The sequence below is a fragment of the Sorghum bicolor genome, chromosome 8 (assembly GCF_000003195.3).
Source record: "Sorghum bicolor cultivar BTx623 chromosome 8, Sorghum_bicolor_NCBIv3, whole genome shotgun sequence".
Lineage (NCBI taxonomy): Eukaryota > Viridiplantae > Streptophyta > Magnoliopsida > Poales > Poaceae > Sorghum > Sorghum bicolor.
In genome coordinates, this window is record NC_012877.2 from 57319495 (window position 1) to 57391583 (window position 72089).

Below are 72089 nucleotides of genomic sequence, written 5' to 3' on the forward strand. Positions count from 1 at the left end.
AGAAAATCATCATGTCAACATTGTTGTTCCCATTGGTTTGCAAGTCTCTAACACAAGTTTGTATTTACATTCATATACTTGTGCTTGTGTAGTGACTCTTGTAACTAGTTTAGCTTGTGTAGCTTACTAGTTATCTTCTTGCTTGTGTAGCTAGAAGTAGTTCCCTTGCGTGGCTGTTGACGGTCAATAACGTCAACTTTTATTATAACTTTAAACCTGAAGGAGAACATGAATACACACTAGTATAGGGTTTAAACTAACAATTTCCATGAGTTTTGTACATCTGTATTTTCTAGGGTGAATTTCAGGAAACCTGCAAATAAGGACTCTAATGCAAATCAAACACAGAAACGTATCCGCCACGGGAAACAGCGTGAGAGGGTTCAGAAATACTCTGGAAGACACCCGACGCGAGGGGAGGACCAGCCACCACTTGGTGGGGTCGGCCGACCTCAACCTAGCGTCGGCCACCCCCTGCTCTAGGGTTTGGTGCCCCCCTTCCAGAAGCTTCCTCCACCGCCTTTGAGGAGTCATCTAGGCCCTTGGTTAAGTCGATTTGATCCGACGGTGCGCGTGACTCCCATCGGACTATAAATACGTGGGCAGACCCCCCCCTTAGAGAGACACCTCATTATTCATCAAGGCCTCAAGCCATCAAGCATCAAGCGCCTTCAAGTTCATCAAGAGCCTTCTAGTTCATAGTTCTAGTTAGTTAGATTAGAAGTAGAGGAGATCTAGTTCTTCATCGTGATCTGAAGCCCCTGGTGTTGGTCTGGAGTGCAAGAGTTCGGTAATAGTTCTAGTTCTACTTTATAGTATTTCATTGTATATTAGGGAGATTTTATTCTTAATAGATTCATATGTTCTTAATTACATTAGTCATTGTCTACTTTGATTATATGTCTAGGATAGTTGGTTTGATCTTATTGAATTTATGCAATTGCTCGTATAGTGTTTACCTAATCGATCGTTGGGTAGATGATAGACAGTATGTAGACGTGGTGTCTAGATATCTTGTTTGTCTGCGAGTGCCCCCTGACGTGCCAGGTCATGTGGTAGTCTGTGTATGTGACAGCTACGTTGGTTCCTCTATAGTCCACCCTCCGTACGTAGGGCTAGCATGGGCGCGGTCGCGAAGAAGGTGACGGTTGCGTCTTAAAACCCTCACTAGTTGATGCCTCTTTACATGTAATTATGATATAGGGTTGACTTAACGATGATTTCTAGATATAATTGCACTAATTAGAGTCATTCATTGGCGTAGTTATATCATTACCTTAGATCCAACCCCCTAGTTTATCCATTGGCTAAGTATGATTATGACTAGTAGATGCTCTGATGATTATCCTTATTTATGATACTTGATGATTATGCTATCACTATTATTTACCTATATTTATCTTGTGACCTCTGCCTGCTATGAGTAGATTATAGGACTTAGGTAATATCATTTATTCATTCTGATCAATATAATAGATATAGTTTAACCCTTAGCCTTCCCAGTGGTATAAATATAAATCGACAACCTGGATACTTCCCTAGGTAAAGCTAAAGGCTGGTAGCTAAAGGCTATGCACAGAAGCAAGGAGTAGATTATGATGAGGTGTTTGCACCAGTTGCAAGGATTGAGACAGTGAGGTTAATGTTGGCTCTTGCAGCACATGGAGATTGGCAAGTACATCATATGGATGTGAAATCAGCCTTCCTCAATGGTGATCTCCAAGAGCATGTGTATGTCCATCAACCACTAGGCTTCACTGATACAGGTCTCCCTGGCAAGGTGTTGAAGTTGAACAAAGCAATGTATGGACTCAAACAGGCTCCTAGAGCCTGGAATGCAAGGCTAGATCTGGAATTGAAAGCAATGGGTTTTCAGAGAAGCATTGTAGAGCATGCAGTCTATAAGAAAGGAACAAGAGCCTCTTTACTTCTAGTTGGAGTTTATATTGATGATCTAATAATATGTGGTCCAAGCAGCAAATTGATAGCTCAGTTCAAAGATTAGATGAAGACAATTTTCAGCATGAGTGATCTGGGACTATTGAGTTATTATTTGGGCATGGAAGTGAATCAAGGCAAAGACCATATTACTATCTGTCAGAGAGCATATGCTTTGAAGATCCTAGAATCATGCCACATGGCAAGGTGCAATCCTATTGATACTCCAATGGAGGAAAGAATTAAGCTTACTACTGCAGTACCTGGCTCTGAACTTGATGTGACAAGATACAGGAGTGTGGTTGGCAGTTTGAGATACTTAGTTAACACCAGACCTGACATTGCTTATTCAGTTGGTGTGGCTAGTAGATTTCTTAAGGAACCAGCAAAGGTGCATTGGTCCTTGGTCAAAAGAATCCTAAGATACATTGCAGGAACTCTGGACTATGGATGCAAGTTTTAGAGAGGAGAAGATGTTGGTCTGAACCTGCTCGGTTACACTGACAGTGACTGTCAGGGTGATTTGGTGCATAGGAAAAGTACTTCAGGCATCATTTTCTACCTTGGATCAAACCTGGTGACCTGGGCTTCACAGAAACAAAGGGTCGTGGCCTTATCTTCTTGTGAAGCTGAATATATAGCTGGAGCATTGGGAGCTTGTCAGGGAGTTTGGCTCAGTCAGCTGATAGCCGAAATGGTGGGAGGAGAAGTTCAGATTCAAATAAGAGCACATCGACTAGGGCCCAACTATTGCTTTTTTTACTAATAGTTAGCAGGTGTCCTCGTAACTAATCTTATTCCGTTTAACTATTAGTAGATGACCTTCCCTTCTATCAATGTGATAGGAAATCCTACTACCATCGGCAAATTATAGGAGCTAATCCTCACCCGGGGGCGGGGCCCGTGGAATAGGCATACATAGAATTCTGGGCCTGCCCCTACTGGTAATTCACCGTCCCGCTCTTATGGGCAGACAGAAAGATCGGATTCGAAAACAGCCTCCTCAAGTGGAGTGCCCTCGGCGGCTCATCAGCCCTACAGATAGCACTACTATCAGAGCTTACCGACCACTACAGTGTACCACTACTAATTAATATGAAAGTCTCATGTGTAAGCAACCGACCACTACAGTGTACCACTACTAATTAATATGAAAGTCTCATGTGCCAGTCTGCTATCGAGCTAGCCAAGAACCCAGTGTTTCATGATCGCAGTAAGCACATTGATACACGGTATCATTACATTCGTGACTGCATTGAGAAGAACATCCTGGATGTGGACCATGTGAGAACAGACGAGCAGATTGCTGATACTCTAACGAAGCCCTTGGGGACAATGAAGTTTGCAGAACTCAGAGTCAAGCTCGGCATCGTTACAGTTCGTCAGGATTAGGGGGTGATTTGTTAGCTTTAGCTTTATGTCTCATTCATGTAATCCAGTCGAGATCATAATGTAATGTAGTTGGTTAGGTGCGTAGATATCGCCGGTGGTTCGGAGATGTGCATGAACCACGCGGTGACCACGCACTGCATTGTGGCCCCGTCGCAACGCGTCTTGCGTGTCCCAGCGGTGTTCCGGAAAATCGAAGGATCGTTGGAGGCGTCGTGGCGGCGGGGTGTAAGGCCTCAGGCCATATATAAACCAACAAAGATCACATTGGTGAGGTGCCTTGGCACAAAAATCTCAATATCTTGTTGCTTTCCATATTTCTGTTCGCGCACAGAGCTCGCCGTAGGGTTTAAGCCGCCGCGTGATCACCATCTGCCGGTGACTCGCCGCCGCCAGACTTTCATTGCAAGTCCGGTTCCAACAAGGGTGTATTCTACCAGCCCGGCGGCGGATGCCACCTTCGCATATATATTGTACAGTACTCCATTGCACTAATGGAAAATAAAAACTAAACTGTAGCATAGCAGGCTGCGCCTTCACTATTTTATAAGCAGGACATCTCCTGTCGCTCGCTTGCGCATGCGAGGTAGTGCTATTGTGCTGCAACTTGCTGCAGTCGTATTGATCACCAATCTCAAAAAAAAAGTCGTATTGATCACCGTGGCCTGTGCCTGTGCAGCTGTGCTCATCAGTCATCACTGTGGGCTGCAGTGAGCCGATGGTAAGCAGCTCCACAACTCACAACAGGAAAAAGCCTATGCTTTGTACGCTCATGCTGCTCCTACGTGCTAAGAATGCTAGCCTATGCTCCGTAAATGCTGTATGTTTTTTTATTCATTCATTCTTCTCATTTTATCCCCTCTGTTGTTATGTACAAAGTTATAATTATCGATTTTTGTTATGATAAATCGGGTTTAAAAAACATATGGATTTACGGGTTTAGATACTATATTCCTACATCCATATCCATGAACCCACTGGATATAGTTTTTTTGCACATTATCAAACCCATGAGTTTAGAAATAAACCCACGTTCTTACCCTAATAGGGTAAAGATCCATTGGGTTTCGGGTGGCGGGTACCCATTGCCATCTTGAGAGGGGAGCAGTCGCCTGCGTGATGGCCTGTGACTACAAGATGGATGCGTGGCGCAAGGAAGCCGCTGGCCAGGGCAACACGTCACCTCAAGATGGCAACGGGTACCTAAAACCTAAGTAGACAGATTTTACACGATAAAGAGGTGGGTATAGAATAAATTTTCTACCCATAGGTATGCCGTTGGGCAAAATCTTATACCCATCAGGTATGGTGGGTACGGGTGTGGGTGTATGTTACCCATACCCGCCTACCCGCGGGTAAAAAACACCCGCCAAAATAACTAGCCACCCTTGTCATTTGAGTCCATCTAGCCCATGAATTTGGCCTAAATCCAACTAAACCCTCTTAATATATATATATATGAATTTGATGTCATTATATGAATGTTAGTTTGTAACTTGTTGGAGACTTGAAATGATTTATTTTTGTATGTGAATATCTGATATTTATATGTAATTCTCGGGTATGTTGTCGAGTACGGGTTACCCGTCGGGTAAAGTTTACCCACGCGGGTGCTGGTATGAGTAACCCGACGGATAAAATTTTGACCTATGGGTGCAGGTACGGGTGACCACTACCCATCGGATACGTACCTGTTGCCATCTGTCACCCTTGCTCTCGCTTGACGGCCTGCTATACATCGGATGGAGCAACTCTAGACAAGCGAGGCATCACGATTCCAAAGGCGACGCGAACGCGAGCGAGCGCTACCCCTGTCGTATTCCCTCCTTGGACTCCTTTTGTTGGGCTCGTATCCGATGGGCTAAGAAATTAAAGAACTGCTCCCTGATTACTTGGTCCACGACTAGGGCCATGGTCCTAGTTACCCTAGTGCTAGGTCCGCTATTGTTTAGCTCATTTTCCAGGTTAAGTCTTCATTATTAATACATGGCCTACTTGTCTCTTTCCTAAGGTTCTTAGTTCTCGTGTCTAAACCGACTGTAAATGTATAGTCTGCTTCTCTCTCCTTCACATCAACATACAACCTCCTTATACCCCTTTACTAAACTTGCTCTGATCTGAGCGTGTTCTTTTGTTAGTTTTTGTCCGGGCAACACCCTCGACTGCACCACCCCGCCTCTACCCCAGTTAGGACGAACCCTCACCCATTCGCTCTACCATGGAACCCTTGCCGCAAAACATCACCTTCGCAAATAGAGACCTCGCTCGTGTCATTCACCGTGAAACCTTTGCTCCAAGCTGCCACTTTTACGAATAGGGGCCCTCACCTTCATCGCCACAACCCAACCAAGATGACCCTCGCTAGCAACACCATATCATTGGGGCTAGTCCCTGTGACACCCTCGACGAGCTTGCCTGAACTATCCCCTCAGACCTCCTGAGAAAAGATGCTTTGGATTTTTTGTCCTGCAAGTCCCGAAGTTAGCTGTGAGACTGGCTGGTGTCGGAGAACCCTTGAAGCTACCCCAATAGTGTCACTGTGGAAGACGCCAAGGGATGCCCCCCCCATCCCAAGCGAGAGACCTTGACGGTGTCAAGTGGGAATTGAGGGAGGTGTCATATCTTTGTAGGAGTTTTGCTAGTCAACTCTAGGTAGTTGTAATTTTACTATGCCCTAAGTATGGCCTATAAATACTTGAGCACGTTGGTTGGCTCTATGCGCATAGATATAATGGAGGCCTATTTGGTTCACGGCCTCCTAGGCACGCGATCCTGCTCCAAATAACTAAAATCAAACATCTAGTCCTTGTTTAGTTCCGATTTTTTTTTGGTTTTCGGGACTGTAGCACTTTCGGCTGTATTTGACAAACATTGTCCAATCATGGAGTAACTAGGTTTAAAAGATTCATCTCACGATTTACAGGTAAACTGTGTAATTAATTTTTATTTTCGTCTATATTTAGTGCTCTATGCATGTGCCGCAAGATTTGATATGACGGAGAATCTTGAAAAACAAGGGTGTAACCCGAGAATAGGTGCAGTGTATACCAGGAGAGAGATAGAGAGGTTTTTTAGGGGATTGAGAAAAAAATAGAAAAATGAGATCTGATAAAGTTTGTTTTTGCCTTCAATTCCTTTTATCACTAATTTATAGGGAAAAAAGATCATTTATTCAATTCTTAATTCGGTAGAGATGCTGTTATACGTCACTGTTGAAGTTAGAACCCCCGAACCAGAATTTAAAGGCCCCAACTTGAAGATGGTGTCTGCCTAGTACTAGTTCCAAACATCACAAAACTCAGGACTCCAAAGACTAAAATAGTGTTCAGCCTTCAAGGTGGAGGTTGACGCTGCAATCTCTGAAAAACTTGTGTTGCAAAACTTGACTTCATCACGTTCTCTAAAGAAGAAAGAAGCGAACGGATTTCACGATTTTCAACAGATAGTCAACTTTCATCAGCGATCGAGAAGAAAATGTTCAAATGACGTACACTCAAGCCTACTGCTATCTAGCATGAGTAGTTGGCGTCCACAGATACCATCAAGTCACCACAAAAGGAAATTACACCAGATGAGCAGTTTAATAATCTTTTAAAAAACATATTATTAATAATACAGATGCTCATATATATGTAGGCATATTCACCTCTAATAATACTGATGCTCAAATATATGTGTATTCACATCCAACGTTATTAATACATCTAAAAAGTTATAGTATAGTCACTTTATGTTACAAATCTTAATATTTCTCTCTATAACTTTGGTCAAACTTGAAAATGCTTATACTCTTCAAGATTCTTAAAATGACTTATAATTTGGAATGGAGGGAGTATATGTTAGTATCTGTCAACATATTAACACATGTTATGTTCATCTGAGGTGCGAATGAAGGCATCCAGATTGTTGTTCTCTTTCTCCTCTTTTGACCAAATTTCTCCAGCACACGGAGAGATAGACCACTTGACGGAAACTTCTGCCATTTAATATTAGTTTTATATTGACGCGTTTTGGTATGCTTTTTCCACGAAACAGATGGAGACCTGCTCCTCATTATATATATTGACAACACACGTATATATTGACGCGCCACTAGAGCATTGCTGGACAAGCTGCAGCAACAAACACAAACAGTAATTTGATGAACTCCACAGAGGCAAGCAATCCATAATCCTGCATCCATGTCCAGGCTTCAGCATCTTCTCGAACTGATGTGTTCAGTACTAATCTTTGGTATGAGTCGATCTTTGAATTGAAGCACTCTTGCATCTCTGCTATTTCTGAATCATGTTGTTTTTAACTTTGATCCCATTACTTGTACTTGTACAGCTCAGCTGATAAGTGGGAACAACGATGACATGGAGGTCCTCATCGAGCTCAAGGGCTTCCTGCAAGTACATAACCAAATAAACCGAGGTGCGTATGATGGATGGTTGGAGTCAGAGGCCTCGCCATGCAACTGGCAAGGAGTTGGATGTGACACCAACGGCCGTGTGAGTTCCCTTGATCTCTCTAGCTCCAGCATATCAGGACCGTTCTTCAGCAATTTTTCTAGTCTCAAAAGCCTCATTCATCTAGATCTCTCAGACAATTCCATCACTGGTGCACTGCCAGTTGATCTCAACAGATGCTTGGGACTGAAGCATCTTAACCTCTCGTACAACCTCATCGGTGGAGTCCTTAACATATCCAGCCTGACAAACCTGAGAACATTAGATGTCTCACGGAATCGGTTCGAGGGGGAAATCAGCAGGAACTTCCTTGCAACCTGTGACGAACTCACCATCCTCAACGTCTCCAGCAACAACCTCAGAGGCAACATCATTGGCTTGCTTGATAACTGTTTTCAACTTGAATATGTGGATCTCAGCTTGAATCGCTTCACTGGCCAGGTCACACAGGGCATTGCAAGCCTAATTCAGTTCAATGCTGCTGAGAATGGCTTAACTGGAAGCATTCCTCTCGACATGTTCCCAGTGGGATGCAAACTACAGTTTCTGGACCTCTCCGGCAACCATTTGTTTGGCAACTTGCCTAATTCCGTGTCAACTTGCTCCAGTTTGAGATACCTGTCGCTATCGGAGAACGGTTTCGATGGGCAGATACCACCAGGAATTGGAGTAATTCCTGGGCTAGAGAAACTGATCCTAGGGAGCAACAACTTTGCTCGTGAGATGCCATTTAGCCTAATGAATTGTAGTGCACTGAAGTATTTGGACATTAGTGACAACGGTTTTGGTGGGGAGGTGCAAGGATTCTTCGGGAAGTTAGAAAGTTTGACACATCTCATACTTCACTCAAACAATTATACTGATGGAATTGTGTCATCTGGCATTCTTAGGCTACCTAAGCTGATCATGCTTGATCTCAGCCTCAATCGGTTCTTCGGAAAGCTACCCACGGAGGTCGCAAGCATGAAAAGCATTAAATACCTTGTGCTTGCTGAGAATAACTTCTCTGGGCAGATACCCCTGGTGTATGGACAGATTGCCCACCTCCAAGTATTGGACCTATCATACAACAACCTCTCTGGTGGTATCCCTGCAGACATCGGTAACCTCTCCTCACTTCTTGTGTTGGTGCTTGCTGGAAACCAACTTTCTGATCCCAAAGGAAATAGGGAACTGTACCAGCTTGCTCTGGCTCAACCTTGCGGCAAACAAGCTATCTGCTCAGATTCCCCCAGAGATAGCAGGTGTTGGGAGAGACCCTAGTCCAACATTTGCTAGGAATCAAAAGGATGCTGCACAATTGGAGATTGGCACCAGGAAGTGTCTCTCTGTGATGCGGTGGATTCCCCTTGGTTACCCAGGGTTCAATTATGTAGAATCAGAGATGTCTTGGAAGGACTGTCGGAGCCTAGAGGACCGAATCTTGAAGGGGTATGGTATTGTTACACCACCTTCTGTCCAGCCATGTATCATCTTGGGTTATGTTATGTTCTCAGGGAATCTATTGTCAGGACAAATACCACCCATAATTTCTGCAATGGGAAACTTCAACTTGCTCCTTCTTGATGATAACTTGCTCTCTGGTGTCCTACCATCAGAGATTAGTCAAATGTCACTTGTTGCGCTTAACGTCTCTAGGAACATAATTTCTGGTGACATTCCATCCGAGATTGGCCAGATGGTACTCCTTGAGACCCTTGACTTGTCTTTTAACAACTTCTCTAATGAACTTCCATCAAGTCTGAGCCAGCTCTATAAACTGAGTAAGTTCAATGTTTCATACAATCCGCTTCTCTCTGGCAATGTTCCATCTACTGGCCAACTCTCCACCTTCGACGAGCAATCATTTCTTGGAAACCCTCTCCTGTCTTTACATTTCACTGACCATGGGCCCCTATTGGAACCAAATAATGATGAGCTCTCAAGAGAAGGTACAGAAAAGGATCCTGCTAAAGAAGAGACAATGGTGCTCATAATTTCATTTATTGTTTTTTTCTTTGCCACAATTGCTATAAGAGAACATGACAGTTTCATGTATGTGTACTATACCATGAAATGCAGATGTGCAAGTACGAAGATTTATGCAGAATTGTAACCCTTGAGCTTTGTAACATTCAGTTAACAAACTAGGAGGATAGTGTCACTGCCAATGTGGTTCATATATTGATGTGATCCGGCCACATAGCATTACAGAACTTCAAATTATGTTCATCCCATTTCTGTTCCGGGGGATTCACTGTAATTGAAAAAACAGAACTATATAGAACTATTCAAAGGCTATACCATGACATCTCAAAAACTAGCCTGTAATTTATTGTCATGGTAAGCTTGACGTTTTGGAGCATTAAAAAGAAAACTGGAGTTTATTCGGGTTTCTATGTTAGTAACATGTATCTTTCCATTAAAAAACAGAATTGGGTGATACCAATGTGCTAACCGGCTTGTCGACTTGATTTGTGTGAGAGTTTAGCCTTTTGTGTTGTACACATACTGTATATGTTGTATTCTTATTGGCTACATGTATGAAAGGTCATCCCTCCAAGGTTGTGTGATGTCTGCCTTACCACTCGCTATCTCTCTACATGGTATCATGAGAAAAGATCCAATCCGGTCCTCCTTATGCTGCTTCTTTACCTACCTGCAAAACCAGTGGCAGAGCTAGTGAATCTTCATGCCTAAGGGCACTACCTAAGCGCAAAAACAGAAAAACAAAAAACCAAAAAAAATCCAATAGTACCTAATAAAAGAGAAGGATGGGATGCATAATTTAGTAGATATCCCAAAGAAATGAAAGACAAAATATGAAATTACAATCTGATAATCTAACTGGACGTGTCAGCAATGCAATAAAAATGCACTATGCAGAATAAGCTATGCAATATGTGAAGCCCAGGATCAACAACAAATATCTCATCAATAAGAACAACGCAAGGCTCGTTTTGCACATTAGGACCAGCTCCTGTTTCTACTGATCCTAGCTGCACAACATTTGCTTTGCTAACTTGCTATCTGTTGTTCATGCTAATTCTGGTGCTTTTCTGATTGCACTTGTACAGATCAAGAAGGTTGGATTGGCTGAATAACAGGCGTAGTTGCTATAAAATTCAGACTAAAACACAAATAAAAACAACCTGCAAGCTGGTACAATAGGCACAAACAATTGAACAATTGCTACAAAACCAAGTTGGAACAAACAACCCTGGTGTGCTGTGTACAACATGTGCGGCGTGCCCCTTTGTTGAAGGTAGCAGTGGCACAAGAGCGGCTACGACTTGCCGCCTGTTCTCTTCTCCCCCCACGGCGAACCGACGCCGCCTGCGCGCCTCCCTCCTCTTTGCAGCCTCGCGCGCGGCGCGCCTTTAGTCCGCTGGAGCCTGCGTGGCTAGCCGGCGCCGTCCCCTCTCCTGGTCCTGGATGTGGCCCTGCCGCCGCCTGAGCCGGGATGTGACCGCGCCCTCATGGGATTTTGGCCGCCGGCCGGTGGTAGGGTTCGATTTGGCTAGTGCTCAGCTCAATTTGACGGCTTTGTGGCGTTTGCCCCGATGTTGTGTGCGACGCAGTGCGAGCGAGGGGAGAGGACGACGACGACACGCTCTGGGCTGCCCGACAAAATAAATTATTTCAGCTCTATTAAGAAGACAAAATTTAGGGTGTTATATTGGTTTTGCTCCAAATTAGCTTGTGTTCAGATTTAATTTATGTCCAGTTCTATTTTATTTTCAGTTTAGAGTTCTCAATACGTGATTGGTTGCAGGGAAATCAAAGCCAGAAAGAAGCTATCGTAGCAGGGATTCTAGAAGGTGTGGCCTTCCTTGCTGGGCTATCGATTTATAGATACGGCGTTCTAGAAAACCAAATCCTCAGAGAACTAAGTTTATTCAGGTTAATACTTGTTAAATATAAATAAATCTATAACTAAATTATACATGATCCGATGAGTATGAAATATTTACTATAGTTCAAGCATAGAATAATTAGTCCATCAAAAAAATTTCACCACAATTGGACCACAGAAGCTGCAGCTATGAATTATTCCAGTTAATTACAGATAAAATTTGTTTTTTCTAACTAATTTAAAGCTACAGAAAAAATTTGTACTAAAGTATACCATATTATATATTCATTGCGTAGATCTACTCATGTGGAGTCCAACAAAATTAATTTTTCTATTTTATAATTTTTCTGTGATTTACTATGATTTTTCAAAGATTATATGAAAATAAATAGGAAAAAAGAAAAGTCAAAATCATAGCTAAACCATCGTTACTGTAGCAAAACCGCCATAAAAAACCACCGGGAGGTGATTTGAACGGTTTTTGATAATTCAGGAGATAAATTAGACTGTTTTATAGTTCGGAGGTAAAGTGACACCAGCCCATAGTTCAGGGGTGATGTAGACTTTTTTCTTTAAAAAAAAAGAGAGAGCTTCTCTCCTCTCGGCCTCGCTCCCGACCCCGACCTCGACGCCCCTCCCGCACCGACGCGCCTCCGCCCCCGCCTTCCCCTCCTCTTCCTCCCTCTCCCACCCTCTTCCTCTCCCTCTCCCCGCCGTCGCGACGTGCTGGCTGGGTTCCACCGCATCCGCGTGAGACACCCCCGGCCTGCGGCGCGGTGACGCGCCTAGCCCCATAGGTGGTCCTCTCCGGGCAGGGCGCGGCGCGCGCGGCCCCCATAGGCCGCCGCCGCCGTGCCTGCCCCTCAGAGTTATCTCCTCCCGAAGATCTCCATGTCCCACGCTCCAAGAAACCCTAGCTTCATCTGCTCGACGGCCGACTGCGTCGTGACCTTCCCCCGGCTATGTCGCGAGCTTCCGCCGGCGGCGCGTGGACTCTTTGTCGGTTGCAGCGGCGGCACCTCAGCTCGGCGTCCGGATCTGGTATAGTCTTATTGTTTTTATAACATGATTTCTAGCGGCGGAATGTCCATGGATCACTCATGTTAGCTTAATGCCCTATGTGTCGTATTATCTTCCAAACATGGCTGTAGATACAAAATAGTGCTCAATAATATATTGGGTCTCATTACATGATTTCTATCCCATTTAACTTTGCGAAGCCTGTGAAACATGGTTCTAAACTTGATGTTAACTTTGTGCTTGTTGTCTTTAATTTACTCCAAATTTTTATTGTGATATTTCTTAATGCTTCTTATTCTGGCAAGTGAGCCCTTCTTTGGTAATAATTAAACTACCTTTAGTTTCATAAATTCATTCATGTCTCATTTTCTTAACCAACTGTGACTTGAAAATGTAAATTGATTCTTGGGCTTCGCTCCGCTAACTAACAAACGGACCAAGTTATTTAAGTCGTCTTTAGCTATTTACTTTTTTTTGTAATTGTGGACGCCTATTGCAATGCTCATGGATATGAACAGGGTTCTCTTTCATCCAGCTTGGGGTAGCATATCAAATTTAATCACACTGTGCATCACATTGCATGGAAAAAAACTTCTTGCCACCAGAAATAATATTTGGTCCTACACTACTTAATAATTTTTTCCCAGTAAGTATATTCCCCCAACATATCAGAACTTGGAAGGAAATGCTCCAATGGACCTATCCGACGCAGTTCTTATATCTGAATGCAACCCAAAGGTATTTTTCCCTTTGCAATTCTGATCGTAGCAGAAGTAGTTCTGTTAAAACTTAGAGGCAGGATTGCCTCATATCATAATTGAATATGCCTTAGTTAACTACTGCCATATCTGAAAAACAAGTTGTTGGCGTAATCGGCAATAGTTTCCTTGTATTACATATATACAAATAAGAGACGTTTCTTACCTGCCATTTCTGCTTCATATATGCATGTACTGTTATAGCTGGAATATTTGAACCATGTTTGGTGGACCAAAGTAAATTTATATTTAATTTGTGCACTATGACCTGGAATGTGATGTGACAGAGCTAAATCAATTTTCACATTTTATAGTTTGTACAAATACTGATTTCATATGATATATGTGGTTTCATATATGCCTTCCATCTGTTTTGTACATTAATTGGCTGGTATACTAACTACTGCATTCTTCAAGTTAAATGTAAGCTATGTAATAGTACATCGCTTAGAAGACAGCAAAATGCAGTTCTTTATCTGTTCCTAGATTTCAGTTTTTATAGCATAAAAAAAGCTATGAGTTCTGAACGAACCAGGCCTGAATAGTTTTGTTGTGTTTTGTGGATGGGTGGGGGGTTTAGGCACCAAAGAAGGAACTTTAATACATTTATCACATCTACCTAATAATGTTTTGCTTCTTTCTTGAGAAGATTCTAGGTTTTCTCTACTTATTAATTTTTACCTTCTACGTCACACAGCTTGTCTCTTTGCAGCTTGTTATGGAATTGGGTCACTTCTAGATCGGAATCTAATTTTTCTGGAGGCCTCAACTACATGCTCGGCCTGCGGCTATCTCACCAGGTAGGCTGCAGGTGCTTTTCTGGGCATTACATTTCTGGGTCACAACACTTCTATTTTTCTTTGCATTTAGATATCTCTTTCTTTTGCATGATAGGATGCAAACGTAGATAAAATAATAGCTAGCAAAAGGTCAAAGTGCATGCAGCTGGTCATCGATATGGAGTTATAGGCCTTTTTATTTTCACTTTCAGTTCTCAATCATGGAGATGCAACTTCCTTTCAGTTATCATCATTCTATCCTGACCATGTGTTTTCCACCTTCACAGTGTGGTCTTTCTTTATGGTTAAAAAAACCCCTTTTGTTTATACAATTACCATGCCAGTAAGCTAGAAAGTTTTGCCTCCCATTTTGTTACTCCAATGTAGATTCTGATGGCCATGCTTATACATAGTTGCATTTGTTCTGATGTAGTACATGGTTGCTGTCTTTTGAGAAAAAAAAGAAGGTTTAATTTCTAGACCATCTTCCCATAGTTATGGTGCTACAATCTGTTTCTTTAGTGACATACTTTTAAGATTAATACTTGGAGTACAATATAGCCACGTATCTAGGTATACTCTGAATTATGTTACCTCTAGAATAAAAAAAACATAGGTGCTAAATACATTTACAGTGGATTTTGTTGCTCCAATGTACGATTTCGATGGCCATGTTTATAAGTAGTTACATTTGTTCTGATGCAGATGGTTGCCGTCTTTTTGAAATAAAAAAGGTAGATTTAATTAGGGCTATCTTCCCATAAATATGGAGTTAGAGCCTATTTCTTTTAGTGACACTTTCTACATTAATACTTGGAGTGCAAGAAAGCCACGTATCTAGGTATACTCTGAATTATGCTACCTCTAGAATAAAAAATTTTGGGTCTTCTATACATTGATTCCTGCTGCAGTCTTCACTTCGCCTATTAACCCACTGAACCATTGACCAATCATGTCAAAGCGTTCTCAACAGTTTAATAGAGGTAAAATAGTTTACTCATTCCTTACACCGTAACGTGCTAATGCTTTTCTGTTCACGCAAATGTATTACACAGCAAGTTTTGGGTTGCTCCGTTATGATCCCTGTTCATCGTAGTTGCTACTTGCCTTTTTTTCAGGTACAAAGATTTATGTAATTCCAACAATGGGTACATCCCTTGCTTTTGGCTTTCCGTGTCGTGATATTGCGGACAATGGCTCCTTAAGAAACATCTAACATATATTTGTTGCTGCGTTAGGTGAATCTGTGCAGGTTACATACATGGCTCCTCAAGAAACATCTAACATATATTTGTTATCTCAAGTGCAGGGTGCAGTACTAAGATGGCAGGCAAAGCAACTTCCCCAATTCTCCAGGATATGCACAAAAGGTAGCCTCCCAAAGTCCCAGTTAGGTAGTTAGGCACAACACAATACATACCGCGCATTTGGTTTATAGATTTTATCGGACATGCTTTGTTGGTAGTTACATCAGAGTTTTCACTTTATAAGACATGTCCAAATATTAACTGAAATTTATAAGGTCGAGTTGTCCACAAAATGGTCAAACCATGTGGATTTGTAATTTCCGCTATATGAATATCACATTCAATTGAATCTTGTTATTCCATATATGCACAAACTGCAAAGATGTACCAGCACCGACATTGCATATAACTGATTAGGACTTTCTCCATGTCTAGAACTTTCCATATCATTGCAGACGCGCGTGATGGTGCGCGCTCTGCACTAGTGCACTATAAAGCTTGCATGTTGTTAGTCGTGTTGAATAAGTGTTCTTTGTGATGGTGTTGAAATTTTTGTCTTCTGTTGCAATGCACGGGCATTTACCTATCCATAAAAAAAATCCCATATTTAGCATGCATTCTTGGGTGTTACACAAAGAGTTGCACGGGACAAAAATCTGAAATCAATAGACTGGAAGCACCCAACTCTGTTTAGTAGTCCTTCAGTTGTCAACATTGTTCCTGCTGCTTTAAGAAGGATACAGTGCTTAATAATATAATCTCTCACTTAAGGCTATCAATTTATTCTACATGCAACAAAAACCATGAAACAATTAATAGATTATTAGGATTTACTGTATATTCACACTTTTTCACAATAACGACCCAAAACCAGGAAACTAATAATGAGCCGAAGTATTACATGCATGCACCTGTTTATGAAGTATATAAAATATATGTTGTTTTAAAATTGTATGTGGAGGAAACGCCACACATGCAAATGCTAAAACCCAAAACATTTCAAAGTCAAGATAATTTTTTTTGCGAACAAAAGTCAAGATAATTTGATTGTACACAAACCAAATTGTTACTTATTTGTGGGGTGTTCATAACAGTACGTATCAGTATGTATACATCATAAACAATAGTTATACATGATTACATGGCCCATTGTAATCTTGTATATATGTGGCTACCCAATTACATTTGATGACAGAAAATACAAGTGATTTCATTGATTCCACTATAATTTTTCTTTAATATGTGACATAATACTACATATCATATTTTCCTTTGCATGGGCTCTCTTCAATTACTCTTGGCATGTACTTTGCGATGATACTCTCCAAGAGCCCAAATAGGGAACAAAATACGGTAGTTGGGGTAGTTGAAGTAAACAGAGGAGTTGGTGTTGCCAACATGTTCCTATAAAAAATGGTCAGTGATTGTAGGTTATGGGAAATGTAATAGAGACACTTTTTTCCTACAAAGTAATAATTCTAGGGCGAGATATCTCCAATAAGATATAAGCACAAATGAAACTATATAAACATGCAATGTAAGAACTAACTAGCTAAACATAATAGTGTATATATGACCTGTCTACTATATATGCAACTATCAAAACACTAGTATAGAAATAATTTTTAGACACGGTCAAAATCAATGTTTAGGAACAGCTCTAAAAACCCACATTATGCCATTGATTGTAAAAAATAGTTCATTTCTAGGGGTGGATCAATGACCTACTCTCAAAAAACATTTCTAAAAGTGGACATGTTATGTCAACGGGTACTAAAAATCAATCTATAGAGGCAGATGTGCTATGCAAACTGTTCCTAAAAACACATCTATAGAGTTGGATTGTGTTAAACAATAGGCCAAAGGATTGGGCCTAATTTAACCCAAAAGACTAGCCTGATAGGTGAGGATTGCCCAGGCTCTCCGTCACCATATGATCAGTGAGATTTTTCAGATTTTTTTTCTGACCATGAGTCCCGACACCACTTGTTAGAGTACGCAGCGGAATCCGGCCCAGCTCGCTATACCCAGAGCTGTTAGCCCCTTAGGCCTAGGTCCACTGGAGCCCACAACATATCCAGGCATTGGCCTAGTCTGATAGGTGAGGGTTGTCTCAGCCTTATATGTTGTGGTCCCCTAATATCAATTACCGATGTAGCTAACAGCCTTAAAAATTGATCTTTTGACCATTAAATAAAAGCTCACTGGCGGCCGTGCTGCCGTGGCCGGCTAGTAGGCCAGCGTCGAGCCATCATAGGGCAGGCCACCATGCACATGTCACCACTGCCACCCCATCACTACCATTTTCGTCGCGGCTATATTGTCACTGTCGCGCCTTGCCTGCAAGCTCGGCGCCCATATCTACGAAAGTGGCCGCTACTGAGGCCGTTATCATGGAGCTAGGCCTCGCTGCAGGTGCCGACACCATCGTCAGGAACGTCGTCATGTGGGGCATGTCCAACGGGGAGCGCAAGTGTGTCAGCATCGGGGAGAGTGGAGACATTGTTAGCGTTAGAGGAAGGGGCTCCTCGGAGTCAAACATGCCTAAACATGTGAGGACGGCTGGTGCTCACCGTGCTCCACTTTGTCGTTGTTGTTCAAGAGCAGGAGCTTGTTCAGCTCCCGCAGCAAGGATCCAGAAGCATCACTGACCATGCTAACCTTATTTTGCAGAGATCTTGGAAAAGCAAGGATCTACCACCATTGATCAAAGCCTTTGTAAGACATAATCTACTGCTGTCCAGAAAAGTCTGCAAGCAATTGCAGGCAAAACTCCTTTGCTACTGCAGTGAAATTTCCTAGCAGCTGTAGGGCAAATTCCTAGCAAGGCTTAGCAGCCAAGTAGGACTGTAGAGTAGACTAGACTTGACTAGCAGTCAACCTTCTCTTGTGTAATTTCTAAGAAAGCCACTAGGGCTGTTTCATGTAGTCTCTATCAGCTATAAATAGAAGGTAAAGGCACCAGCCTAAACCGGTTCAGTTGCCACAAACCAAAGAGCAGAGCTCTGGCCAGCACTGGTGCTTGTGCTATGTGTGTATGCTTGAGCTCAACCCCTTCTTCTACCTCTAGCCATAGTGAGTGAGTGTGTGGGTGTGCTGGTAAGCTTACTGCTTACCTGTGCAGGAATCCCAGGGACTAACAAGTGGTATCGGAGCCGTATAGCTGCGTCGCCAGACTAACCGCCGGCGATGGCACCTGGCTTAGAGACTGCTGACAGCAGCAGTGCTGCTGGGGCTGCCCAGCCACGACAGGAGGTCGTGGTACGCACCGTGCGGGAGGTAAGCGGCACAAGTTGGCCGATGCTGACTCGCACCATCTATGGCGAGTGGGCGGTGACCATGAAGGTCAAGCTCAGAGCCCGACGGCTCTGGAATGTCATTGACAAGGGCACCGACAATGAAGAAGACGACATGTCAGCGATGGAGGCTATCCTCGCTGCTGTGCCGACGGAGTACAGGGAGCCGTTGGGGGCGAAGAAGACTGCTAAGGAGGCGTGGGAGGCCATTGCTGCGATGCGCGTCGGCTCTGATCGCGCAAAGAAGGCAACGGCCCAGCTGCTGAAGCAGGAGTACGCCAACCTCAAGTTCAAGGATGGAGAGTCGGTGGAGGAGTTCTCCCTCCGCCTGTCGTCGCTCATCAGCAAGCTGGGGAGCTACGGCGTCACCATCAACGAAGAAGAGGCAGTCTCCAAGTACCTCCACTCCGTGCCACCGAAGTACATCCAAATTGCTCTCTCCATAGAGACAATGTTGGACCTGTCCATCCTCACTATTGAGGATGTGACGGGCCGTCTACGGGCGGTGGACGAGCGCATGGAGCAGGCCACAGCAACGACGGACAGCGGCAAGCTGCTGCTGACAGAGGAGGAGTGGGCTGCCCGGATGAAGGAGAAGAAGTCCGGGGAAGCCTCCTCCAGCCGCGGTGGCGATGGCAAGCGCCGTGGCAAGGCTTCTTCGGAGAAGAAGAAGAAGAAGATCGACCCCAACGCTTGCAGGCGCTGCGGGAAGACAGGCCATTGGGCAAAGGAGTGCCCAAATCGCAAGCAGGAGAAGAAGGCCGAAGCTCATTTGGCGCAGGCTGATGATGATGATGAGGCTACTCTCATGATGGCGACGTTCTGTGCACTGCACGACGTTGAGGCCAAGGAGAAGGGAGAGGTGATGGCGGTACAGGAGCACGGGAAGGCTCTGAAGGCCGTCAACCTCGACGAGCCGCGTGCCCAAGTCCACCTCGGACGTGTGGGCAGCGAGCAGGAGCAGCAGTGGTACCTGGACTCCGGCGCCAGCAACCACATGACAGGTTCCAAGGAGGGCTTCTCCGAGCTTGACGGGAACATGACCGGCACGGTGAAGTTTGGTTACGGCTCAAGGGTGGCGATCCAAGGGCGTGGCACCATCATCTTCAGGTGCCAGAACGGCGAGCACCGCGCACTGACGGATGTGTATTACATCCCGCAGCTGCGTTCAAGCATCATCAGCATTGGCCAGCTAGATGAGCGCGGCAGCGAGGTGCTGATCAAGGACGGCGTCCTCAAGATCAGGGACCGGGAGCAGCGACTTCTTGCCAAGGTGAAGAGGTCCCAGAACCGACTGTACCTTCTCAACTTGAAGGTGGAGGAGCCCATCTGCCTTGCTGCACAGCGCATGGAGGAGCCATGGCTGTGGCACGCCCGCTATGGCCATCTCAGCTTCGACGCCCTCGGCAAGCTGGAGAAGATGGTCCGGGGGCTGCCTCACATTGAGCACGCAGGTGAGCTGTGTGACAGCTGCCTGGCCGGGAAGCAAAGGAGGCTGCCGTTCCCGAAGATGGCGAAGTATCGCGCGCCTGAGGCCCTGGAGCTGGTCCACGGTGACCTCTGTGGGCCAATCACGCCGGCGACACATTGAGGCCGCAAGTATTTCATCTTGCTGGTAGATGACTGCAGCCGGTTCATGTGGCTGCAGCTTTTGACCAGCAAGAGCGAAGCGGCGGAAGCAATCAAGAAGTTCAAGGCACGCGCGGAGGCGGAGAGCAGCAAGAAGTTGCGCGTGCTGCGGACTGATCGTGGAGGTGAATTCACTTCTATGGAGTTCGCTGCGTACTGTGCGGAGGAAGGTGTGGTGCGCCACCACACCGCACCGTACACACCACAGCAGAATGGCGTGGTGGAGAGGCGCAACTAGACCGTGGTCGGCATGGCGAGGTCGATGTTGAAGGCCAAGAAGATGCCGGCGGAGTTCTGGGGCGAGGCGGTGACCACAGCGGTGTTCATCCTCAACCGTGCGCCCACCAAGGCCTTGAAAGGCAAGACGCCGTTCGAAGCTTGGCATGGACGCAAGCCTAATGTCTCCTTCCTCAGGACATTTGGTTGCATTGGCCATGTCAAGAACACAAAGCCCCACCTCGGCAAGCTGGAAGACAGAAGCACGCCCATGGTGCTGTTGGGCTACGAGGAGGGCAGCAAGGCCTATCGGCTCTATGATCCCAAGAGAGGCAAGGTGGTGATCTCTAGGGATGTGGTGTTCGATGAGATGGCTGCTTGGGATTGGGTGCAGCAAGGCGCCGGCGAAGCTGGTGGCGTCAGCAGCACCTTCACCATCGAGCACTTGGTGATGCAAGGAGGAGGTGTCGCTGGAGCGCAGACTGCTGCTGCTACTGTTGGAGAGCAGGCTGCTGCAGATGATCTTGTGGAAGGTACTAATCACCATGTGGTATTTATGGGAAGCCAAAAATGACATAAGATTTCAGAGAAAGGACTGGAGTCGAGTCCTTGGTAGGTACATCATGCGATGGAGGCACACATCACTACTCACCAGGTTTCGCTACAAACCCACTCTACCGATAACAACTACATACATCAGGGTTCTCCTACCCCTGTCCAAGGTACACATCCTTTCCCCTGCAGACCAAATCGTCGCCTCACACACACCAACCAGCAACAACTTCAGCACACAGGCGAGTGCCCCAGGCAGTCTGCAATGCAGGAACCATGGCCACACCAACACAACAAATGCAATCAGATGGGGATCCAATGGAAGACAGATTCTTGGTCCGCACTCCAGGACTGCTACAGGGTGTCAAATGCTACATTGACGCCTCAACATCACCTGACCAACAACCCTCTCTTCCTCTAAGACCTGTAGGAACTGGTCTGTTCATCATCAACACCCAAGTTCAACCAGCGCAGACAATCTACATTAAGGCGACAATGACTACTACAACATAAGTCCTGATGGCTGAGGCGGCGGCAATCGCGCTTGCTGCGATTGTTACTAACTCTCTCGGTTTGCAGCAGGGTTACCTTCCTCACCGACAATTAGCAGCTGGTGCACTTACTGAACGGCCAGGACCAAGCCAATCCACCGGAGTGGAGGATTAAATACTTCACACAAACCTTTTCTATCTTCACAGGTCAAAGAGATATGAGAATTCTCAGAATTTAGAGAGATCACAATCAGACTGCTCATGTCTTAGCTAGGCAGGCTCTTTTAGAATCTACGCCTTTGGGTTCATCAGGTTTCTTATGTACCTGCTCTAATGCAGAGCATATTCAGTGCACTCTAGCTGAGGCACTACAATCTGTAGCCTTGAACCATCTAAGGTTCCTAACAGTTGCTTGCTGTTGATAATAAATATGTTTGTTGTCAAAAAAAGGGAAGAAGTTGGAGAGAGTCCAAGAGATAGAATATACTAATAAGAAGATAAGGATGCTCTGGCCGGGAAGATAAAGAAGCATGTTGGGTGGGTCCCATGCACATGGGTGTGAACCTATGTGAATGGTATTCAAATGATGCGTTTAGTAAAATTTTGAACAACGTGTGCGAACTAACTTTTTTCATCCTCTTTAGAGCGGACCTGATATGACCACTACTAAAAATCGAGTCTATTTTTAGGAACGGGTGAATTTGGAGAGCTGCATGCCTCTAAAAATTATTAAAGACAGGTATTTTATTACTACTGTTCTTAAAAATATATATTTCTTTATGGGTAGTTTTCTTAATGCAACGGCTCCCTAGAAATGGATTTTTAGTAACAATTTGCTAGCTATAGTGCTCTTCATCCTGGTAAGAGTCGGGTTTTCTATGTCAATCATTTCTATTAGAAATTGGTGTTGACTGTAAAAATGATTTGTGTACTAGTGAAAATGCCATTACATAGGAATGTGATAGTAAGACAATTGAATAATGAGCATGAAAACATAGAGTTCTCCCAAAATCAAGAGGGCCACATAGTTGGGCTCAGACATACAAATAGGTAGCTCATACCTCCAACGATCATAAATATAAGTCCATCTAGGTTTGTGCTAAGTCAAAATTATACTACTATGTCTACAAAAATAAATAACATTGAATCAAAAGCATTATACATTGTGAAACTACATGATTTTAGCAGCGCAATATTTCTGCAATCGTAATCCGTACAAACTTTTAATGCATTGCTGGTCAGTAAGAAAACTTTGAGTTTAGGAAAAACTAAAACAGACTTATATCTACGATGAGAGAAAGTACATTTTTTTGCATCATAACGATGTTTGGAAAACTCACTTGTTGAGGATAGTCTCCTGTCTCCAGTTGCATATTAATCAATACTTTTGCTGCTCGATGTAAGGGTGTTGGGTCCCGGTCCATCTAATTGTTACAAATTAGAATAGAAAGGTAGATGCAATCAACATGTACTTATAAGTAATGGAAAAAGTCTACATAACCCCCAAACTATCTAGCGTGGAATACTTCACCCCCCAAACTATAAAACCGGATATTCTACCCCCTGAACTTTCAAAACCGGTCAAATAACCCCCTCGAGTGGTTTTAGAGGGTGGTTTTGTCTTTTTCTTTTTTATTTATTTCCACTGAATCTTTGAAAAATCATAATAAATCACAGAAAAATCAGAAAATAAAAAATTCAATTTTGTTGGACTCCTGATGAGTAGATCTACATAGTTAATATATAATATGATATACTTTAGAATAAAGTTTTTCCTGTAGCTTTAAATCTATGTTTTTCTATAATTAATTAGAATAATTCATATATGTAGTTCCTATGGTCCAATTGTGGTAAAATTTTTATGGTAAGCTCATTATTGTATGCTTGAACTATGGTAAAGATTTCATACTCATTGGATCACATATAACTTAGTTATAGATAAAGCATAGATTTAACAAGAATAAAGCTAAATAAATCTATAACTAAATTATACTTGATCCAATGGATATGAAACTTTTACCGTAGTTCAAGCATACAATAATGAGCCCACCATAAAAAATTTACCACAATTGAACCATAGGAACTACATATATGAATTATTCTTTTTAATTATAGAAAAACATAGATTTAAATCTACAACAAAAACTTTGTACTAAAGTATACCATATTATATATTCATTGTGTAGATCTACTCATCAAAAGTCCAACAAAATTGAATTTTTCATTTTATGATTTTTCTGTGATTTATTATGATTTTTCAAAGATTCAGCGGAAATAAATAAAAAAGAAAAAGACAAAACCACCCTCTAAAACCACTTTAGGGGGGTTATTTGACCGGTTTTGAAAGTTCAGGGGTAGAATATCCGGTTTTATACTTTGGGGGATGAAGTATTCTACCTTAGATAGTTTGGGGGGTTATGTAGACATTTTTCTATAAGTAATTAATGGTACTGCAACTAGTAGTCAAAAGTGATGCTTTGGATACCAAAATGAAATAAACAACAAACATATTTTGGTTTGCTGAATCTAGTAAACCAATATCATTATGAAAATATTTTTGAGGAATGAACCTAAAACATCAAGGTATTTGCATATTCATAAATGTTGTGATGATTTATTACATATAAATACAATGCCTTGTTTTTATAGTAGGGGCGGAGTAGTCCTATGCATAAATCAAAGTTGTCATATCAAGAAATAAAACCTGTCCAGCATAAATCAAAGCTAGCATCGCCCAAGCAGTTTGTACAGCATGAGTGCTAAGACCCTCTACATAGACCTGCACATCATCAAAACAATTTTTTTCATAGGATTAGTATCCGATCACTACTAGCTAAGAATAAGGAAATTGATTCATATTTTGAAAAAAATCCATGTAAATAAGTTAACAAACTTTATTATTTGGAAATGTTAGGTAACTTAGTTCATTGCTTTTGATAGTTGCAGTTAGAACTCTTTTAGGCTAATCTGTGGCCGGCCTAGAATATTATTCTATGGCCACCTCCAGTTATGATAATATTTGTACTAATATTACGTTAAAGTGACCACATATTTACAATACATGTGTTACTATAACTCATAGTAAATCACTTAGGAGGAGTTATAGTAATCTAGTGAATTAATGTAGTCCATTATGGTAACTCAAAATGGCTATAGAATAACTTATTGTGGCCGGCTTATGTGTGTCTCTATGTGTGCGTGTGCATGTGTGTTATAGATTCTTTTGTCTGACAAGTAGATCATTTTTTTGTGCGCAAGGAATTAGAGGACTAACACACGAGACAAATATATATTTAGGATGCATTTGGATAGAAGAGACATTTCAGTTTGTGGTGAGAATCAGCTGGATATCACTTACAAACGGTCTTTTACATATGCGCGCGAAACAACATAAGGCTGGTTTTGCAAAGATTTTCATCTGATTGCTTCCTAATTTTTGTTCTTCTTTAGTTAATTTAGTTAAACTGGTTTGTATTTAAGTTGTTCTCCGTCCACAAAAATAATAGATTTTTTTGAACATATTTTTATTGACATGGTTTTTTTAATTGGAATCCATTTTACCTTCCAAAGATTCCGATTCATCATCAGAAACATGTCTTGAGAGAATATGGATTTGAAAGGTTTATGCAAGAATTCAAATTTTGCCAAACACACCCTTATACTCGTTCAAGTAGAGAATGCTTCTCTTGCTTCTTATGCTCGAGTTTACAAGGGTGCTGATGAGTTTGTCTTGGGTTCCTCCTAGCTATGAGGTGTTGATCTATTGAATGGGTTGCTCCTATATCTCCCCTTATATAGTCCGAGGGTAAGGGTACAAAGGGAACACTAAATGATGTAAATCTACGGTTCCCTAGTTTGTTAAAGGGAAATCCTATCATATTGAGTGGACCAGTACAAATTTCTTGGCTCCCAAGGCTATCTAGTCAATATCTTGTCTTCTAAGTATAGTCAACGCACCTCGTCTAGCTAGTTTGAGTCTCTTCCTCTGCAGGCTCAGCCCACCCATTCCTAGTTGGACCTTTCCCGTGACAATTTCTAAACAGATCTAATGACAATTGAGTACTCATTTTCTGTGAAGTTGTAGTAACCAAATGAATATACGTCTATGCATATTAAAACCAAAACTTTGTGAATAGACATCATATATGTCATTGCTCTTTTTTGATAGGGGTGCTCTCTATACATGAGTTCATGGCTGTTGTTAAGTAACTAATGACAAGATATATGTAAAATAAATGAAATACTGTTCTTCACCTGTGTTTCACAGGAACGATAGCTCTCTGCCCAGCCACCAGTTTTGAGTTGTATTGAGAGCAAAAAATTACATGCTTTCCTAATGCAAATACTGTTCTCATAATTTCTCCCAGCAGCAACTAAGCCTTTTATAGCATAGAGGGTCCCATAGACAAAACATATTCCCCAAGTGCCGTACCTTGCAGGTAATTGCTTATTTAGTTATTATTAGACATAGAGCAAAAAAATTATAATTTGTACAAAATAAAAGATGTTTTCATACAAACCAGGATCCATCCTTGTTTTGATTGCTCTCAATAAATATGGCAGCTTTGTTAACATTTTCTTTTATTTCTTTACTTCGGTACTCTGAATTAAAATCCCCAAATAATAACAAAGCCTGCAACACTGAGGATGTACATTCAACCGTTCTGCCAATGGATGAATTGGACTTAGTTTGCAAAACAAATTGAAATGGCAACATGAGATTCAGATTTGGAAGAGTTGTCATTGTTCATACGGGTAATCGGCGACAACATTTCGAAAACTCTCCAAAGGATTCAGTATCTAGGATGCCAAATGAAACAAAATGTCAGTCTACATGGAGAGCTATAATATCAGCAATCAGCATATATAAAGTACTCATTCCTGTTTCCTAAAAAACATACTTTTTGTTTGCTATTTTCAATCTCCTTGTTAGTGGATAACATCGTGATAATTTTGAATATTTATTAACAATGCTAGACGACGTGATTTTATTCATAACTTGTGCTATACATGGACTCCATAAAATAAGGTGATAGACTAACAAAACATTTTTTTTCTAAGCAAGAAAAGTACAAAACCCATTGACATGGTAAAGTCGTGATCCATTAATACACCTTATATGTTTCAACTTTTCATGATGTCCCAATCAACTTCTGAATTCACCTGTGACCTATATTCATATAACTTCTACAACTGTATAAACCTATATATGGGCAGCTGTAAATCATCACAAATGGAGTAATTCCACTGGTTTGTGTCACCAAGTTGTAAATTCTAGTGGCAACCCACCGTCTTTCCTTAAAACAAGAAATCTTATGGCATCTGAATGTCCAGTGAAATTTGATCATATTGTGCCTCAAAGCAGTAAAAATTATCGATGGATTGGGTTCATCCTGACAAATTTTTCATCTCAAATAAACCATATTTCTTATCGAGTGTTTTTAACAGTGAAGCTATGTTACAGACAACCATAATCTTTGATTTGGGAGTAGTAACTTTGAGTTTGCTAGTGGTGTGCATTTGCAGTTTATTACGCTTGAGTAGCTTATATAGTTTTTGAGCAAGTTCATCGCCTAAGTTTGGATCACTCCAATAGTGGGACATTTGTGCAAGGATTTCGTTAAGAATTATGGCATGCATGAGCGAAGGATAGCATGGGAAAGATTTTAGGGAGAAATGTATGCAAGCATGTGTTGGATGCATGGAACATTAAAATGAGATTTCAAGGCAAAGGAAGCTAGGTTAAACATGCACACATTATTTCATTAGTTGTTTAAGATACATGGTGGCATGAAAATGTGAGTGATGTTAATAAGGAAGATTCTAGTAATGTTGAATCATTTAATGTGTTGTATCAGGTGTGCAATGAGCAGACCTCTATCAAAATGCAATGATAACTTTTACAAATAATATTGTTTGGTAGCTTGGATTATCTATCAGATTCTCATAAACTGCTTGATCCGACCTACACGTTTGCTTACCAAGTTTTTTCACATCAAAATGTGCTTGGATGAGCTCTAGAGAGAAAACATTGTATTGATTTTCCTAACTGATTGAGTCCAATATTGCAAAATAACTAAGTAATATTTTTATCTTGTTCCTGAAGGGGTTATGGGCTAGTTTTTCTTTCTAAAACAATAAGCAAATCAAGTTGTTCATAAACTCCCTGTTCTCACTTGGAGACATTTTAGAAGAATATGATATGCTACTGATTTTCATTATTGCACATTGTAAACATTTTCTTACAAAGTCCTGTTTATGTTTTTTTTCAAGAGCATGAAACATTGCAAAACATACTCACCTCTAGCCAAGAATAAGTTCTTTGACATTCAAATGTAGAAACGGAACCATCTTTGTTCTGTAGATGAAAACATAACCTTTTGTTAGTGAAACACTGCATTAAATAAATAAAACTACTAATGTAATTGTATCAAATCCTAAAATCTCATCCACAAAGTAAGCTCAATAAATAAATTGTGTTCATAGAGAAGTCAGTCCATCACAACTTTGACCAATTATATATAAAAATTTAATACTACTTATGATGCATAATGAGTACTATAGATGGATAGAAATATATTTTCACAATAAACCTCTTTGGAGATACAAATCTTGATATTATTTGCTATAAATTCAGTCGAAGTTACAAAATTTTGGATTAGTTCAAACCTAGGATGACTTTTCTTTTTCATTCATGCTCTCACTCACAAAATAAGTATTGCAAATCAAATTATAGGTATGTACATATTCAAGGAAAGTACTGATTTGTTGGAAACAGCATTCTCATGACTCTAACAATATGATTGTGATTTGTTAAATAAACTCAAACAAAGTTGTGATAGAGCAGAAAATTTTTATGCCCATGAGAATGGTAGAAATTTTGTTTCAAATGGGGATATGACTTATGCCCATCTAATAGTTCACCTCTGGTAGACCAGAAATCTTATATTTCATATTCTGTTGCTAACTTATCCTTACAGTTAGCACGACATAAATAATATGAATAGAAGATTAGTTATCCATCAACATTCAAATCATTAACAAATATCAATTACCAATAAAAATATCTTAATGTTTTCACTTACCATGGGGTTGATGCAAGTCTTTTTTTGTATGAGATCTTGATAAATAAATATTTCAGTCCAAAATAAGTGCTTTATAGAATCGTACCATAAATGAAAGAAGGCAATCAACAGCATTAAACATCCATCCATCTCCGTCTGAATTTTCAACAAGCTTGGGATATACCCTGGAGAGCAACAACATTGCCTATTTCAAGAAAAGAAACAAATTTGTCAAGTCATGTACATACACGGTGGTGTATATAACTGTGAATTTCCTTCTATGTTTCATTTCCTTGATGTTTTTGCTTTAGTGTTCCCTCAAAGGATAACCACAAAAACAAAAACACTAGAACATGTAGATCATAAAAAGATGAACTCGCGGCTACCAGATCACCCAGTTTTAGAGACCAGTCCACCCAAATTTCCTATGGAACCATTAAAAATCTATGAACACTTGGATGGGTGGAACGCATTGAGGCTAGCGCACACCAAGGGTTGCTCTAAATAAAGTCGGTTGCTTTAAAGTTGGCAATGCCACTTAGAACTTCTCAAGTCATTGTCAAAGAGAGGCAGAGGATAAAAATTTAAATTGAGACTAAGTTTTTCAAATGGGAAAATGTTGTACTCCTTCCGTCCAAATCATAAGTCGCTTTGACTTTTTGGATACATCCATTTTGCTATGCATCTAGATATAACTAAAAAAGTCAAAGTAACTTATAGTTTGGAGTAATTGTGTCTTTGGTTAATTGGTTGCCATACATATTTATAGGGTAGGGACTGGGGAGCTATTTTATTTTTAGCAACTCACAAGGGAAACATGACCCCACCTTTTCCATCAACTAATGCTAAACAACAGATACTGGTTGCTGGAGTTTTGCACTCAGGTTGGCATGCCAAGCAAAGATTGCAGAGAGAGAAACAACTAGAAACACATAAGCTCTCCAAAGTAGAAACAACTCAAAGATCTAAAAAATGCGCAGTCGAGACTGGAATATGGCCTTGTTTAGTTCCCAAAAAATTTTGCAAAATTTTTCAGATTTCCCGTCATATCGAATCTTTAGACACATGCATGGAGTATTAAATATAGACAAAAATAAAAAATAATTGCATGTACATTTTGGTCGCAATAGACGAGATGAATCTTTTGAGTCTAGTTAGTTCATGATTGGACAATATTTATCAAATATAAACGAAAGTGGTACAGTGTCGATTTCCTAAAATTTTTTGAAACTAAACAAGGCCATATATATGGCCATGCTGAGCCGTCTTTGGGCAAGAGAAGAAACATATTGGCCCACCCTCATCGGACACGAGGCCATCCCCTTGAGAACAACCAAAAAACAACAAAATGAGCAACTATTTAGTCGAATATGATTGGATCGCGTTAAGCAGCGACCTGAAACTTGGCTCCACGTTGTTCCTTCCTGCATAGCGTGCTTTCTTCCTCTCCGACGTGCCCTTCCTCCCCCAGCCTCGCCTCCTTCCCCGACGCCCTGGCCAGCAGCTACAACCATGTCACCGGGCGTGCCGCCCACCTCCTGCCCCATGGCTATGCCCCGCCCTCCTCTAACCTCACGGAAGCTTGTCAGGGTCGCCCTTATCGTCACCCCCTCCCCCACCCTTACCTCCACCACCGGCGGCTGGCAGCAAGCACTATGTAAAAAATAATTTGTAGCAACACCATTTTTTTTAGGGACGAATGCCGCCCCTACAAATGATTCTCAAAAGTCGTACCTACAAATCGATTTATAGGGACGGTTGGTGTTTCTAAATGCCCCTACAAATGGTGTCTATTTGTAGACGCGGCTCAATATCCAGCTGCCTCTACAAATTGATTTGTAGGGGCAGCTCTATATTGAGGTGTCCCTATCGAATATTTAAAATGAAGTATTAAAATTTAATTTTTTTTCAAAACAACCTCGGATGCAGAAATGATCAAAATAAAAGTTGTAGATCTTGAAAAGTTATGAATCTTTCTTGTGGATAACTTTTCTATTTGAATTTATTTGATGCTTCAAAATACTGTTTGAAATTTATTTTTAAATTGTTGATAAAGACTTATTTCTCTTTTTAGTCTCTGGCTAAAACTTGTGACTAGTCTTTCTCCTTAGTACTAACTCCAAATGTGATAGTTTTTTCTGGCTTTTTTTCTAAAATTAAGGTCTCTCAAGATATTGTGTTTGTTCTTACTGCTATTCTTTTGGTCATCTTTTCTTGTGGAAATTTTAAAATGTGAATTTAAAAAACAACATCTTCAAACAATATTTTGAAACATCAAATGATTTCGGCTGAAGAAGTGATGAACATAAAAGTTATATAGCTCATCAAAATGTATAATTTTTATTTTGGTCATTTTTTTATATGACAAAGTGAAAGTAACATTGTTCACAAATCTTACATATTGCTCTTGTAGTTTACGAAACTACATAAACTATAAGAGAGATATATAAGATTTGTGATCATGTTAGAACCTCCATGTAAGATGAATATTTGACCAAATAACCAAAATAAACTTTGTAGATCTTGAGAAGTTATAGAATTTTATAGTTGGCAAATTTTTTGTTTGAATTCATTTTGTCAAGGAAAACTATGTTTGAATTTATCCATTTTGAATTTTGAATTTTTGAAATGACCTCGGACGGAGAAACAACCAAAATAAATTTTTTCAATCTAAAGAAGTTATGAAACTTTATAGTTGCCAACTTTTTGATTTGAAATCATCTTATCATGCAAAACTATGTTTGAATTTTAAAATTTTAAAATTTGAATTTTTCAAGCAACCTTGGATAGAAAAATCACCAAATGTAGATCTCAAAAAGTTATGGAAGTTGATAACTTTTTGATTTGAAATCATCTTGTCATTTAAAACTACACTTGAATTTCTCAAATTTGAAATTCAAATTTTGTAAACAACCTTAGATGGAGAAACTACCTAAATGAAAGTTGTAGACCTCAAAAATTTATGAAACTATGTAGTTGATAACTTTTTTTATTTTGAATTTATTTAGGAGCTCAAACAATCAATTTACACTAGGTTTAGTATAATATGGGGAACCAAAATAGCTTATAAACACAAGTGATCAAGGTTGTAGTGGTAGAGGATGGTATGCACAAGGAAGAAGTCATGAATTTGAAGAGTGGGGCCCTCTTCAGGATAAAAAAGTGTTTTGCTATATTTTTGAATTTATTGGTGGCTGCAAAAATGATTTGTAGGAGGGTGGCTGGATATTGAGCCCGCCTCTATAAATCAATTTGTAGGGTTGGTTGACCAGCCGCCCCTATAAATGGTGTATTTGTAGAAACACTTTGGTAGCTAGGGATGGCTGGCCAGACTACCCCTACAAATACTCTTTAACTGCTCTTAAAAATAGTTTTTTAGTACTGGAGCCGCCTCACTGTGCCACCCATAACCTGCGCCGCCCCTCAAACCCGCCCACACTAACCACAGGAGCTCGCCAGCGAGCACTGCAGCGACTCCCACCACCAACCCCGCCCAATCAATTGCTCGCTTACCCAAACTCTCTTCTAAGGTCACCGGAGATGGGAGCCCTAACCTCGCCGACGCTAGAACCCTATCCACCGTCAGCTTCTTCTTCCTCTCTGGTATTGGCGTGGGCGAGCTCCAGATGGTCAAGTATGTAGTAGAGGGAGAGGGAGACGTGGGTTCGCGCCGTTGCGCTCCAGCGCGACGGTCACGTGGTAACTTTTGCGAATGTGGTTGATGATGACCGATCACATTAGTGTTGAGCAATTGGCAGTCATGTTGCCACTTGTTCAACGCCATGTAGTGCCTAGGGAAGGCTGCAGAAATTTAGCAAACACGCACCACCAAGCTACATCGGACGAAGACAAAGCAAAGGTGGAGATGACCCTGCCGCCCTAATAGTTTTTATACCTATTAATTTTCTATAGACACTACATATAGAAATCATAGTCCCAATATATTGTACTGAAAAGTTTTTTATCCCATCACATATATTCTCTCCATTCTCTAACAATTACATCCTTTGTCTTCATTCTCATTTATACATGGTTTCTAACTTAGACCTAGTTTGTACCGTTTTTACTCTCTCTCTCTTAAATAGTTAAATTGCCACATCAACAAAACACTTACATGACAGTACAATTAATGTCTATAGAAACTATGGTGGTTTCTGCATTGAGAGTGCCCTTAGACTATCTCCAACAATCGTCACCCAAAATGCAAGACTCATTTGTCCTTTGGGTAGTGCTACAGATAAAAGGTTCCATATCTATTTTTAGTCTTGTCCAACAACAAAACTTAAAAGACAACACTCTCTGCAAATAAGTCTCAAGAAGAGAGGATATCCAAATTTGGGTTATGCCTCTCCTAGTACCTAAAATGGGTCTTCTGTATGGATACTCTATTAGAGGCTATAGATATTATGTTGGAGACCCATTTTAAATTTAGGTTCCTAAATGGGTCTCCTATTGGAGACAGCCTTAGTACCAAAGAAGAAGGCATGAACCACGTACCACTAGAGGAATTGAACGCCGCGAGGTTGGGAGCCACCGCGACGACCAAATCTCATAGATCCAAGCCCGGGTCGGCAACTTCCTATTCCCTCTATTCCAATTATAAGTCATTCCAAGAATCTTGAAGAGTCAAAACATCTTAAATTTGACCAAAAATTTATATGATAAGATAATAAGCCAACTAAGTATCATAAGATTCTTCCTTAATTATATTTTCATAGTATACCCATTTTATGTTACAAATATTAGTATTCTTCTCTATAATTTTGATCAAATTTGAAAATATTTTGACTCTCCAATATTCTTTGAATGACTTATAATTTGGAATGGAGGGAGTAATAACTCGTCTATATCTATATATCAACACAAAATACGAAACCAAGCTTCTTTGTGCTGACCTTAGGTTTTTTTTTTTTTTTGAGTGGATGTGTGCTGACCTTAGTTGCTTCGGCACTAGTGTCTGATGAAGCCCAGCCATTGTCCACAGTCGAAAGTGGCCATGATCCTTTTGATCTATGCCGGAACCAATCACTTGGGTTCCCCGGAGGGTTTGTAGTAACCTGTTTGTCAAAGAGAAGTATAATTAAAAATCAACGAAGAAAAAAAATAAAATTTTGAATCGAATTAATAGTTATTTTTTAGGATAAACCGAAGATGTGGTAAGCAACAGACTTGTGCTCTCTTTATGTATCCCATAGCCCTCTCAATGGTTCGACCATATTCATTAGCAGCGTCTGCAGATAACAAGGCCTGGATTATAAGTGCTAACTCCCAGTTATGGGTGCCATTGTATATCTACAATCAGAATTGCACATCAAAGTTTTATTAGTTTACAGAGTTAGATAAAAAAGAACTCCTGAATACAATTAATACAGCATCTACCGCTATGAGGAACTAATAAATCTAGAGAAAAAAAGTAAGAATTGATTAAAAGAAATCCAAATAAATTGTTTTTTCTTCCATCGAAAACCTTTTACTCTTGAAAACTATTGGTCCATGTAAAATGTTATATGCGCAATATAATGGACTCTGTTGCAAAAAAATTTAATGTCAACACTACAATGAGAGAAAGGAAAGGACAAACTATTTGCAACAATCCACCTCTCCACCTTTAATAAGACTCGTTTTTCATAAGAATAAAGAAGTCTGAGTCAGTAAATTTCTGGTTTTTGTGGTTGTCCTAAAATCAAAATATGAAACAATGCATTAATGTGAAATGGAAATTTAATGAATGTATACTTTTTATAAGGTTTTTGCTGTAGAGGACTATACCAAATTGTTATTATGAAATAATAATTAAAGGAACATATTGAGGCTTGTCCTATCATAGATGGGATCTAATTAATTAGCTTAGAACAGTTAATGATGAGACGTCCAATCACATGTCAGTTATTTAATATATGATTTATCCGTTCTAAATTAAAAGTAGAGAGAAAGGGGATCTAGGGCAAATGCATGAAACTACAAGAATATAGTTGGAATAAATATACAGTACTTTGGTTTTCATTCCATCTTCAGCAATCCATAAATAATCATATATCCTTGGAATATGTCGCTTGAGCGCATCTGAATTTGGGTTTTCGACCCAACAACAAATCATGTTTAGTGCCTAGACATAAATGAAGTAGAAAGTTAGATTTCATCAGTTTTGGTACGGACAAAGCAAAATACAGGGATGATATGCCTTGATGATTGGGAGCGAGTGTCCGATGACAAGTGGTGAGCCTTAGTGTCTTATAGCATCTCCACCAACTCCACAATACAACTCCCCCAATAAAATATTATTTCGGTAGCCTAATATTATTTTTTAGACTATTGAGGGAGATGCTACAATAGATCGCCAATAATCTCCCTCACTCTGTGGGACTCACATATCGCGGTTACAATTTATTAGTTTATTTTTTCTCTTTTCTTTTCTCTACCCTTAGTTCATCTTCTCCCGCATTGTGAATTTGCGAGCACACACATCAGCCACCGTTCTGGCCTAGCGAGAGGACAACCTAAGCCTGCCGAAGTCCCCATCCGCAACCTCAACGAGGATGAGGGCTCACCTGAGCGACCACCATGCCATCATCATCGTCCCTGACCTTGACCTCTGCCCCTAGGATCGAGCACGGTGAGGTTGGTGGCCCCAACCTCCACAACGTTGTCATTGTCCCTAGCCTCGAACTCCGTCCTAGGATCAAATGCGGAGATGATCCTGGCCCTAACCTCCATACTATCGTCGCCGTCCTTAGCTTTGACCTCTAGCCCTAGGTCAAGCATGACGAAGAATGTAGGCCATGACCGGCTCCAACATGATAGGCTGAGGTATAGCGCCATGTCGGCCTGGCCAGTGGCAGGGGCACCGATGGTGGACAACTGTTGTGCTCGTGAGCCCTCATCTAGCATGCTTGACGCCATGGCCGCGATGGAGGTAGAGAGAGACAAGAGGGAGGAGGGACAATGACAGTTGGGGTGGGCCCCATGGTATTGGGAGAGATGTAACTCCCCCTCTATTTGAGGAGAGAAGAGGAGTTTTGTGGTGGCAACAAAAAAGGAGGGCTATTGGAGAGATGTTGGAGCAAGAAAACAATCCTATATCTTTCTCAATATGACGGTTTTATGGGGATGAGTGGTTTTGTGGAGAACTGCTGGAGATGCTTTCAGGACACATGTATTTATTAGCGGTGGGTTTTTTGGCTTGCCCAACACCGTGACCTTAATAAGTTTTGGTGATCAGTCATATCTTTCGAGGAACTGCAAAGTGGACTAGGGATGGCGGTTTTGCACTGGATGCCATGGGATAAATCTTTGTCTTAGAGAGTTTTCTATCTCTTGACTTGATCATGACCTTATGCGTTTAAGCTTCTAAAATTTTTCTTATTTGTAGATTTCCTAGATTTGCATAGGCTAGTTCATAGGGTTGGATCTATGTAGCAAAATTATTAGTGGGTTGGTTAATGTAGAGATCGAACACTAGAAAACTTAAGTTGCACATCATGCTAGAGTAGTATAAGTTTTTTTTCTAGTGTTCTAGTGTAGACCAAGAATAGCCCTAGGAGTAAGTTTTTAAGTGATCCAATCCATCCATCCGTTGGACTCACATGCACCTACACCTTGCCGCATTTTATGTTTCCAAATTATGTTCTTCCAATGTTGCTTTTGTGTTACCTTTCTTTTAGAGTAGTTTGTGTTGGCTGCACCTATGTATTGATAGAAAATACCTCTTATTTCTTTCTATTTATACATGAATTGGATATAAAATATATATTTGATATCTCGTATGTCTCAAATCCTAGAAAATTATTCATGGTTTCTATATATAGTTCATCTCAATTTCTATTTTCGTATTTTTTTCAAATCAACGGTCTGTGTATAACAACGAATTGATTGTAGAATTATTATGTTTTGTTCTATGTAGGACTTGTTATTATATTGAAATTCACTAAAACCCTGATGTTTGTTTGGTGCGTCCATTATCTATGACGATTTCAAATGGTTTTTGTATTTAGCTACCGATTGTGAATAGTGTCTTTGTGGTAGTGAGAATATTTAATACATATAAGATAGAATCAGATTACACATTTCGTGTCTTATATAACAAAATAATATGAATAGCTGCATTACTACAAAGAAATAAGTATTTGGGAGAATGATGATAGTAAACAATACCTTCGTAACTGGACATAAGCCAATATATTGAGTTGTTTCATCTTCATAGTGGATATGTTCTAGGATGTGGTTCAAAGCTCTCTCTCTTAGCTTGTTAAGTGGCCAATAGTTCAACACCGGCTCCACGAACATGTTCAAACAAGTTGAAATGAATTTGAATATTCCTGAAGGTTTATAGCGCATGTCCTCCTGATGAAACGTCAAGAGTGAAATCAGTACATGTTTAACGTTATTAATCCCAAGCATAATTTGGCATTTGTAAGCTTTGTCTCTGCATGAGTGCTAGCGTGCCGAGTAAGTACCGAACAGAATGCATATAATTAAACATGGAATGCATCGATACATCTTAATGACCTCATGTGGAATTGTCATGTTAATAAAGTTAATACAAAGCTACAGGTTTGGCGATGTCCAGCACCTCCCGCCCGAGCGTGTTGACTAGTGCCTCACAGGTAGTTCCACAGGTTGGGCAGTTCGTGATGTTGGGCAGTTCGTTGTGCTTCTTGAAGAAGTGTTGGATGTACTCGCAGACGGTCTTGTCTGACCTCTGTCTGCAATTGCGCAAATCCCAAGTGTTACCGGGTTAAGTGTAGGTACCTTGGAAATGCCCAATGAAGGTTGAGCGTAGATCAGCCTAGTCGGTTCGAAGCGCTTAGGGTAGGAAGCCGCACGGATTCAGGCCCCAAATGCCTGAGGTCCAAACCGGTCTTAGCTTTGGGCTCCATTCTCATCAATTAGGACTCGATAGGCAACTTCGCCTGAATGCCTCGATGGTGTCGCACACATCCCGATCATTTCTTCGATTCGGTTGTGCATGGGAGGTTGGCAGGAGGAGGGCTGGGACCTCCACTCCTACCAGGGCTTGGCACCTCTCTCCCTTGGTTGATTAGAGCTATCGACTCAGGTGTTGGAGCAGTCCCCGTCCAAGGTGGGTGTCAGCTAGGACAGCCTTGAGAGGCAGCGTTGCGGTGGTGAGACGTTGAGCTTTTGTCCTGATGTGTTCTCTTGGAGCTTCTCGTTGGTCTTTGGGTACGATGTGTTAGAGATTTTACTGAGGCGATAAGCGGTGACTACCATGTTCTCACTATTCGTCTAAATTAGACCATTTAAGCGCCCATTTAATCATCCTACCGTTTAGCCCATTTAATGGACTGTTTAGCCCGAATAATGGCTAAACGGCAGGTGACGACTATTTACCATTTAGCGTTTAGGAAAACATTACATGTTCTACACTGCAGGGGGGAGTGCAGCCCGTCAGAAGCCCCCATGCGATTGTCGTGGTCGCACGAGCAGCCTCCTAACACTCCGTCTCCTCCTTTCTCCTCTCGAGCTTGGTGTGGTCGGCGTCGAGGTTAGCCTATTGGGCGTGGAGGCACTTAGCCTTCTCCTTGAGGTAGGTCATGCCACTAGTTGGACTCATGTCTAGAGGGGTGAGCTCGGGGGTGGTGTAGGCACTAGTCCCGTCATCGATGAAGAAGATGAGAAAAATGGCCAGCGTCGTTGGACTCGTACACTAGTCTAAGAACCAAGTGAATCTTCGTGAACTTGCACAACTTGGGAACATCGGCCCCTACCACGCCTTAGTGGATGACACTGTGTGGTGCCTCCTGGCTGATGAGCTACTCTAGCTTGAGATAGAATATCATGCCTCAGCATTCTGGATCCCGTATGAGAAGGTTTGGGAGGGTGTTCCAGAAGCGGTGATGTGGTGGCACCACCACTCTAGCAACGATCTAGTGGTTGATGTTTGCCAACATGTAGAAATTTAGCAACACTCTAACACGATGTAGTTTGGTCCCAAACCAAGTCAAATATATCAGGTGATCACCTTGAGGTTGGCTACTAAGAGGCCTAGTGAGGGTATGATGTCGAGGAATCATTGTCCTTTGATGCGATATCCTTTAGGGGTGAAACTCATCATTATAGTCAGTGACGTATTCCAAACTCACAAAGTTGAGGACTTGGCTAGGGGTAAATGTGTCGGCTACTACAACGATCTCGCTAGAGAAGCGCATGCCACCTTCTAGGGTGACACCGGTAGCTCTAGCGATGAGGCAGGTGGCTCTGTCCACCATAGAGCAATGATCACACATGACATGCTCCCTTACCTAGTGTGCCAGCTATTGTGGGTTTTTAATCAAGTTGAGCATTGTGGTTGTCCATTGGGAGTCAATATGTGAGTCTCTGGTGGCTCTTAGACACTCAAAACATGAAAGGGACACAATGATTTATCCTGGTTTAGGCCTTAAGACATACATCAAGTAGTTTAGTGATCTTCATGTTAGGAATGCGCAATTGGGGTGTTAGAACGATGGAAATTGAGAGAGGTTCATAGGGGATCGCTCAGTACTATCCTCGTGGTCGTCGGTGTTCTTCCTCATCGAGTATGAAACTAGTCTTATCTAGCTGAGGTGTGGGTTTCAAACTGCCTAGCTATCTTCATGTCTGTCCATCTCTCAAACATCTAGTTAGACTTTTTTATGGTTATCCTCCGCTCTCATCGAGTCGTGCCTCCCCTTATATTCTGAGGACATGGTGTCCAAGTCGGTTTGGTCTTAGTCTATGGTCTATGCACTAGGATATTGAGTCCTATGCCAGGACATGGATGGACGTGGCCTTGTCACATAGGGAGGAGTCGACAGTGCCACAATTGCCTCCACTACTATAATATGAATTTTGTAGGTGGTCAAAAAAAGTTTTCCTAGGTGGGCAAATTGGCTGCATAGATGGAAACATCTATGTTAATCAAACTTTGCACAAGCGAACAAGGCGTCTGTCTGTGAAAATCACTTTACACAAATGGACACAATACTTGTCTATAGAATCAATAAGGAAAAATAAAAAAGCCCGCTAGTGAGCTCGAGCCGACCAACAAAGTCGTTGTTGTTGCATCCCATGTAGTGGCCACCGCTAGATCTATACCTTAGTCAAATACTAGCCTCGTTGTATTGAATTTGGAGCCGCTGCACCACAATCATCGCTGAGCCCTGCAGCGAATTAGAGCTATAGTCGCCTCCACACATGTGGAACTGAAGCCGCTGGAGCCTATCGCAGCGCCTGTGCCACCACCGAGGGGAGCCAATATCAGACCCCACCTAGGCAACCTACCATCGAGTGGGAGCCCACCGAGCTAGATCCATGCTGGATCTAGCGGACCTGTGCATGAGGCAGAGGGAGGGAGGGAGCATGCCCTGGTGGAGCCCGTCGTCGAGCGAGAACCCATCTCCAAGAGAAAGGGAGGGAGGAAACCTGCTGTGGTGGAGCCCATCGCCGTGGTAGAGCACACCGCCATGGTGGAGCCCACCACCATGGGAGAGGAAGGAAGAGAGCCTGCCACCATGGTGGAGCACACGACCGTGGGATACAGAGGGAGGGAGCCTACCATGGTGGATGAAGAGAGAGGGAGTTGTGGCATGTGCATCGAGGGTCTGTGTGTGGTGAGAGTGAGGGAGGCAAGAGGGGAGGCGGCTATGGAGAGGAAGAGCTAAGTGCGGTGGATGAGCTCGAAACCCTAACTTCGTATCATATATGTGACTATTGTATTGCACCTGTTGGTGAGCTTTAAGCCTATTTCCAAAGGCAGGCGTCTTAAGAGGTTTGCCTCTGAAAATGGCCTCCATTTTTGGAGGTAGACCTCTTAAGAGTCCCACATCCAAAAATTGAGTTAGGTAAACCGATTTTCACTACTACAAGAAAAACTTTTGTGCAACATTTGCTAATGGGTCGAAGGCAGGCAGGTTTTAAAATCACCTCGGTTAATGCCTAGATTAACCAAGACAGTTATCTTTTATTAACCGAGGCGATTAAAATAACCACATCTTAAAATCTATTAACTCTTGGATCCGGCTCCCCGCTAGGATCACAATCACACGATCTATAGCGCGGCTAACCTAAGCAAGCGAATGCAACAAGAATCAAGCGAGACAAAGCTCAGGAACGCGATGAACACTTGGTAACCGCCCGGCTGACTACCTGGAGTCGGCGCCCTTTTTCACCTTCTATTACTCCAATTACAAAGTGACAAATGGCCCAAAGTGTTAACCCACACTTTGACACACCCACTACAAATACCAGTAGCTGATGGACCCAACTCACTCGTCTAAAACCAACGCACTCACACGATACAAGTTGCTATACTGCAACTGACTCAACACGCCCCGCTCTGGACCATGGTCACCATGCAAATTGTTGTTCCCACCGTGTGCCCAAATTCAAACCCATCAACCTGAGCTCCTACTTCCCGCTCTGCTCTTGCTGACCTTGTTGACTTGGCTTCAGTCTAGATGGCATCAGGATTACACCAACAATCTCTCCCCTAATCCTGAAGCCCACTGAGATCACGAACCCCAAGTAAATGCCTCATGACTGCAAGTTTGCCCAACGTCAATGCCTTAGTGAGAGCATCTGCTTTCTGTTCATCAGTGTGAACTTTCTTCACTGCTATCTGCCCAGCCTCCACACACTTTCTAATAAAATGGTATTTAATATCTTTGTGTTTACTCTTCCCATGAAAGACTAGATTTTTCATCAGAGCTATGGCCGAGTTGTTATCAACATACAACTCTACAACTTGGGGCTTTCTTGGAGTGATCTCTAATAGAAGGTTCCTTAACCATAAAGCTTGCTTGGTTGCAAATGTTGCTGCCATGAACTCATCTTCACAGGATGACAAAGCAATAGTCTTCTATTTCTGAGAGCACCAAGTGATCAAACTCCCTCCCAAGTAGAAGGCCATTCCTCCTGTACTCCTCCTGCTAACCAAATCACCACCCACATCACTGTCAGAGTATCCAACCAACTCTTCCTTTAGTCCTTCTTGAGTATAAACCAACCTAAGATCAATAGTACCTTTTAGGTACCTCAAGATTTGCTTGACAGCTTGCATATGCATTAATGTGGGTTTCTCCATGAATCTACTGGCTACTCTGACTGTATAAGCCAGATCAGGTCTGGTATGTAGTAGATACCTTAAGCAACCAATTACTTTCCTGTACTGTGTTGCATCCACAGGTTGACCATCATTGTCACTATGCAGTCTTGCACCTGGTTCCATAGGGAACTTTGCTGCATTGCACTGTCCCATCCCAAACTGCTCCAAGATCTTCTTGGCATAGCATGTTTGTTTTACTATGGTGAAATCTTTATACTGTCCAACTTCTATTCCTAGATGGTATGACAGTAACCCAAGATCAGACATTTCAAACTCATTTGTCATCTATCTTTTGAATTCACCAATCTCAGCTGAATCCTCCCCAATGACTATAAGGTCATCTACATACACCCCCAGAATGATTGCATTCTTTCCTTCACCTCTTATGTACACAGCTTGTTCACTTGCGCATCTCTTGAACTTGAGTTTCTTCAGACACCTATCCAGCCTGAGATTCCATGCTCTAGGAGCCCGTCTTAGGCCATACAATGCCTTGCTCAGCCTAAGAACATGATTTTCTTTTCCTTTCACCTCATATCCTTCTGGTTGCTTCACATAAACTTCTTCTTCAAGTTCACCACGCAGGAAAGCTAATTTTACATCCAGGTGATGCACCTGCCACCCTCTGTTGGCAGCCATTGCCAAGATCAACCTCACTGTGTCTAGTCTTGCAACAGGAGCAAAAACCTCATCAAAGTCCACTCCTTTCTTCTGCACATACCCCTTAGCCACAAGTTTGGCTTTGTGTTTCACCACTTCACCATCAGAATACTTTTTCAACTTGGACACCCATTTTAATCCAATGGGTCTGTGACCAACAGTTAACTGACACAGCTTCCATGTCTTGTTCTTTTCAATTGACTGAATCTCCTTATCCATAGCTTTAGTCCACTCAACATATCCTGTTGCTTCCTGGTAACTAGTAGGTTTCTCCATTTCTACTAGTAATGCCTCACCATCAGAATAATACATCAACTCAATCACAGATATATGTTTCATAGATGTCATTCAAGTCACTAAATCTTTCCACTTCTTCTTTTGAATCTGAATGATCATCTGAATCTGCATGCTCCTACTGAAGCTGCTCTAGTGTCTCTCCCATTGCCTGACCGCCAACGGTCCTCCCCACTGGGCTCTGTTTGGCTATAGGTGCTCCTTGTGCTGATGGAGACTGTAGCCCATCTGGCACACTGCCACTGCTACTTTCACCATGTTGAATGGTAGGCTCAGCTTCTCCTGCTTCTGCATTCAGCTCTCCCCCACTCACTGCATCATCTCCCTGCACATCTCCTACACCTCCAACCATTTCAACAGGCCAATCATCTTCCACCACTTCAAACTCAACTAAGTTATCTTGATTGACTTGAGCTCCCCACTAAAATCTGACACACTCCACAAAGACTACATCCCTACTCACAACAATCCTGTTGTGTTGAGCATCATAGAGCCTGTGTGCCTTACAACCTTCCTCTACTCCAAGGTACATCATCTTATGACTTCTATCATCTGATTTCTTTAGATTTGGCTTGGCTGGTCTGACATTTGCATTGCACCCAAACACTTTCAGGTGACCTAAATGTGGTTTCCTCCTGTTCCATGCGTCATAGGGGGTGCAGTTTCCCATTGCTTTGGTTGGTAATCTGTTCAATAGATAGACGAGTGTCTAACTGCCGCTCCCCAGAATCTAGCAGGAACCTCCATGCTTTTCAATAGTGATCTAGTCATCTCAACTATTGTCCTATTCCTCCTCTCCACAACCCCATTTTGCTAAGGAGTATAAGGAGCAGTAAACTGCCTTTTGATCCCTATAGTGACACATACATCTCTAAAAGCATTGGACAGGAACTCACCCCCCCTCTGTAAGACCTTACTGTCTTTATCTGACAACTAACACTATTCCCAACTTCTGCTTTATATCTGACAAAGACTTCACAAGCCTGATCTTTCGATTTCAGAGTATAGACAGTCATCCACGTAGTACTATCATCAACAATCAACATAAAGTACTTGTTACCTGCTGCTGTTGGTGGATTGATGGGCCCACAAAGATCAACATGCAGCAACTCTAATGGTTTCTCAACTCTCCACTGTGCTACTCTTGGAAAAGAACCTTGTGTCTGCTTCCCTACTAGACACGCATGACAGACTTCATCGGGATGATCAATGTGAGGTACACCACCCATCATTTCCTTGTTAACCATCTGCTTGATTGAATGGAAGTTAACATGTCCCAAATGCCCATGCCACAACCAAGCTTGCTCACTAGTGCTTGCCTGAAAACAAACAGGCATTGTCGGATTCAGTTCAATCCGGTACAATCGATTCAGAGTTCTTCTCACTCTCATGACCAGTCTCCCTCCAACCTTGTCAAACACCTCCAAGAATCATCATTAGCCATGAGGATTCGGTGCCCACACTCAGTCAACTGACCTAAACTCACAAGATTTCTTTGGAGTTTGGGTATGTAGTACACCCCTGATAACACCCACTGATCACCGTCCTTACACCTGAATAAAATTGAACCTTTTCCCTCGATTTCAACTGTCGAGCCATCACCGAATCTTAGTTTGCCCATGATTCCTTCATCTAGCTCAGTGAACTTCTTCCGATCACCTGTCATATGATTACTGGCCCCATTATCCAGGTACCAAACATCACCAGTCTGTTCACCAACCCCGGTGAAATGAAGTTCAGGGGAAACTCTCTCCTCATCAAGCATCACTACTTTCTGCTTTGCTGCTGGCGATAGCTCCTCAATCACTGCAAGCATGAGTGCCTGAGGCTGTCCAACCTCAGCTCTCGCATGATGAGCTTCTTCTCTCTTCTGCTCAACACCTAGGCATTTATTTGCATAGTACCCATAGGTATGGCACTTAAAGCATTTGATGTGGCTTTTATCTCTACCATGACCAGCACCATCCTTGCCTCCTGGCGCATCTCCACGACCTCTCCGTCCATGTCCCTCACCAGCATGACCTCTTCCTCTTCCGCGGCCGCCACCGTCCTGCACCTTTCCTCTCTCCGAGGACTCCCTGCCGCCGGACTTCTTGTACAATGCCTCCCATTCTGCTTGAGTCAGCAATAGTTGGGGCTCCCCAGACTTCTTGGATCCGGCTCCCCACCGTGTTCTCTCCTCAAAGGCTTTCAACCTCCCAACTGCATCATCGAATGCCATTGTCTTGAGATCAAAGAATTGTTCGATCCCGGCCACAACATGGAGAAATCATTCAGGCACGGTGTCAAACATCTTCTTCACCAATGCTGAGTCCTCCAAAGTTCCGCCTAGGTTGCTGTATTTCACCAACATCTCCATTAGTTTCCCAGCAAACTGATCGATCATCTCCTCCTTCATCTCCAGGGCGTCGAACTCCGCCTTCAACGTCTACAGACGTGCATCACGAACGCGCTCTACATCGATGAATCGGGCCTTCAATGACTCCTAGACTTCCTTCCCACTTTTCTTCTTCGCCACCTGCATTAGCAGGTCATCCGTGAGGCACTGGAACAAGTGCGTCTAGATCTTCTTGTCCTTCTTTTGCTGCTCCGCCTTCTCGGTTGTTGTCGCTGACGTACTCCCCTCTGGCGGTTCCACCACTTTCCACCACCCCTGCTCCTCCATGATCGCCTGTACCCAAATGCTCCAGCTGGTGAAATTCATTGCTATCAACATCGGGAACACCTGCCTGTGTTCGCCGTCGTCGCCCCCCCAACCTCCATCAATGCCGCTCTCCGAGCCAGTCATGGATCTGCTGTGGTGGTTTGACCGTGTGAATTGTCAGTTTGATACCACGTGTAGAGGATAATCAAAATCACAATCACATGATCTATAGCGTGGCTAACCTAAGCAAGCAAATGCAACAAGAATCAAGCAAGACAAAGCTTAGGAACGCGATGAACACTTGGTAACCGCCCGACTGACTACCGGGAGACGGTGCCGTATTTCACCTTCTATTACTCCAATTACAAAGTGAATTACAGATGGCCGGAAGTGTTAACCCACACTTTAACACACCCACTACAAATACCAGTAGCTGATGGACCCAACTCACACATCGAAAACCAATGCACCCTCACTCGATACAAGTTGCTATACTGCAACTGACTCAACACGACCCGCTCTGGACTGTGGTCACCACACGAACTACCATTCTCGTCGTGTGACCAAATTCAAACCCATCAACTTGAGCTCCTGCTTCCCGCTCTGCTCTTGCTGACCTTGTTGACTTGGCTTCAGTCCAGATGGCATCAGGATTACACCAACATTAACCGAGGCGGGCCTTATAAGAGGTCCGCCTCCAAAAATATACCTCCATTCTTGCGGGCCTCTTATAAAAGCCCATTTTGGTTAATATGGCCGAGCCCACTAGAAAGCCCACTCGGCTCGATAAGAAATCATGCTAAATAGAAACCCTAGGTTCGCTCACTCCTCCTAGCCCAGCGCCTCCTTCCTTCTCCCTCATGCCTCCTCCCTTCTCCTAGCCCGATGTCTCCTCTCTTCTCCCCTCCCTCGCGCCTCCTCCCTTCTCCCTCCCAATCTCCAAGCTTCTCCATATCACCCGTGTAGCACCTCCATCTGCCTCGTGCTGTGGCACACCCCTCTTCCTCATGTGGTGGCACACGGCGGCGTAGTCGATAGCTTGGACCAGTGGCACGGCAAGCAGAGGAACCAAATCCGATGGCGGGGCGCGTGGACGATCCGAATCCAGCTATGACTACACTCAGGGAGGCCTGCTCGGGTAGAGTGTGGGCTCGGTCCCTTCCTCTAGTGCCAGCTATGCATGGGCTTGGTCCCCTCCTCTAGTGCGGTGACAGATTTGGCTGAGGTGCTCCCTCTCCCTCTCCTTCATATTGGCGACGCTGCGGTCCCGATGAGGAGCAGCGGTCCCGCTGAGATAGGTGCTCAGATTCGGCGCGTTCCCCGACAGTGGATCTAGGGCGGGCTCATCCTTTGGCAATCGATCCAGTGTGGGTGCGGTCTCTGGTGGCGTATCCAGCAACGACGATGGTCGGCGGCGACGTGTGGATGGGCTTGGTGGGCCCATGGATGGGCTTGTCAGGCTTATCTATGGATTTTTATTTATTTTTATTTGATTTGCCGAGGTGGCAGCAAACCGCCATGGAAAAGGTCACATTAACCGTGACCTTTGATCCGAGGCGGTTACAAAAACCGCCTCTGTAAACCCTTTATGCCCGCCTCGATTAAAGTTATTGTAGTAGTGTTTGGAGATGGGCAAAATCTGACCAGCTATGTAAATAAAACGTCTGCCTCCATAAATCCTTTTTGCGAGATAGGCAATTGTGGCTGCCTCTGTAAATAAAATGTCCACATCAAGTATTTTGGGAGACAGATGCATTTTTGTGACCGCCTATGTTAATGTTTGGGTATCTTGCAAAATCATTTTTATAGTAGTACTCGAAGTCACTGCCATCATTCTTGCACTTGAACATCAGGGGTTGTCTATTGCAGCGCAGCCTCCCCTGGGTGAGCCTTCTCAAGGCTTTCATGGCCTACAAGGAGCCCCCGTCTAGAGGGGATAATGCATGGGCCTCGGATGCCTTTGCCCCTGAGTTGGTGAAGTTCCAGCCTTGTTCTATTGTGTCACGTTGGTTGCGTGACCTTGCTAAAGGAGTAGCTAATAGGCCTCGTGTCCATTGAACGGGCTGACAACAAAGTATCTCGATCCATACCTATTAGGTATCAGATGCCTAGCGGATTCCTAAGCCAAATCTCGACCTGTAGCTCCAGGCGTGACACCAGGCTATTGGCCCAGTTATACGCTATGCGGAAGTGAGACTCAGACTATAGTCGCTTGGCTGCTTAGGGCCATGGTCGAGCCCCTGAGCCTCAAGTGGCGGCAGTAGGGGTGCCTGGCCTAGCCCTGAGTCCTTCCAGAGGGTGCTCATAAGTGTACTCGATAGGTCTAGCCCCTAAGCCCCCTCCCCCTGGCTAGTCGAAATGTAGGATTACCCGGGGGGTCCTCCGGTAGGCTTCCTCTTTCTCTAGGACTTAATATATCCCTATGTTAGATTCTCATCAACAATATTGTCCTTACTGCTACAGTGATGCACCAATAATTGATGTATGGGTGTAGTGGTCGTCCAACATTTTATTCCTGGTTGAAGACTATCTAATGGGCTATGGACAAAACCATAAATTCGCAGTGTCCTAAGATAAACATCATGTCCCTGAGAAACAATACAATGTCATCCTGACATTGCGTATATTTCATGTCCTTCAAGTAAGAAATTTGTACAAATGACATTACACAGTTTAAAATATTTATAGCTATAGTAATGATTAAGGCTCAAGAAAGGACAGTGACAAACCTTGGCACAAGAATTACGAGCTTTATTCCAATCAATTTGATCATACGGCGAACTGTAGAGTTCATCCCTTAGTGCTAATATAGTTGGTGTAATGGGACCAACAAATTTTTTGCCATAAAGGAAAGCTATTGACATGTAAGTAATCCTAGTGAAGCACCAGAACCGCCCTGTGTGTATAAGAGAAAGCTCACTTCAGTTCATTATAGTTGTAGACCACATGCATATATAGCTTGTGAGTTCTGTTTCTAATAACTTATAACACACTACTATGATCACATAATTCTCTATAACTACATGTAATCTACAATTTATTACTAAACACTTCAACCTACCTTTGTATACCCATACTTCTTAAATTAATTCTTTATCTCCATCATTGTCATCATCTCTACCATATGCTCGGTTTAATAATAAGTTAAGAACATCAAGAGTTCATTTTTTCATATGACACATAACTTATACAAGAAGAAGTACATGCCAAGGTCTAGTATTGGTTTCATCCCTATAAATCATAAAGGTCCCTGCTCCTACAACATATATAAATAAATGACCAAAGCTTCACGTGACATGATGAAATGAGCAAAACAAATATTTTGGTTACTATGATTTATTTATTTTTTTAGATAATGACACTCTAAACAAATTTTGATTTCATTCTCTCCTTTGAACTACATTTTTCATTTTGTTATCCTCAAATAAAGCTTGTGTGATAATATGTAAGTACATATTTGATAATCAGATATTATAACATTTTTCATATTTCTTTATCATAACTAGTTGGGTAGATTTTAAAACTATTCACTTTCATATGCTATCATCTTACAAGTGATATTTGACCTTAAAAGTCTAGTGCACATCTCCTACCAGTATTCAACACTTGTATGCACACTTTTTTTGACAAGTTTGTATGCACACTTTGAGGGGGAGGTAATACTATACAAGATGGTATCTTTGTGACTAACACTATTTCAAGCTTATCTATGTAGTAGTCTTATTGTAAGGAAAATTGAGTCCCAGGATCGGAGTTAAGCATGGATCCTAATGTTACAAGTCATATTTCGTCTTCTTCAAGTGGTGGTATGACGTATCCAACAAATTTGGTATATTGAGTTCACTTGAAATTGTAAAATTGGTATCAATCTTCAAATCAGTATTAGTTCATTCTATTTCAATTGCTATCTTTTATTATGTGCTTTCTCCGTGCATTACATAGATTAAACTCCATTTTTGTGCTTAATTGCCAGTCTTTGTATATGCTTTGGTATCCACTCTATGTATGCATATAATTAGTGGGAGCTCTAGTCCATGTAATGTGAGAGTCAAGTTTAGTGACCAATTCCATTCCACATACAAAGGAGCACAAAAAAAATTTGACCCTACCTTGTGATACTAGTGTCTTCCTTTTCGATGTTTGATTCCAAAGGGGGAGAATTTGAGGGACCACAAACAAACCCAATCCATAATAAACTAAAAAATCAATTTAAAAAATTTCAAGTGGTATTGAATGAGGGAGAACTTGAACAAGGGTAGTTGGTCCTTGAAAGGAAGGATTTGGATATGGAGTTAGAGGGAGGTTTAAGTCCATAATGCCACATATGAGGATATCTTACATATGGTAAGAGAAAGGTAAGTAATATATAGATCATTGCACATCTCATTTAACTTCATATGATCTTGGTCTTCCATTGCATCCAAGCAAGTAGATAGGTTGTAGTTGAATTTTTACAGATTTGCTTGCTTTGGTCATGTTGTCATCAATCACCAAAAAGGGGCGATTGTAAGGAAAATGGTACCCGACATGGTCTATTAAGTTGATTTTGATGTTTGATGAATAACATGAACATTTAAACTAATATTGTTTGCTAGTATACAAGGAAAGTTTAATGGATTCAATGTTGACTTGGACTTAGGCAATGTGAAGATTGGGATGATCAACACCTCAAGGTAGACATTAGAAGCAGTGTTGAAGACCTATGAGATGTGCTACAAGTCCAAGACACAAGTTAGAAGAAACCTGCATGGAAAGACATGAAGAAAAGAAGCTCACTGCAAGATGTCTACAGCCAATGAATAACTTTGCTTACCAAATAACGGTGCTAGAAGATAGGGTGGTAAATAACAGTCAAACATAATCTATAGGACTCACTTGAAAAGTCCGGTGTAACAATTGAGAGCGCACCAGAGAAAAGACTGCAAAGACAACACTATGCAGGCACCATCACCAAAAATGTCTGGTGGATCAATGAAGACAATACTAGAAGATAGGGTCGTGTCTAGAGAGGTTCTAGAAAGGAATTTCCATCACTAGAAATGTCTGGTGCAAGGCAGCAAATAAAAGGGCTTCTCCAATCAAGCTCAGAATAGGAACCCAAAGGCAGTAAAATAGTGCCATTGGAATTATCCAATGTGCACCGGAAAGGTTGCACCAGAGAAAGGGGCAACAGTCGGCATAGGATCCAACGGTCAAATCCAACTGCTAATTTCTTGTGTGAGCGCAGAATGTGTTGTGCATTACCAAATGACTAGTGTCTTTGTGGGGACTATTAATCCCCCCTTGTCCATCTCATATGTGATGGTTCTAGTATGCTAAGGAAGTAGGAGTGTAGACACTCTCTCATGTGTTCTAGCCACCATATGTGCTTTAGATAGATTAGGTGATTAGCATTAGTGCTTTGCTAGGTGCTTAGACTAATTTGACTATCGCTTATGCACTTGATCTAGAATTAGGCCTAGTGTTTTGTGAGATTTGCATACCTCTTACTCATTCTCGATGCTTGCACGCACCATTGTTGTACTCGAAGGAGCTTCTAGTTTTGCAAGACCACACCGGCTGCATTTTTGGTGCTATTGCCAGCCAGACGGAACGAGGCCCATAGCAATTTGGCCAAAATCTCAATGGAGAAGATAGTAGGGAGGGGTCTAGGAGAGGCCATATGGTAGACCCACTTACGCATGGGGAAGACCTAGGGGCTACAAACAGGGTTACCCGACTAGGCAACCTTGAGAGGGCAACCTTGCCAGGGGCTCCAATAAGAACTAGGGAGAGCGTGAGCTTCTCGATACCCATACCAGAGTCATCATTGGGAGTTTGCATCTCTATCTTAATTAAGCTTTCGATTCTGTATAACTAGGTTGTGTGCTTACTATTCTAGTCTAGCTTGCTAGGGTAGTTGATGGGATTGGGATTTGGGACCTAAGTTGCATTGCGTTAGGGATAGCAATACACAGAGTTGCATATCTATATATATTACTTTCTTGCATAGGTTTTGTTAAGTGGAAATTAGAGGCCATAGTTTAGAGTAGAATTTTAGAAAGCCTAATTCAATTCCCCCAGGCATCTTGGTCCTTGTCTACCTTTTAGAACAATCTTTAGAGGTGGTTGCTTATGCCATCCGTCTTCATAAATGATATTTTATGGTGGTTGCCTTCAGAAAAAAAACATCGATAAAAATCATTTTCGCTAAATGATCAAAACGAATTACTCATATTGCATATTGTTGTCAACAACAGACATAGTAGGATGGTATCCAAAGCTTGTGCCGGAGAGCTTGTGAGTTTGAATCCTAGAAAACATGCACGCATAGAGAACTGTGGCTTGTGATGCGCAACATATGACTGTGGAGTTCTTTGATGGTGCGGCTAACTTTTTTTTCAAATTTTATGCTATCCTTTTATGAAATTGCTTCTACTAGAGGTTGCTTAAGAAGCTTGTGAAAATCTAATTACACAGGCAGTTAATTTAGGCCTTGTTTAGATCTAAAAAGTTTTTGGATTTTGACACTGTAGCACTTTCATTTTTATTTGACAAACATTGTCCAATCATAGAGTAACTAGGCTTAAAAGATTTGTCTCACGATTTACAGGCAAACTGTGCAATTAGTTTTTGTTTTTATCTATATTTAATGTTTCATGCATGTGCCACAAGATCCGATGTAACAGAGAATCTTGAAAAGTTTTTAGTTTTTTGGTGAACTAAACAAGGCTTAACCAAGCCATCGGAAACATATTTATTCTTGTAGCATGACCCACCGTTGTTGGAAAAATTAATGCTCTATTTTCACTAATCTTTCACACTTTACGGGGCAGTGAACAGTTTGCAAAATGTATGGTATGATTTCATCAATCACGCCATAAATGTCAGATATCGATCAAATCAAGACTCGTATAAGAATGAAAAGGACAACTATTATTAAGGAGCGCCCTAAAAAATTTATTATTAGGGAGCGAAAGGATCCTATTCTGTTGTTGTACAGTATGTTGAGAGAGGAAAAATTGGCCAACAAACGAGAGACGACTGTTTGAAGCAGTAAAACAGATTTTTCTGTAGTCAATGGGATATTATATATGGAACTGTGCAAATGTTTGGTTGTCTAGACTGCTAGAAAAGAATATACCTGGGTGAATTGGGAGGAAACGTGGTACCAACCATAGTTCAGGCACAACTGGATTATTGCCACGCCAATCATATACACCAATAACCTTCAGTTAAGAAAATATGGAAGCCTGCATCAATAACAGTTACCACCGTTTTGTTTCATGGATATTTAATTCTATCTCATCTTGAGTTGGTAACACAAGGGAGTTTTATCACCATGCATAAACTCATCCATTATCTCTCTTTTTAAAAATATTGTCTCATCATCGAAAATGATTATGTAACAGCTTATTAAATGCAAATGAAACTAAAAGTGGACAAAAGAAACCTGATACTCAATACCCGAACCCAAAATACCCGCACCCGAAATACCTGATACCCCAAATTTCAGGTAGCAAGTCTGAATACCCGAACTCGTATTAGAAAATTCAGATACGCACCTCCAGTACCTGAATTACCCAAACAACCCGATTTAAATAGAAGCTTAGCAAATGAAACATTTACCCAACAAACCCTCACGCACATGACATGGGACCGCACGCTCGTACAGCACCTCAGCCACCGCACGGGACTATTGGGGCATGGGCGCATGGCCACATCTAGCAGGAGGACCAAAGGCCGCATGAGACATCGAGGTCAGTGGGGAAGGCGACGTCGTCGTCGGTGCAGCAGGTGAGTTCATCAGTCCTTGAGGCGAGCTCGGCGGTGCGATGCTCTGCTCTTGAGGCGAGTTCTTCCTCTTTTGCTGGTTTTTCTGTTCGGATAATTTGAGAATACCTGAACCTAAATTTTCAGATACCCGATATCTTGGGTAATCTTTTTTTACGTACAAAACCCGAAATACCTTATCCGAAAATTTTGGGTAACCTGAACAGCTATCCTTAAATGAAACTCTCATTGAAAATTCTACATGCATGAACCAAGGAGATGTAATAGGTACATGATAAGAGAGAGAGAGAAAACACATGATTAAATAAAAATATCGTTTTAAAAAACTGTCTTCAAAATATGATTTCTTTGTGTGTGTGTGCGTGTGGCTTGACAAGTATGGAAACTATCTCGTAGTTTCCAAGCTGCTGCCTAGGTGTACTCACAGAATAATAACACAAATATAAAAGCATGTTATGATTATTTACTATATGCTTGTGAGCCATACCGAGAGTAGTATCTTTGCCCACTGTGGTGCTGCAGTTGCAGTTCCATGGGATAGGATCCATGCTCGACCTTTAGCTAGTCCATCGTTTTCCTCCTTTTGCACCTCACCGAGAAGCCTCAAGGTGGTGTAGTTCAAGCACGTGGAAAACATAGCGCTCTCGTCCAAAATATTGAAACCCCATCCGCCGTCCTCGTTCTGAGCATCAATATGCATGCATGCTTGGTGAGTTTAAAAAACGTGATTGGGTGTGGTCGTCGTGAATGAAAAAAAAAATTAAGAGAATATATATGCTTGGTGAGTTGGTGTGATGTTAGGACAGGACGTGCGTCTTTTTATTACTATATATATACATTCCTAGTATTATACTATATAAATAGGAGTAACAATATAATATTGCCAAAAAATAGTGGTTGTAGCCTTTGTAGGTACCTGATGGTTGTAGATATGGCGGCATATCTCACGTATATGCTCTTTCGACAGGACAGCATCGATCGATCCTGTGATGTGCAGGGCGAAAATCTGTAAAACAAAAGAAGACGTTGTTATTACGACAGGTAGGTAGCTAATATAGGCCATATATAGCATGCAAGTACTACTAGCCCACTGAGCAAGCTCATGTGATTTTTTTCAAGGGCTAGCTAATCGTCGACGAGACCAAGGAATAATACGTAACCCAGAACGGCAGCAGGTACATAATCCCGCTGTAATCACCAGGCCAGTGACCATCTTCAGCTTGGAGAGCAGACATCCAACCCAGCGCTCGCCTCAGCGACTCCTGCAAAATTTCTGGCGTCACCTCGTCGCCATCCTCTATCTTGGTGGCCGGGGGCATATCGGCATGCAGATGTTCTTCTCCAGTGAACTGTTCACAACCATCATACCATCATATATCAACAGAAGCTCGCAGCTACCTCAACACCAGTATAACACACAGTAGTATATCGACCAACTATATGATACGTACTTTTAATAAATTTTATTTAACAAAAAACACACACACATACCTGCATACGCATGAGGAGGTCCTGCGGTTCCCTCCTTCGGAAGCGGTTCTCTGTGAACCTCCGGCGAAGCTGCTCCACCTTGCTGCGCTCCTCGTAGGTGCCGGCATCCGGGTCGAACTCCCAAACCTGCCGGCCATGGAAGTCACTCACCGTCTGCATCCATGGCCCTCCTCCCTCTCCGATCTTTAGCCTCCACATGGCCGGTCCAACACCGTACGGCACCTCGACGAGCTTAAAACACGGTTGTTATGAGACTGCCGATACGAGATTGCTTCATCGTACCGAATTTATAGGTAGATGGCAAGAAAGAAGGACACGTTTCACTACTACATATTCAAGCATATGCATTGGTCGGAAAAGGCCTGTTGCTCCGATTTTCGAGCCGGTGCTGTCCTTCCAGGACTAAAGACCCACCCTTTAGTCCTGGTCCAGGGCACCGAGGCTAAAGCCCTACCCTTTAACCAACCCGAGTTAAAGTGCCAGGGCTGTCATGCAGCAGCACCCTTTAACACCGGTTGGATACCAAGTGTTAAAAGGGGTCTTTTTTTTGTTTTCGGTTTATTTATTCGTTTCTATTTATTGTTTATATAATAATAATAATAATAATAATAATAATAATAATAATAATAATAATAATAATAATAATAATAATAATAATAATAATAATAATAATAATAATAATAATAATAATAATAATAACAACAATAATAATAACAATAACAATAACAACAATAACAATAACAACAATAACAATAACAACAACAACAACAACAACAACAACAACAACAATAATAATAATAATAATAATAATAATAATAATAATAATAATAATAATAACAATAATAATAACAATAATAATAATAATAATAATAATAATAATAATAATAATAATAATAATAATAATAATAATAATAATAATAATAATAATAATAATAATAATAATAATAATAATAATAATAATAATAATAATAGGTTGTCAATACGTATTTTATGCTTATATATATAATATTAAGCATAAATATTATTATAGGCTAAACTTTATAATTAAGCTTTGCCTATAATAAAACGAATAGATCACATTACTAATTAAATAAATAGATATGTAACAAGCTTTATATATAGTTTTATAAGTATAACATTCCTAACATATATATACATAGAGTTTTTTTCTCTGAATCTCTAGAGCCGATACAAATGATCATTGTTGTTTGGAATAAGAGTTTCGTTGCCGTTGAAGTGAAACTCGCCAACTATCCAACTATCCAACTATCTAAGATCATTATTGTAAACTATATAGATTAACTAAATTCCAATCCTCTCATATTCTAAAGAAAAAATTAAAAAGATACTATAATTTATTCTTGCAAACTACATTCAAAATAACAAGTGGATTTGAGCTAAAAATAAGAAAAAACACAAGCCAAAAACAACGTGAAAAAGACAAGGAAGGATGAAGATAGTCACCTCCAAACATGAAGAGACGATGACAGAGTCGAAGAAGTTCAACGATGGGCGTTGGAGATGAAGAACAAGTAAGAAAAACAAATGCAAACTCTAGCAAGAACAATGGTGCTCTCTGATTTCAAATGACCCAGGCAGAGAGGAGGAGGTAGCCGCGGCCTATAAACCAGACCCTTTAGCACCGGTTCAAAGCACAAACCTAGTCTAAAGGTGACCCTTTAGCACCTGTTTGTGCCTTGAACCGGTGCTAAAGGGTTTGATCCGGCCTGTGGCACAGACCGAGGCTAAAGGGAACCCTTTAGCATCGGTTGGTAACACGAACCGGTGCTAAAGGGTTCATGCTCCGATAGCACTGGTCAGTAGCCGTTGGGCAGGTCCCTTTAGTAGCGGCCCGTGTTACAAACCAGTGTTAAAGGAGTCGTTAGCCCTGGGTCGCAAAAGGGTCAAAGCTTTTGGTGATTTTGGGCATCGACCAATGTCTTGTTCCGTAGTGTTTTTATATGCGGACCGCTTGCTAGAGCTCCGGCTTCACCCGAAACAAGTCTTCAGTTCTGATTTCATCTATAGAGCATATTGACACGTACGGGGAGCTGAAACAACTTTTCTGGACGTGTTTGCTAATTAAAACAGCTTCACCTGGTAGTCCAAAACAATAAAATGTTCGTTATAGTTAGGGATGAAAATGGTATGAATATTTTCCGATCGTATTCGAGATCGAATTCGTTTAGAGAGGTTCAGATCTGTCCGTATCCGAGTCCAAATATTCAACATCCGATACCGTATCTGTATCCGAATACTTAAATCGTATATTTATGATGTCGACATATAATTGTATCTTATCCGACATGATTGACATTATCCGTATTCGAATCTAGATCGGTCTAGAAATATGAAAACAAATATGATATCGGTAATATCCGTCCGTATCCGATCCGATTTCATCCCTAGTTACCTAACCAGTTCACCCGACTCCTTTTCAACCTCTGCCCTGCATGCCCCCGTCGCCCCGCGCCCAACCGCCACGCTATCGCACGCTCCGCGGAGGTTGTCTGCATGCCCCACTGCTCCCGCGGTCTGGCACCACCGTCGAGGTCGCCCGCGTGCTTCGTGGTCACATGTCAGGCCCACCTCCTCCCTAGACGCACGTCGGGCCCACCTCATTGGCACGGCTACGTGGTCCATGCTCTGCCGCTTGCGGCCGCCCTTCCTCCTCCTCCCCAGTCGTCCTTTTTGTTCCAGTTCTAGGAATGGAAACATGGCTGCTAAGCACCCACCTCCAATCCACGCAGGGCCCGCACATGCATTGACAGGAGCCAGGTGTAACTAGTATTTGTGGCTCTGTGCCCCAAAAGGGTTAGAGGACTGTTTGATTGCTAGCCACACTTTACCACACTCCATCTTAGGCAAGTTTGATCAAGTTGGTAAGTGTTTGGTTTGTAACTAAATTTAGGTATGATTCTTTTGGGCTCTACATGTCATAGAGTTAAAAAGTGTGGTAAGATTCTCTTAAGCATAGCAAAGTGTGGCAACCAGTTTGCTAGCCACACTTTTTTAACTTGCTACACTTGTCTAAAGTTAGTTGTGGTAGACTATGACTAGCAACCAAAATGTAAAATGTTGTATGTATGTGAGAGCGTGTTTCCCGTGGATCCTCGTGAGGAGCACTTCGCCTTTTCACCATTTGGTTGTAGGAGCAGCAAAACAGCTCAAGGAGCTGCCCTAGAAGCCATACCAAATGGCCCTTAGACGACAGGAGGGTCGTTGGAGGAACTCATGACGTCGGGTGGGCTGATCGACATACTCCCTCCGTTTAAAAAAATGCAGATAGATATCATATTTGGAGAAGTAAATTTTTTAAGTTTAACTTGTAATTATAGGCCTCCAAATATGTTTGTTATGAAAATATCCTATTAATCTGATGATACTTATCATGCATTATAAATATAAGTATTTTTATATGTATTTAAAAGTTTGACTTCTTGATAATCGAGATCTTAGTTTTTCTTTGGAATTGATGTGAGATATAGCAATTTGATTTCTCCTTTATTTCTACGAGTTGTGACACCAATAATGGATCGGTCCTAGCTCACAAATTAATTAGTCACGCATGGATGATGGGTTCTAGCTAACTAATCTAATAATTCGGTCAAATGGTTGATTGGGACCAATAAGATGCATGGCTATACTATGTACTACAACCAAAACTTGTGTACATACTATTGGAAAGTAAAAGTGGTGGATGTATTAATCTTTTTTTTATCTGATGGATTATATTCTTGTCCAGAATGAGCAATCGCTTTGTTAGTGACACAAGTCACTGATGCCTCTCGGTATACTTGTGTTACAACAAAGCGACAGCTCTCGGTGTACTTAGGCCAGTCTCAATACATAGTTTCATGACACAGTTACCAAGACTATAAACTAGGTAACCTTGCCACAGAAGTTTCATGGGGATGAAACTCCTCTCTCATCTGATGAAACTCCTTCATTTAATGACTCTGCCAAGTCAGCAATTTCGCTTATGTGGCACCCTATTTAATATGCATGACACTCTCATGAAACATGCATTGAGACTGGCCTTATAGAACCGTCATTAGCAGCTGCTCCAACTTGGTGCGCTCCTCGTCGGTGCCAGCGTCACCGGGTCGAACTCCCAAACCTGCCGGTCATGGGGGCTTGTTTAGTTTAAAAAAAAAATTCAAAATCAATATTGTAACATTTTTTTTATATTTGACAAATATTATCTAATCATAGTATAATTAAGCTCAAAAGATGCATCTTGCAAATTACAGACAAATTATACAGTTAGTTATTATTTTTATCTATATTTAATACTTCATATGACATAATAAAATTCGATATGATGATGAATCCAATTTTTTGGTACGGAGTAGAACATTTTGAGAACTAAAGAAGGCCGAAGTCAACCCTCACACCGTCTGCATCCATGCCTTCATACGGTGATCCTCTATGTGTTAATGATAGATTAATTAAATTTAACAAATTTATCTAGTATAGATAGAATCTATAATTTATTTTTTTATTAGTATCTAAAAATCTCATAGACCATTTATATAACCTCTGATGTGACACCTATTAAACGCGCCCGGACTACTACAGCTACGTGGCTGCGGCTAATGAACTGCTGAATACTGTAGCTAATAGTGGAGTAGGTGGCAATAAAGACGGTTCTAATTAGTTGTTGGTTGTTGAACGGACTATTAATTAAGTTAGATGGGGATGATAATAATGATGTCAAAGTACTATGCTCAGGCCCGGTTTGGTTGTAGCGATAAACTTTATGGCTTATCAAATCGAATGTTTGGACATACCAAGTATTAAATTAGACTATTTGTAAAACTAAAACACAGCCTAGAAAATAATTTATGAGACGAATCTTTTAAACTTAATTAGTCTATAATTAGACACTAATTATCAAATAAAATAAAAATACTATCATACTTTTTAAATTTTAACACCCCCACCAAACATCCCTTAGAGCACCCGCAACAGTAGAGCTAGTTTATCACATCACCTAAGGCCTTGTTTAGTTCCGAAAAGTGAAAAGTTTTCGGTACTGTAGCACTTTCGTTTGTTTGTGACAAATATTATCCAATCATGAAGTAACTAGGATCAAAAGATTCGTCTCGTGATTTATAGCTAAACTGTGTAATTAGTTTTTGTTTTCGTCTATATTTAATATTTCATGCATGTGCCACAAGATTCGATGTGTGACGGGAAATCTTGAAAACTTTTTGGTTTTCAGAGTGAACTAAACAAGGCCTAAGAGATAACGCAAGAGCTAGTCTTCATTGAGCTATCTCGTTGTCTATTTTGTTGTTTTTAATAGCTAAGATATGAGGTTAAACTGCACACCATTTTTACAGCCTCTGGCTGAAAAGCCATGGTAAAAACTGTTCGCTGATTTATTATGAGAGAAAATACTACTAAATGACTAATAAATTCGGCCGATAAATTCAAGCAAACAGTCCATAAGAGCCGTGAACATGGAACAATAATTTACTTCGTAAAAGACTCACCTCCAACTGTTAGCACACATCATGCATTCAGCAAGGATGAGAAGCAAACAAAATAAATAATCAGGAACAGATTGAGAAGGGAAAAAACAATGAACTGGATTAACAAGTGGAAAAAGTAATAGGAGGTTACGTGCTGCTTGGCCTGATGCGGCAGCATTTCCGGCGGCTAGGAATGCGACAAATAAAAATGGGAAAAATAAAAGGTTCCTCTGTTCCTTGCATGCAGCTGGAGCAGGGAGCAATCGATCCGATTTCATCGAGAAGAGCACCCGATGATTTCATTCTCTTATGCCTTGTTTGTATATATGCCTTGTTTACATGTATATATATCTATATCAAACCATAAATATTGAAGTGAATTTGAGTAAAACTTAGTTTAAATCCACTCCAATCGATTTCAACATATTTGGATTGAGATAAATACATACATATTCAAACAAGTCCTCAACGAGACTTTAAGTGAGCCTAGCGCAGGAATAAGAGCTAGCTGATTTGTTTTTCTCCCTTCTCCCTTTTTCACCTAGCACAAATGATGACATGTACACTCACTACTATATTATTTTTAACCGAGACGGGCAAAAAGGCTTTATCGAGGCGGTTTTTGCAACCGCCCGGATCAAAGTCATAGTCAATGTGACCTTCCGAGGTGTGGTTTGCTGCCCACCTCGGTTAATCAAATAAAAAACAAAAAAAGAAAATCCAACGACAAGCCTACGTAGCCCATCGAGGAGCCCGCTGAGCCCATCCAAACATCATCGCTCTACTGGCCGGATCTACACCGCCATCAAGCACCGCGGTTGCACGAGCACACTGGATCCGGGCTCCTCTCCTCGTTGTATCGAGTTTCACCTCACCAAATCCGGGCTTCTCCTTGCTGGATCGAGCTCCACCTCGCTAGATCCGGCCTTCTCATCACCGAATCGAGCGGCTCCTCTTCGAATCAAGCTCCACCCTCGATGCCTCGCCGCGCTGCCTAGTCATGTGCCACCGTCAACAAGCATTACCACCCGGAGGGAGGAGGGAGACGGAGAGGAGAGGGAGAGGGAGGAGACCCTGCGTTGGCTATGAGGCGGCCTCCAACCCGCAGCCTCTTCTAGGGGCGCCATGGGGGGAGAGGGTGAGGTGGGGGAGAGGGAGAGGGGTGCCGCCTAGGAAGGAGCTTCAGATGGAGGTGTCATGGGGGAGGGGAGGGTGTAACACCCAAAAGTTTTGTTTCTTTAAAATAGATGAATTGAATTTAAATGAATTATTTTGTGAGCATTTCAACATAGGAAAATAATAAATTTTGGGAGAATAAAATTAAATATAAGTTTAGACTAATATTTTTGTTGCATACATGCTGGTGCACTTCTTTTATGTGATGAGTGGTTTTGAACAAAGGAATCTGAATTCAAATTTCATTTTGAAAAGAGTTTGAAAATTTTGTTTGGAAAATAAAAGGAACAAAAAAGAAAAAGCTTTTCTCTTTCCCCCTTCCCCTTTTCGGCCTTTTGGCCCAGATCTTCCCCCCCCCCCCCCCCCGCGCCCCTCCCCCTTCCTGGGCCGCGGCCCGCCAGCCAACCGGCTCCCCCCTTTCCCCCCTCTCTCTCTCTAGCGGCTAACGGTTGGGGCCCACCCGTCAGGTCCTTCCTCTCCCCCAAACCGCCGCCTCGCTTCTCTCTCTCTGCTGAACCGCCCGGCCGCAAGCCCGCTCCCCCACGATCCCCCTCTCCCTTTTTCCCCGCGCCTCGGAAGTTTTTGAAGAGCCCCGCGCCCGAGCCCTGTTCTTTCTCCCCCATTCCCTCTCCTCGCCTCCGTTTCCTCTCATTCTAGCGCAGAAAGGAACCGCCGGAGCAGCAAGCGCCGCCGCGCGTCGTTCCTCCGATTGGAGCCCTTTTTGCCACGTTTCGTCGCATTGGTGAGCTTCCCCTCCCCTTCCGCTCTCTCCCCGTCCTTTTTCCGAGCAAAACGAGGCCCTCTAGCGCCCCGGCCGCGCTCGCCGGAGTAGTTCGTCGCGGCCGGCCATGGCGCGGGCCTCTCGGGCGTTCTCCGGCCGCGTCTTAGCCTGGGGCGAATTCCCCTCGCCCTCCTCTCTCTCCCGGTGGTTTCAGTTTGGAAAACCGCGCGTCGTAGCCTCCTCTTGAAGTGCGCCGGTGAGCTCCTCGCCGCGGCAATGGCAGCGCCGCCGCTGTCCCCTTCCCCTCCGGCCGGCGCGCCACCCTCTCCCTCTCTCTCTTATTTCTTTTCTAATCTAAACCGTCCGTTCGCGATCTAATGGCCCAGGATGCTCCATACCCCTTCGAGGGCAATCTTGTTAAAGAGTCCGCCAAAAATCTTGAATTTGCACCGCAGTCCTCGGCCAGGGAGAAATTCCAAAATTTTTATATTTATTTAAATCTGTTTAAATCATGCTTTATTTACAGAATTGCCACTACATTGTTTTGGCCATAAATTATTCATTTTAGCTCCGATTCGACCCGTTCAAATTGCGTTAGGTTCGTAATTAAATTCTCTACATGATAATACCACTGTTACTGTAGTTTGCAACTTTTAAATTTCAGGGTTAGGTTTAATTAATTAAATGCCAATAGGAAATCGCCGTAAATTCGTAACTTGGTCGTTTTAGCTCCGATTTTTGTGATCTTCGTATCTATGTGATCGTAGCGAAACGTAGGGTCTGTTTTTAATTATTTTATTTCATTTTTGATCTGTTGGTGTACTGTTCTAACTAAAGGATTGTTTGCTTGTATGATTGAACTTGGAATGCGTGTTGTTGTGTGGTTCCGATCGAGCGCAGACGGTGACGTGTCCGTGGGTGATCCCTTTTATTCCGAGGAGCAGCAGGACCAGCAGCAGTTTCCCTTCACCGAAGGCAAGTATAACATGGGTTTCCCTTGTACACCTACTCACTTAATTAATTACGCATCTGCATGTGTCTAATTTTGATAACCCTAAGGACATCCCAGCTACCTGACTATATATTTATGACACCTATGGGTAGAATGCATGTGGGTAGCTTTGCTAGTGCTTTAATTAGTTGAGACCTTACTATCACGCTGACTTTAATGAATATGATGACAAATGTTGGGAAAAGGGCTATGGTGCAATCGACTTCGGTCAGGTTGACCTAGACCCTCCGTAAGGACTTCTCTGTAAGCGACTATCCGGAACTTATAGTGCAACCGTGATGGTTATATGGCTCTAACTTTAGCTCAGTAGTAGGATCTCGTCTAGCTGGTTAGAGGTTACCCGAAAGGGCGCAAGAGGGGCTTGCCACTTTGGGTATAGAACTGCTTCTGTTTCTATGTGTATAGCCGTGATGGAAATGTGCCATAGGAAAGGGGGTCCTCTATATCTGCCTGCCGAGGAAACCTCGCGGCCCTAACTGGTTAGACGTGGCCTATGGAAGGCTTCATAGTGTTCCCTGCCCGCTCACCTTGGCAGTGTTAGTGGGTCTTGCAAACCCCGGGCATATGGGTAACACGACTTACGGGAAAAGTGCACACCTCTGCGCAGAGTTTGATCAAACTGGTATACTAGCCGTGCTCTTGGATATGAGCGGCCTTGGACCCTTACGGAATAGTTGGGTATGGATGGTTATGGGGAATGACTTATGAAAATCTGACGCATTGATCGTGATGATTAATGTGGATTAACCGTGATGGTGATGGTGTTAGCCGTGAAGGTTAACGGTGTTATTATCATGTACTCATTTGGGCTAATCGGGAGCTTAAGCATAACTTAAGATTAAATAGGAATAAAACATTGACCAATTAAAATGCTAACTACAGTAGCCAGTGTCTGACCTTTTTGAGCCGCATAAAATCCTATGTTATGCTTGCGGAGTACGAGATGTACTCACGCTTGTCTCTTTATTTCTTTTTGGACAAAAATCCCGGATGGGTAACAGATGAAAGCTACTATGAAGAATTCCCTGAGGACTTCTAGGTTGGCGATCCACCAGTCGGTCGTCCCTGTGATTGGAGCCACCAAGCTTAGCTAGTTATGTGTTTTATTTCCGCTTATCGCAGACTTTGATATTCGTGGTTGTAATAAACGTCGTAATACACTTGTGATGATACTCTTGTAATTTGTTGACTTGTGTGCGCGACTATTCCTGGGACGCACATGAGGTTTATTGTACTCAAATTTATCCTTAAATTTGGGTGTGACAGAGGGAAAGGGAGGGGGCGAGTCAGGCGCGAGAAAGGGAGGAGGCTCTGTGCGTCGGGCTGAGAAGAGGGAGTCGTGAGGGGAAATGGGAGGGGGCGAGTTCGGACGTCGCACTGGGGAAGGAGTGCAGCTAAGGAAGGAGTGGGTTGAGACCCTGAGTGCCTAAGTGTGGTATATATATATGCTGAGCACGCTATCGGGCCAAGATGGCTAGTTTGGGCTCTAAAATGGGCCAATATTATATGAGGCGGGTTTTATAGTATGTCCGCCTCGGTTAATATATTAACCTAGACGTTTGTGTTAGAACAACCGCCTCAGTTAATCAATATTAACCAAAGCGGTTATTTTTAAAGTGCCCATCTCGGTTAATCGATTTTGCAAAGCGGTTATCATAACTGCCATGGTTAATAGAAAATGCCCACCTCAGTTAATGCCTACCATTAACCGAGGCAGTTGAAAATGCTGCCCGCCTCGGATGCTTATTTCAAAATATCTCGTAAAAGTTTTTTTTTAGTAGTGATTTAGAAGGGCACCCGCAATGGTACAAGTCCGTTACTAGCTTTAAGTCAATCTCTCCAATGGTGTTAGCTTTTAGCAATGGCTCATAGTAAATATGTGTATGAGCCTAGCTCTTGATCAAGAGATACCTTTTCTATCTTTTCTATTAAAATATGAAAAAAAAATGTTTAGATCTAGCTTGTGAGTTAGACATTGCAGCTGCCCTAAGTCAGCTAACTCAAACTTGGGATGTATGGCATACTCCGTCTTTTAAAACTATTTTAGTAAAAACAAAGGATCCAAGATGCTTTATTTTAAACAGAACAATAACAACGTGTATGTCCATGTACGTTTACTATAGAAATATTTTCGCCTGTAATTCAATATTATATATTGTTTATTACGTATTATAATTACTTTCTCTTTCTAAACTATAAAAAATATTCTAGATCCATTACTTCTAGGCCTTGTTTGGGATCGCATTTACCGGCCACACCGTGCGGTGAGCTGCGGCCAGCAACCTGCGATATGTAAAATCCTGTCTCTAGTTCAATTTGGCGCTCATGCTGCCATGACAAGAAACGAGCTTACCGCAACGCGTTTGGTGGATTGTCCAGTAATATATCGGCCGCCACCATGAAAAACACGGTGCCAATTGGCCTATGAGCCTAGACAAAGATATAAGCTATGTCGATCTAGAAACAAAGTACATGCTATAAATCTAAAAAAAGATAACTCTTGTAGTTTAGAATGGAGAGAGTAATAATTTTTTAATATATTTTATCAAATATAAAAAAAATACATGTTTTTTAAAAAGCAAGATAAGAGCAACTCCAAGAGGTTGGCTAAAATTACTAATCAAATTTTATTGTTTAGTCATTTTGTAAAATAGAAAACTTCTTAAAAAAAGAAGAAGTCCACAACAGCCTTGCTATTTTACAAAATCAGATAGCCAGTATCAAAAATCAAGGGATAGTCAACTTTCTATTTTACAAAATTAGATAGCACATCTGTTGGAGTCTACTTTTTGCTTGCAAATTCTAAAATAGCCTCCACAACAAGAATAGCCAAGCTCTTGGAGTTGCTCTAAGCATCCATTTTGAGAGCAAAGGAATACTCCTATATAGCAATTTACACTACTAAGAAATGATTTTGTGAGATAGGCAATCACACAATCCAACATCACCTTGTAAAATGCCTAAGGTTTTTTTGGAGGAGAATGTTTTTAGTTATGAAGGCGGTCATAATTAACCGTCTCGCAAAATGTTAAGGAAGCGGGCATTTTATATATGGAGGCGGTCAGGATTGTCTATCTCGTAAAATTGATTTACCGATGCGGGCTATGGAGGGCATCTTCGGAGGTAGAACACTTAGGACACCCACCTTAGGAAATATACACCGAGGCCTAGAAAAAGCCCATATCGATTTGTAGAGGCTTCCATATAGCTTCCATATATTAAGCACTTAGGATTTTCACTTCTCCAACACTCTTCTCTCTCCCAGACGCACCCAACGCCCTCATCCCTGACGCGGACTTCTTCAACCTTCTCCAGCACTCACCCTCCTCTCTCTCTTAACCTCACCCTTGTCGGCATGCAGCGGCCACCACCCGCCACGGTGACACGCAGGGCAGCCTCCACATACGGATCCGACAACTGGTGGGCGATATCTGGTTGCGCTAGTCTACTCGGCACGTGCCGGTGGCAGCGGGCCGCTCAGCGAGCCCACACACAAATCAGGTGGGAATACAACTCTGTTTTCATCTCCTGTCTGTAACGCCCCAGAGTACAAATGGCTCATATCCACACTACATGTTGAGTGAACCACACCTACCACCATCTCACTTACACTTTCGTCCTCGCTTCGCGTAAAAATATTAACCCGAGGATGGTAGGATGGACTCTAGAAGCCTTATATGTTGGTCTAACCCACCCTTAACAACTAAGGTGAGACTAAATCCTCCACAACTATCTCATAATATGCACATGGGCCACTAAGGGTCAAATTTCAAATTGGGTCGGGTGTGACATACACCCCTCCTCAAAGGACCCACAACCGAGCAAACGATGACTAGGAACGTTCCCTCTTAGCACACGTGAGTGTACGTCCAGTGCCAGCATATGTGCCACGTCGTGCACCCCACAGGGCCTACACGCACAATGAACCCCATGTCTGTGCCCCTGACCCACACGCGCCCATGGCCACGAAGGTCAGCTCTAATACCATTTGTAACGCACCAGAGTCCAAATGGTTCAGATCCACTCTGCACGCTGAGTGAACCACACCTACCACTATCCTACTTACTCTTTTGTCCTCGCTTCGTGTAAAAGGATTAACCCGAGGATGGTGGGATGGACTCAAGAAGCCTTATATGTTGGTCTAACCCACCCTTAACAACTAAGGTAGGACTAAATTCTCCACAACTATCTCATAATATGCACATGGGCCACTACAGGCCAAATTACAAATTGGGCCGGGTTGAAAGCCCTAGTCTGGTTTTGGATAATTGATGAAACTCTAGTACTGACCTCTATACTAAGTGTGTGTAGACTTAATGAGATTGGTACATGCTAAATAATGGAGCAAGAGATGATCATGGTAATGATGGTGATGACCACAAGATGATCAAGTGCTCAACTTGGAAAAGAAGAAAGAGAAAAACAAAACCCTATGGAGATCAAGGCAAAGGTATTGCTTAGGGTTTTGGTTTTTGTGATCAAGACACCATAGAGGGTGTGATCATATTTAGGATAGATAGTCGTACTATAAAGAGGAGAATTCTTTGGCTAAAGTGGTTATTAAGTGCTACTAAGTGTCATTGTTCATGTACATGCATTTAGAGCCTAGTGAGCTAACTAAACTCATTCAAAGAAAATGATTGTGAAAATGCTAACACACTTGCACATTGTGGTGTACACTTGGTGGTGTTGGCACACTTTGAGAAGGAGGTGGAGGTTGAAGGGTAGAGAGGGGTTGGGTTCCTCTCTCCCTCCCGCCGAGCAAGCTCGGCGGGATTCGGCGCTTTTAAGAAAATAAAATGCATATTTTCTATTGTGCCGGTGGGAAGTTTAGAGAAGTCACGGGAGTATTTTCTCGCTGAGAAACACTCATCGGACGCTGACTGCGGCGGCACCAGACACTGAGCCTATGCGTCCGGTGTGCTATCAGTGCTTGGCTCTGTTAGGGTTAAGCACCGGATGCTAGGCACCGGACGCAGGTTAAACCCTATTGGCGCGTCGGGTGCTGCCTGACTTCTGCTAGTGACTCTGACTGAGAGCACCGAGCGCTCAAGGCGCGTCCGGTGGTGTGGGTCCGGTGTCTCTGAGCGTTTGCAGTGCTCTTTGGGTAAGGTACTAGACGCTCAGGAGCGCGTCTGGTGGTGTGGGTTTGGTGACCCAGTGCGTTTATAGACCTCTCTGCGCATGTGACCGATGTGCACCGGACGCGTCCGGTGCCAACTTGAGCGCGTCTGGTGGCTCATTCTTGACTGTTAGAGATCAACGCGCCTGGTTCAAAGAGCTGACACGTGGCTTCCTGTGGAGCATCGGACGCAGGGTCTGTGCGTCTGGTGGTCTCTTACAGCGCGTTCGGTGGTCCCGATTTCTACCCAGTGAAGGGGACAACGGCTCTATTTGTTTGAGGGGCTTATAAATAGTTGTTGGCCGGCTTGGAGCTTACTCCCTTGGCATTCTAGCATACTTGACATCTTTGTGAGCCTAAGCAAACACCTCCCACTCATCTCCTTCATAGATTAAACATCTTTGTGAGATTGGGAGTGATTCCAAGTGCATTTGCTTGAGTGATTGCATCTAGTGGCACTTGGGGATCGTTCTAGCTGCGGTTTTCTTGTTACTCTTGGTGGTTGCCGCCACCTAGATGGCTTGGAGCAGCAGAGGAGGATTGGCATGAGTTTGTGATTGTTCATGGCCATCTCCCGGTGATTGTGAGGGGTCTTGTACCTTCCCCGGTGGAGATCCGAAAGGTAACTCTAGTGGATTGCTCGTGTCATTAAGTTACCTCACTTGTGGATAGGTTCTTGCGGTGTCCTAGTGAGGACGAGGTTCGTGCTACACCTCTTAGCCGCTGAACCACCAAGTGTTGGCCGACACAACAGAGACGTAGCGTGCCAGCAAGCACGTGAACCTCGGGAGAAAAATTGTTGTCTCTCTTGTGATTGATTGGCATTCTCCCGATGCTTGATTGTTTATATATTGGTGATTGGTTCATCCCATATACAACGGTATAAACATCTCTTCCTCTCCATTTACTTACCGCAAATTAGTGTAACTAGTTTAGTTGCTAGTATTGCCTTGTGTAGCATAGTTCACTAGTGTAGCTTGTAGTGACATCTTTCTTGTGTGTCTAATGTTCATATCTCTCGATTTCCTCTTGGACACGATAGCACTCGCCCCTTCCCTCCCTCTCTTATCTCTCAATCTCCCTCTCTTATCTCTCTATCTCCCTCTCTTATTCTCAATCAAAGTTCAAGAAGGCTCTTGGCGGTTTCTAGGCGACAACCCATGGCCTGGAGCCTAGGCATTTCAATGCATTTTTCTAAGTGATATGTATTAGCTTAAGTAAAAGAAATAAGAGATATGGGGACCTAAAGTTAGAAGATAGAACCAGCCCACTTTATCCACCCCTTCCACCTTATGCATCCACGGTCTCCTCTCCTAGACATAGCTTCACGAACCACCGCACGCCCGCACTTTGCTTTCTCTGCCTCCCTTCCTTGCCAGTGCGTGGTGTTTGTCTTTGCTTGCCTCCTCCCTAGTCCTCCCTTCTTCTCCAATGCTGCCTGCTCCTCTTGGTTGCACCTACCATCTCCACAGCCACACGACCGTTGTCTCTGCTGTTGTCCGTCCTCACAGCTACGCCCACCAGCCTTCCAGCCAGTCGTGCCCTAGGCGGCACCCCTCTGCCAAGTGTGTAAGCGCGCCCAAGTGAACGCCTAGGAGCTCCTTTTCGAACCTTGCTCTTAGTCTCCTCATAGATCCAAGGAGACGGACCTGAGCGGTGGTGGATTTGTGGCGATCTAAGCAGCACGGTGGCAGTGGCGGTGCCACAGACGCGGAGCACGACAGCACGGACGCGATGACGTCGGACTCGATTGAGCTCGCTCGCTCATGGTTTTTTTATGTTTTGTAATAGATTAATGGAGGTGGATACTTTAAGACACCCACCTCCACTAATGGATTTAACCGAGGCTCACAAAATGCCTATCTCGGTAGGTTTGTATTAATGCAGATCTTTCAACGGAGGTGGACGCTTTGCCTACCTCGGTTAACCCAAAATGACCGCCTCGAAAATATTTTCGGTAGTAGTGTTACCTTCTCCTGGTTGAATTGTAAGAGTATGGATTGATCGAGACATATAAGAGTGTTTAATTCTCGTTCATTTTTAGCACTAGCTAGCTTTCTAAGCCATGCTAGACTTAGCGGCACACAGATCCTCTGTCTTCATCTCCTCTCTCTCTTTCTCAGTCTCCACTTGGTTGCACCAGCGCTGGCCACTTCCCTCCCTGTCTCATCTCTCTATCTCCCTCTATACTCTTGGTCTCCTTGCAGATCCAAGGAGACGGACCTAAGCGGCGGTGGATTTGCAGCGATCGAAGTAGTGTGGTGTGCGGTGGCGGCGGCACGGACGCAGAGCACAACAACATGGACACGACGGCGTCAAACTCGATTGGGCTCGCTCACTTGCGCTTTTTTATTCTTTTTCAAAATTGATTAACAGAGGCTAGCACTTTAAGATGCCCATCTCCATTAATGGATTTAACCAATGCAGGAAAATGACCATCTCCGTAGGTCTGCACTAACACAGACCTTTTGACAAAGGTGGACGCTTTGCCTACCTCGGTTAACCCAAAACGACCACCTTGAGAACATTTTCTGGGTGTGTTCGGTTCTTGTTCATTTCCAACTCTGGCTAGCTTTCTGAGCCTGAAAGGTCCAAAATGGCTAGAGGGGGGTGAATAGCCTATTTAAAAAATTCTACAAACTTCACTAAGTAAGTGAGTTAGTAAAACAAGTGGCGAAGTAATTCTAGCACTAGCTCAACTAAGCTATGCAAGCCACCTATCCAAACTAGTAAGAGGCTAAACACTAAAACACATCAACAAGAGAAGGCTAGCTACACTCCTAAACAAAAGACTATAATAAACAAGCTAAACAGCTAGCAAGGTGTACAAGTGAGTAAAGGAGTGGAGAGTGATTGTTATACCAATGTTGTAGAGTAGAGATATATCCAACCAATCACTCAAAATTACAATCACAATAGATAATCATCGTCAAGAAATGACACAAGATTTTTTACCAAAGTTCACTTGCTTCCCGGCAAGCTAGTCCTCGTTGTGGCGATACACCCACTTGATGGATCGCGAGCTAATTGGCAATCCAAAGCTAAACCCTCAGTGGGTGCCGCACATCCACTTACAAGATGGGGATCCTCCAGGCCATGAGCAATCCACTAGAGTAGCCAATTGCGATCTCCCGCAGGGAAGGCTCAAGAACCCCCTCACAAATCACTTGGTGAGGCTCAAAACAATCTCCAATCACGAGCTCAACACCACCGCTGCTCTAAGCCGTCTAGGGTGTCGGGAAACACCCAAGAGTAACAAGAAATCTGCAGCAAACTCAAGAATCAAGTGCCACTAAATGCAACTCTCAAAGCAATGCACTTGAATCTCACTCAATCTCACTAGAAATAGCAATCAAGCAAGGAGATGAGTGGAGGGAGTGTTCTCTAGCTCAATGTATGTCTCAAGTAATCAAAATGTGCAAGAGAGCACCTCCCAAAGTCGGCCATCTTCTATTTATAAGCCCCCTCAGCAAAAGAGCCGTTGGGCATTTTCACTGGGCTGAAATCGGGGGCACCGGACGCTATCAAGTGACCACCGGACGTACGACCCCCTGCGTCCGGTGCTCTGGGGTTGGCCACGTGTCCTTCTTTGAATCTCGCGCGTCAAACTCTAACGGTCAGCTGCGGACCACCGGACACGACCAAGTGAGCACCGGACGCGTCCGGTACTCACCGGTCTCGTACGCAGAGAGTTCTGCAAACTGCACCCTCACCGGACTCGAAGCAACAGACGGTCCGTTGCTCACCGGACTCGTGCACAGAGAGGGTTGCAAAATGCCCTCACACCGGACGCATACCACTAGACGCACTCAGAGCGTCCGGTGCTCTTAGTCAGACACCCTCTGCTTAAGTCAGGCCACACCGGACGCTTGAACAGGGAACACCCTGCGTCCAGTGCCCTGCGTCCGGTGCTCAACCCTAACAGGGCCAAGCACTGACAGTACACCGGACGCTCAGGCCAGCGTCCGGT

At 42.6% G+C, this 72089-nt stretch overlaps 1 protein-coding gene and 1 pseudogene across 7 annotated transcripts; one reads left to right on the top strand and one right to left on the bottom strand.

The window, feature by feature from the left end:
• Positions 6975-11163, top strand: LOC8068136 (annotated as a pseudogene).
• On the bottom strand, positions 15914-54888 carry LOC8074270 (achilleol B synthase). 7 transcript variants are annotated; one of them, XM_021446044.1, is made up of 18 exons: positions 54609-54888; positions 54278-54466; positions 54034-54123; positions 53605-53799; positions 52468-52552; positions 48074-48240; positions 36817-37005; positions 34658-34771; positions 33835-33957; positions 33600-33722; positions 28772-28870; positions 27903-27959; positions 26355-26401; positions 26122-26265; positions 25856-26033; positions 24306-24380; positions 22942-23025; positions 15914-16000 (listed from the first exon to the last, which is right to left on the bottom strand). In XM_021446044.1, the coding sequence occupies exons 1-18, from the start codon at positions 54804-54806 to the stop codon at positions 15926-15928; spliced, it is 2232 nt and encodes a 743-aa protein (XP_021301719.1). In that variant the 5' UTR covers positions 54807-54888; the 3' UTR covers positions 15914-15925. The 7 variants fall into 7 exon arrangements, with proteins under 7 accessions (XP_021301719.1, XP_021301718.1, XP_021301721.1 ...); XM_021446043.1 differs by lacking the exon at positions 15914-16000 and adding an exon at positions 16451-16821 and having other exon boundaries at positions 54609-54887; XM_021446042.1 differs by lacking the exon at positions 15914-16000 and adding an exon at positions 16465-16821 and having other exon boundaries at positions 22906-23025.

What these genes read in the sequence shown, in the direction of transcription:
- LOC8074270 (XM_021446042.1), bottom strand. Translation starts at nt 54,806, where the DNA reads ATGTGGAGGCTAAAGATCGGAGAGGGAGGAGGGCCATGGATGCAGACG. An exon ending in TGTACCTGCTGCCGTTCTGG is followed by an intron (nt 54,124 to 54,277) that starts GTTACGTATTAT and finishes TTTGTTTTACAG; the next exon opens with ATTTTCGCCCTGCACATCAC. An exon ending in GAACTTATTCTTGGCTAGAG is followed by an intron (nt 26,402 to 27,902) that starts GTGAGTATGTTT and finishes TTGGCATCCTAG; the next exon opens with ATACTGAATCCTTTGGAGAG.